This window comes from Periplaneta americana, chromosome 7 (assembly GCF_040183065.1).
Source record: "Periplaneta americana isolate PAMFEO1 chromosome 7, P.americana_PAMFEO1_priV1, whole genome shotgun sequence".
NCBI classification, from domain to species: domain Eukaryota; kingdom Metazoa; phylum Arthropoda; class Insecta; order Blattodea; family Blattidae; genus Periplaneta; species Periplaneta americana.
The window spans coordinates 39,730,045-39,802,133 of record NC_091123.1 but is presented as its reverse complement, the minus strand read 5'-3'; positions in this window follow the sequence as shown (position 1 = coordinate 39,802,133).

The window sequence follows — 72,089 nt, the reverse complement described above, 5'->3', positions numbered from 1 at the left end:
GAGAAATTCCGAGATTTCACTTGCCGTTGGGAATTTCGGAATGTTGGAGAAATAGATGGGTTCGATTTTTCTGACAAACATCTCTATAGTCTCCTTGTAATACCTGGAAACCCCTGTTCAGTGGTAGTTTAGTTATAGCAAGATTAATGCAGGAAAAAATCGTGTAAAATACGAAAAAAATGAAAATGTACCAAAACATTATGATTAGACCGCGGGAGTGCGGGCCCTAAAACGGCGATTGCAGTTGATTATGCAGACGGGTATAGAGTATGACGTAAGTCTCTCTCGTCTTTCGCCGTACTGTTCCGTGCATCTAACCCGAAACATTCAGAGTGTGTTTAGCCTGTCATACTGAAGATCTGCGTGTGTGAAATGACGCATATTACAATGCATAAAACATCTCATTCACGAAGTGCAATACTAAATAATTTAGTAGAACAATTCGGACGCGATATATTTAGGCTATTGTAGAAGGAGAAAGTGTTGTATGTGCCGTGTGTAATTTCAGATTATTACGAACTAAAAAGTACTATTTTGAAAGACACTGTAAAAGTAAAACACACAAGGAAAATGTTGAACGCAATTCAAACAAAACAAATCGAGTTCAAATAGTGGGTCACAATTCAGTATAGTTTTATGTAACATGGTACACACAAACATTCCATTCAGAACTTTGGACAATCCCCACTTTAGATCATTTCTGGTAAAATACACAAATCAATATATTCTAGAAGCAACAATACGTAAAGAATATTTACCAATTTCGTACCAGAATACGATTGTCAAAATTCGAGAAAGCGTGAACGATCAGAAAATATATGGGTTTCAGTTGATGAGTCTACTACAGACGTCAGTGGTAGATATGTGGCAAATGTGGTGGTCGGTATACTTTCCGAGAAGTGTGTAGGGAAGAAATTTGTGCTAACTTCAGAGAAACTGGAAAAGGTAAACCATGCAACTATTGTCCAAGTGTTTTTATAAGGCTGTGCGCCTTTTATGGCCGGAAAGGATTAAATATAATAATGTACTTCTTTTTGTCACTGATGCAGCTCCATATATTATTAAGGCAGCAAAACAACTTAAAGAGCGGTATTCCAACATGGTGCATTTAACTTGTCTGGCACACGGACTGCAAAATTCCGTCGACATCGCATCAATTAGATAAGTACGAAATGTATGATTATTGTATGTATGCAATTCATATACGCAAGACTGTACTTCTGAAGGCTGCACAGTGAGTTGCTTACCTAAGAGTTCATTACACTCGCCACGGAACGCTCCAGTCATACTTAAATTGACGGTAAAGGGCCCGCACTCCCGCGGTTTAATTATGATACATGAACAAAATGTTGCCCTTAATTGCATTTTGGTAACCATGAATAGTGAAAATCCTTGTTTCCATACTGCTAGCAGGAATGGTTTCGAATATGAAAATTCATATTTTGCCTGTTACTAATTATTACTCTAAGCGAGAATCGAAGTGCCAATTATGATTTACAGCTAGGGTTGAAGTCTCCTTAACCGTTATACGCCAAGGGAAATGAATAAAAAATTACCCTAGTTTCTAATCTCAATTGAATTCTACTATGTACGACACAGTGTCTGATACACTTTTTTGTCCTAACGTTTTCCTGTCATAGAACGGCAGAGGACGACATTTGAATTGAATTGACTGGGAGGGGAGCCAGGATCTGAGAGAATGTCTTTGTTTTGAATCTTCGTGTTCTGGCGTAACACGGAGAGAAAATTAGTAGTTAGTTCGCTGGCAAACAAAAACACAAAGAGCAACGCAACCTCACGGCTCTTTCTATTCTCTGTCTGTCTCTTTCGGCGGCCCGTTCCATTTCTCTCCCCCATTTGGCGTGCACTGAGCTCAAATAGAAATTCCCACGGGATATTAAATAGACAAATGACACGGAATTTTAAAAAGTGTCTCGCTCCGGTTAAAGTGACGTCGCGAGCGTGCGCCACCTCTTGGGCTCGGCGACCTGCCTCTTTCCATTTGCAGTGATTTCGCTTAATTCATCTTGATAGGATGCTCTGATTTATAAACCTTTCTTTCTCACTTTTTGATTACAAGAAATACGAGGAAAAAGTAAATTGCAGTTGCGAAATCCGATTTCGACATTTTCGCGGATATACATTTCCACAAAGGAAGTTTTTAGTAGAAAACGAAGCATCTTCTGCGAATCTCTAGTAAAAGAACTAACGAAGAGACTAGTGAAGTACTTTGTGTGGAGTGTGGCATTGTATGGCGCATAAACATGAACATTACGGCCAAGTGAAGACAAGGGACTAGAAGCACTTAAAATGTATTTATTTATTTATTTATTCATTTATTTATTTATCTGAACGATAACAGTTCCCTGTATTAACAGGCTGCCACAAAGACAGAGCATATTGTGCAATAGGCAGTTGAAAGTATAAATAATATACAGGGAAATCATTTTATTTTTACTAACATTTTCAATATTAACCTGACTATACCTTTAGAGAGCCGGAAACACAGTTTTCTACCCCTTCCACGACTGGAGTTCGATGGTACTGGCGTAAAACACAAACAAATCACTTTATTAGGTATAGAAGGGAAGAAAAGTGTTCATCCATTTACGTAAACTAGAAAATATCACAATTTTGAGTTCAATAATTTTCATTAGGTTTTTGTTTAATCAAAAAGAATAAGTGTATTTATTCACGAACTAAGTTATCCTTGCGAAAGAATTCATTATGCAGTGTATATTATATTATCTACAGCACATTACCGTACAATATAGAGAATGAAGTTAAATTGAAAAATAATCATAATATGGATATTTAAACACATTTTTTTAAATGGTGGCCGTTCATTTCGATACAGGCTTCAGTTCTTTTTTGCATATTATCGCACTACAGACTATTGTACGTAATTCCAATTAACAGTTTCGTCCTTCGTACGAGTAACTCATGTTGAAATAATTCTGTATCTATTCTATAAAAGAGTACCTTACGTACTGTAAATTTAATCTTCACTTCTGCCCGATCCGAAAAGATAAAATTACTCAGAAATGCTATCTACTGTCCGTTCAAGTGGTTTTGTCACAGGTCGTAAAAAGGGGGGATCATGTTACAGTTAATTACTTAACGAGGCCCTTTTATTTAAGTTATTTTAAACAGTTGTATAATATTACGTAGAAGTCCAATTCCTAACAGAAATTAATGTTCTCAGAAAAGAGCTAAGACAGCCCAGCTACTAGACTTTACAGAGGAGCGAACAGAAGCAGGTGGGGGAAACCGGGATGCGACGTAGGCAAATGGACCACAGTACCTGTGCGAAAATATGATTCAATGTTGAAAGCTCTTTCGTCACTGGAGAACGCGAACATATTTCTGGAACGTACTATAGCCTACTCACTAACTCAGTACTGCATACGCGGCCTTGGTTCTCTGTGGAGGGCTGTTGGAAGTTTACTAGTAGAGGGGTGGGAATGAAGTACATTCAAAAACTCAGGTACAATAAAAATTGAAGTAAAAATAAAATGATGTCCCTGTACATATGTTTAAGGTTAATGGAGTCACATAACAATGACAAAAATGACTGACTAAATAATTAGGTACTAATTAATTATTTGGAGATCACTGTTGACCGTAGAGATGGTTTCGGAGTAGAAATATTGATCCTCTCAGTGCTGCAAGAACGATGTCATCAATTGCCTTCCTCTGTAGGGCGAAACGTTGCCAGGTCTGGAAGAAGAAACCGGCAATAGTTCCGCGCGCTTCAACCATAATGCTTATTACTTCAAGAGAAGAATGGAGCGTGTGAAATGGACAGAAGGAATAAGAAACGAAGCTGTGTTGGAAAGAGTGGGTGAAGAAAGAATGATGCTGAAACTGATCAGGAAGATGAAAAGGAATTGGTTGGGTCACTGGCTGAGAAGAAACTACCTACTGAAGAATGCAGTGGAAGGCATAGTGAGCGGGAGAAGAGTTCGGAGTAGAAGAAGATATTAAAATATATGGATCATATGCGGAGACAAAGAGGAAGGCAGAACATAGGAAATATTCGAGAAAGCTAGATTTGTAGTGAAAGACCTGCCATTTGACAGAATACTATTTACGTATACATTTTCAGCATCTCTGATTTCGAAGAAGCTGTTCTATGTTTACCAATTTTCTGTTTGACAGTATACATTATGCACAGTAATTATCCTAAACTATTGGACGTGGTTTCTTCATATTTAGAATAGAATAGGACATATTGTCCATTATGAGGATAGTTTCCAGGAAGACTGACATTGGGAGAATTATTTCTAGAGAACATCATACAAATTTAGAAGATTTAAACTTTCACGAATAAGGAGAATACCGGATGTTTGTATATGTGTGTAAAAACAAAAGAGATCTGAATTATTTTAGTTTCATTTTGAAAAATTCATCAATATATTATAATTTTGAAAAGATGTCAGGATATAGCCTACTGCGCACTTATTCATATATATATATGTTTGTGTTATAATGTGAAATCATTTCTGTAGAGAATTATTGCAAAGTATACCTACAAAAAAATATTATTTAACACGATTGTCGAAACATAAAGTTCCTAAATAAATGATCCAAGTAGGGCTATGTATAGCCTAGTATTAACTTCACATTACTGTAGTATCTTATTCCCTGTACAACGTACACCCACAGTCTAGTATATAGTCACGAAGCTTGAGTTGTGAGGGTGCTAGGAATAATAGACTGTGCCGGTACTGTTTCGCATTGTCTGTAAAGAGGCGAGTGGTTAGCAACTATCCATGGATGCATATTTACTACGTATTGAGCTTCGTGGCTGTATATACTACACCGTGGTACACCCTGACTGAAGGTTTTTCTTACTCTCACTCAAACTTCAGCGCTCGCAAAGTGCAATCTGATACACAACAGTTCGTAACCTTGCCCATGTCCTAGACATGCCTGATCTCAGTTTTCCCAGTTTTTCGTATTTCTCCTTCAGTCAACACCTCTTAGGAACCTTCTCTGTATTTCGTTTTTTATCTGTTATGTCGTTCGAGCCAGGAGTTAAAAATTTTATTTACATAGCTTTTAAAAAATACATTTCTTTCCTTGCATTCTTACTCAACGCCCTTCACATTTTATTGAATCTATCTTTACGTATCACTATACCGGTTCTTGTATTATCATTCTCCACAGGATAGGCCATTTAACTTGTTCCGTCCCACAAGGAATTCTCCTGTCTCTTCTGTGAACGTCTTGTTGGCACTAGCTGTTACAGCAGCTTCGGTTTTGAGAATACGCCTCCGGCCTCCAATGCAATGTTAACAGATCCACTTTCGTCAAACGCGCGATACCATAACATTATCCACTTGTAATTCAGAGCGCTCCGAACACCACACTCAGGGCGAAAACGACGTTGAACTGATGCTACTCCTTCAAATTTTACAAATCACAACACACATTTCGCTCCTTACATTGAAATAAACGGCACTTTGTTTACTCATTCCTCGGTAAGTAATAATCGTATTTATTTTGTTCGTACTGTAAAAGTGATTTAAAACTAATGTGTTTTAATATCACATTAAAGCGAAAATAATTTATGTAACTCTCCTGGTATAATTTATCGAGATTTTATTATTACGTCTTAGCCACCTACAATTTGTAGCTCGGACGGATGAGGCACTTGCCTGCGATGCGGAATTGTGTTCGGACGTGGGTTCGATTCCCGATTGGGCTGATTACCTGGTTGTGTTTTTTTTTTCTAGATTTTCTATAACTCTAAGGCGAATGTCAGTTAATCTACGACGAATCCTCGGCATTATCTCTCCAATCCCATCACCAATCCCATCGACTCTAAATAACCAAGTAGTAGATACAGCGTCGTTAAATAACCACTAAAAAAATAAACAAATATATACGTCTTCCCAAATGGTTCAGACGACATAATCTATGCTTTTACTAGGTGTGTTGGTAGACCCTGATTCTATTCACGACCTTACTGACTTACAAATGGCTTTTAAGGAACCCGAAGGTTCATTGCCGCCCTCACATAAGACCGCCATCGGTCCCGATCCTGTGCAAGATTAATCCAGTCTCTATTATCATATCCCACCTCCCTCAAATCCATTTTAATATCCTCCCATCTACGTCTCGGCCTCCCTAAAGGTCTTTTTCCCTCCGGTCTCCCAACTAACACTCTATATGCATTTCTGGATTCGCCCATATGTGCTACATGCCCTGCCCATCTCAAACGTCTGGATTTAATGTTCCTAATTATGTCAGGTGAAGAATACAATGCGTGCAGTTCTGCGTTGTGTAACTTTCTCCATTCTCCTGTAACTTCATCCCGCTTAGCCCCAAATATTTTCCTAAGCACCTTATTCTCAAACACCCTTAACCTATGTTCCTCTCTCAGAGTGAGAGTCCAGGTTTCACAACCATACAGAAGAACCGGTAATATATAACAGTTTTATAAATTCTGACTTTCAGTTTTTTGGACAGCAGACTGGATGATAAGAGCTTCTCAACCGAATAATAACACGCATTTCCCATATTTATTCTGCGTTTAATTTCCTCCCGAGTGTCATTTATATTTGTTACTGTTGCTCCAAGATATTTGAATTTTTCCACCTCTTCGAAGGATAAATCTCCAATTTTTATATTTCCATTTCGTACAATATTCTGGTCACGAGACATAATCATATACTTTGTCTTTTCGGGATTTATTTCCAAACCGATCGCTTTACTTGCTTCAAGTAAAATTTCCGTGTTTTCCCTAATCGTTTGTGTATTTTGTCCTAACATATTCACGTCATCCGCATAGACAAGAAGCTGATGTAACCCGTTCAATTCCAAACCCTGCCTGTTATCCTGAACTTTCCTAATGGTATATTCTAAAGCGAAGTTAATAAGTAAAGGTGATAGTGCATCTCCCTGCTTTAGCCCGCAGTGAATTGGAAAAGCATCAGATAGAAACTGACCTATACGGACTCTGCGGTATGTTTCACTGAGGCACATTTTAATTAATCGAACTAGTTCCTTGGGAATACCAAATTCAATAAGAATATCATATAATACTTCCCTCTTAACCGAGTCATATGCCTTTTTGCTATTCACTACCTACCATAACAAAAAGTAGGAGCTTCCTAAAACGTTTTGCGTATGAAAAGTACAGTGGAAGCTCTTACGTTCGACATTCCTATAGTTCGACTGCTTACGTAGGAGAATTAGGCACGCCCCTATACGGGCACTAAGAAATGGGTTTGCCATTTGAATGGGAATTGGTTCTGTTTTTTGTAGTGATATTTTTGTTAAAGGAAAACAGAATGTTTTATTGATTAGGACATCCATATTTAATCACTAATTTTAAATTAATGAACTCTTCTTTTTCTATTTGAAAATTGTGCCGTTTGTGAGACGGAACTGCCCAAACCCATTGTGGTACTAGAAGCGCATGCACAAGTCTCGGGGCGGGCAGGAAATGCAAGTACAGTGCTGTATTCGTTGATGGATAACCAATAAGAATTTGTACTCATTTCACCTGCCACACCCACTAACCTTATTGGACTGAAATTTCAATTTTGTTTTATCGAATTTAGGAGAGTCCACTGTATTTATTTTATTGGGTTATTTTACGACGCTGTATCAATATCTCGGTTATTTAGCGTCTGAATGAAATGAAGGTGATAATGCCGGAGAAATGTGTCGGGGTCCAGCACCGTATTGGGTTGAGGGAAAACCCCGGAAAAAACCTCAACCAGGTATCTTGCCCCTACCGGGATTTGAACCCGGGCCACCTGGTTTCGCGGCCAGACGGCTGACAGTTACTCCACAAGTGTGGACTGAGTCCACTGCATGCCTTTTCTGAATACTGTGAAATAAAGTCACTTTATACTATATGTGTGGTAATGAAGCCTATATTACGATACAAGTGGTAGGTGCGTTATTACAGAATCGAGAAAAAGTTTCAAAAAACGAGATAAAGAGGAATTTTTATATTTAGTAGATTCTGTTAATGCACTTGACACATGTGTATTGCATACTATTTCTTTGACGATAGTCATATAAATTAATTAACGTTTTAACATGATTTAAAATATTCATTCATTCCTAGTTTTCTGCCGCAGAGCAAATCTTTCACTGCTAATCCTATTTTCCGTGTTCCTTTTAGTCTTCAGATGATCCATATATATATATATATATATATATATATAATTTTAATGTAGTCTATCATCTGATATCTTCTTCCGCCTCGAACCTTTCTCCCGTTCACCATTCCTTCTAGTGCGTCCTTCAATACGCAGTTTTTATTAGCCAGAGACCCATCCAACTTATTTTTCTCTTCCTGACCACTTCCAACATTACTCTTTCTTCACTCACTCTTTCTGGTACAGCTTCATTTCTTATTCTGTCTGTCCATACCACACGCTCCATTCTTCTCCATATCCACATATCAAATGCTTCCAGTAGTTTCTCTTCACTTCTTCGTAATTCGATTTTTCTGCCTCATGCAATGCGACACTCCACACACAAAGCACTTCACTAGCCTCTTCCGTAGTTCTTTTTCCAGAGGTCCTCAGAAGATGCTCCTTTTCCTATTGAAAGCTTCGTTGCCATTTGACTTCCTTGAAGCAGCTTGTGTTACTGCTTATAGTATAGTCAAAATATTTGCCAACTCATTCAAATTCGCACATTTACCTTCTTTATTTTTCTTCCGATAACCATATTCGCACGTTTACCTTCTTTATTTTCTTTTTTTTCGATAACCATGACTTTAATAAATTTTGTTTGCATTTATCTTCATTCCATAATGCACATTGCTGTGATCTAGCTCCAATATCATAAATAAATACAACCCGTCAACCCAGTATGACAGTGGCTCAATGTCCCAAGAATATCTTGTTGTTTTAGGGGTGGCAGCACTGCTACCTGTTCTGTTATATCTTTTATTGCATTTATTCACACTTAAATTCGTCGTTCTTATTGGGACACCCTATAGTTGTCGTGCTATGGGAATGTAGGAATTGAAGAGACATAGAGATAGAATATCGGTTATGTTGATTTAATAGTCGAAGACGACAATACACCATTTGAAATCATTTAACCTATAGTATTATATTATAGCACTGACTTTTCTTTTATTTTTACAGCAACCAGGCAACGGGTGGTACTGTCAAGTTACGAGTCATGTAAAGAAGATCGGTAAGTACGAGAAAAGAGTACGATCGTTCAAAAAATTAATATATTTTTCCTACGACTGGGAATAAATTTTGTTTCCTAGGTTAACAAGATCGAGAGAGAAATGTAATATTTCCTCTGTAGAGAGAGACAGTAGTACCACAGTCTAGTATATACAGTCACGAGCTCAATACGTACTAAATATGCATCCATAGATAGTTGCTAACCGCCAGGTTCACTAATATTGCCTCATTACACACAATGTGAAATAGTACTGACACAGTCTATTGTTCCTAGCACCCTCAGAACTCAAGCTTCGTGACTGTATATACTAGACTGTGTCGACGTAATATCGGAACGCTTGCTATCTTACTTAGGCCTACCGCTTCTACGCGCGACGTAACAAGAAAATGAAAATCAGGGCAGAAGGTAACGTAGACCTATCATTTATTTCCAATCTTTAACAATTTTGTATCACTTTTGTAAGATCACATAAAACAGTTCTGTGGTTCACAGAATAACAAAATAAAGGAAAATTTGTAACATAACCTGCAAGATCATCCATTTCTCTTTATTCAGTGTCAATGCCAGGCGCAACTAATCGATACTAACACATGAAGACTCTCAGCTATGGATCCCGAATTTCTTTTATAATTTATTTCCTACAAATTTTAATGCTAAGATGTCATAAAATGTTGTATCCAATTCGTGGATAATCTTATTATGACACTCGTGAAAATTCATGCCATAATCATCAAAATTATCCACTTGTTGCATAAATAATTAATATGTATTTTGAATATGATTTCAAGAAAATGAACTGTAAACGGTAATATCGTTGCCTAGATAAAAAAAAAAACTGCTTTCTGGGAAAAGCTTGATACTTTTAGACCTAATCAAGAAATTATGTGATTTTGTAACAGTAATTTCTTGTGTTTTAAACAACATTCGACATCGAGTCTTATAGCAAAATTATCTCGGAATTTATGTGACTGTGTTGTAATGAGTTACTGGTAATCTTACTTATGCGACTTAAAGTTCTGAATCGTTCAATTTATTAAGTTTTTTGACAGTTGATTCTCAGTTCCATAGCGTCCAATGTTAAAATTTATATTTCACATCTTATAACCTTCCCATACTTTCATAGCTTTCCCCCTTACTTTTTGTTCTCTTTAATACAGAGTAGGGAGATTTCCCCCCTGCAAGTTTGCAGCCTGATATTTCCATTCATTTATTACCTCCAGACGCGGAGAGAACGCTATTGAAAAGCTTCAGGACGAGAGGTTGTAGTCGTACTGTACATCCTGTAGCGCCAATCACGCCACCGGATCGCACACTTGTAGACAGACACTGCTTTCTGTCTAAACAATTTAATGTCCTCCATAACATTTTTTCGTTTCTTTTCCACCCCACTTCTTTTCACAAAACTTTCTCTATACGTCGTTCTCTCACTCTTCATTACATTTTTCGTTTTTGGAACCTTGTGTCTTTCCTGCATTTTTGCTCTACTATTTTTATCGAATTTCTTCACTACTCCAACAGACGGAGGTTGGCATGTTTATTGAAATATGAAAACTCTGTTTTTAAGATAGCTCGAGTGTTTCTCAGTCTTTTTATTAGCTATATTAATAATGTAAGGGTTTCTTGGGGATTTTAAGCAAACTTAGGTCTATGCATTCATTCTATACGTTCTTTAAATAATAAAAACTCTTGAGTCTTATAAATTAGTCGTTTATCTCTTATTTAAAACTCAATCTCGTTTCCATTGAGCTCACATTATTTATCCTGCTGAGTCCTGATAGTATAGTATATTGTGACGGCAACGTGAGATTCGATCTCACGACCGACGGAGGAGAGGCTAAGTCGGCCGTGTTTTGGGCGGGTTGCGCGCGCATTTGGTGCTTGTGGAGAGAAGAAAGGGGAAAGAGCGACCGCGGCGGAAAGGAGAGGGGTCCGGATTGTTCGAGTGCTTTCTCTGGAGTGCTATCTGGACGCGCGTCGAAATATCGAGAACTCGTACTTTCTCGCAACTATGGTGTGAGTGTAAATTACGCACGCGAGTGAACTTGGGACAGTCATTCATTCAGTCAGTCAGTCAGTCAGTCAGTCAGTAATCCAGCGTTGTTACAGAGCAGATTTGGACAGTAAGCGAGTTAGTCTTGTGTAGCAGTGAAGTCAGCTTCGAGACCAGAGCGCGACTTGAGTTGTGTCCGTAACTGTGGAGCCTGAAGCCCGGAGTTCGAGTGCAGTGGACCGCAGTTGGGGGACCTGAGTTCGAAGTTCAGTGGATCGTCTCTGAAGGTCTGGGGTTCGAGATTCTGTGAACGCGAGTGACTGAGCTAGAAGAACTAGCCAAGACAAACGAGCTGTGAACTGAGAACTGACAGTTCTGTGTTGTAAATAGTGCTTTGTGAATATTAGTTAAGATTATCAGTTCATTGTTGTTCGTAATAGTCCAAGTAAATTGTCATTGTCGTCTGTGGAGTGCACTAACGGATACTGTGTTACTGTATGGAGAGCAAATCCCATTGTTGACGGGAGCAGAATTAAATTGTAAAAAGTGAAGAGTAATCGTTGTGTTGGAAGAATAAACTACATTGTTGTTCAGTACAAAATTTACAATATTTTATACTATACCATACTTCATACATGATTATGATATAGGGTTCGCAAGAGAAATGGGCGATTTTAAAGTACGAGCTACAGGAATATTGTAAGCGATAGATGGGTAAACCCCAGTGCCACAGTGCTGATCAAAGGATTATATCAATAGAAAAAATACATGACACAATTAGGAATCGAATCCGCGACCTTTCGGCTTACAACGCAACGTCTTAATCCCTGTCGCTCGCCTACTCAAAATATTGAACTTGGTGAAAATTCTGTAGCGCGGCATATATCGTATTTACTCGAATCTAATGCGCACTTTTTCACCTGAATTTAGTCTCCAAAACCAGGGTGCGCATTAGAGTCGATGACGCACTAGATTCGTATACAAACTCGAAAATTTTGTCTAGATTCTGCTCGTGCTTCGGCTCTGTTCGGTTTACCTCGTTTCTCGTCTTTCCTCTTCGCGCGCTTCCTTATATCTATATGCATTGTTGTTAATATCAGTAAAAACGTCAAAGCAGTGATGTTAAATGGTGGGGAAAATGCCGCAAAACAGGAATTTATTTGAGACATTTGGCGGGGTGGCGATAGTTTTTTTTTAAAACGATGGTTATATATTTTGGATGTTTTAAAGTCTTGTAAGCTTCTTTATTATTTATCTTCTTTCATGAAAAGTTGTACAAGGTACGGTACTTTGATTGTAAAAATAGGTAAGTATTTTGTTTAAAGTTCATAACTTTAACCCATTGTTGTAAGCGATAAAAACTCAATTTTACAGCTGCGCATTACATTCACCAGTAAACATTTCTTTTTTATTTCAAGCATTTAAAAAGTTGAAGTGCGCGTTAGATTCGATGGCGCATTAGATTCGAGTAAACACGGCAATACTACTATGAATGCCGCAAATGTGACTTGGTGTGGTGCATAAATTAGTACCGCGATAGACGTGGTTCAATCCCGCATAGGTTTACAACTCTGTTGAGTTTATTCTGAGGTCTTTTCAGCTAGCTCAGGTAACACTATGCCAAAATCTCATCTCACCATTGCCGACTTTATGAGTGCTAGATATCTTCGCAGTTGACACGTGGTCGTTAAATAACCAGTTTAAAAAAAGACTGACATTACTGACTGTATTATGGAATTAGAATATTTCTATAAAGATATAAGATAAAATTTTCATTTAATGCCAGTTGGTAAAATTGAAATGTTTATCTTCAAAGACAGAATTTATTTTAAATTTAACGCAGAGAGTCCTTAATCTCCTATTTACTCCAGTGCAATTAGTTCCGGAATCTAGTGTTTAATGGTGCTTACGCCTGGCTCGAACAAACTCTCTTCCTTCCACCGCCTTCTCTCTCAAAGTTCAAATGTTTTGTTTGTGTCAGAGTCAGTGAGAGAGAAGAGAATCTTGGAATCTTGTTGCCAGTTTGTCCGGATTTCGCAACACATTTCTTTGTATTATCTTCACTCCGCACCTTCGTAGCATTGCGTTTCGTTGCACAAGATAGAACTACTGCCTGCTACGTAAGTGAAATCATTCCATTAAAGATTCAATTCAATTTAAGATAAAATTGTTCGTAGAAACGATATGCGTTGACAGTTGCTACCCCGAAGCGTTTACGGAAATGAAAATGTCAAAGATTTCATAACATCTGTGTGTTCTCTGAAGTATTTTAACTTGATAGTTCTAGTTTGATCTAAAAATCCGGCTTCCTATATATGAGTTCAAAGGATCTGTACTGTATGTGAGGGTTCATTAAATTCATGCATAAAAATTAATAATGTAAAATCATTTGCTGAACTCTGCAGTCACTCCATTCTCATTTCTCGACAATAGATGTCACTATTTTAACGGTTATGGGGACCTTTAATGAAGAAATGTAGAATTTTATTTTGGCAAAGATCTTATTTATAACCTACATGTTTTCTCTGTAGCAATTTTTGTAAAGTAAATGTGTGATTATTAACAAATATTTGTAATTTGGACGTTACTTTTGAAGTGTAATTGTTTATTAACTTAGTTTTATTTATTTATTTTCACATTAATTTAAAAGTAGTATATTATAATAGTAATAATAATAACAATAACAATTAACCGTATAAATATATTGAAAATCTATAATGGACAAAACCCATTACATTTATATTATTCCCAATACATAATATATTTCACATTTCGATTTTGATCCCTGCAACATGGTTGTAGTAAATTACTGTTAAACTAATAATTTGTATCATTTAACTAACTAGTGAACTCAATTACAATTCTTTATATAAGTTTATTGCACACGGATCGAATTGAATCATATTAGCTCATAAATTAAGTTAATACTTTTTCTCATAGGCTTTATATCTTAAATGGAAGTATTAAATAATTATAATTTACTAGTCATTAAAATTTAACTCCGAACTATTGATGTAAAATCTTTAGTGTATTGTAAATACTGTACTCCAGCCAGGAGAAAGTTTCAGGGGAATGAGACGCAGCGGGGTAATGCTGTGAATGAATGTTGAAGCCATAAGATGTCATAAGGTCACACTCGTGGGTACAGACATCTCGCTAACTCTCAAAACAAACGATAACACTGATACACACATATTTATATTACCCTAGTTACAAAATTAGATCACTGTTAATCTCCTGGTCTTTTAATCCCTCCATACAGGAAATAACATATGCAGGAGAGCGCATGTTTTTTAAACTGACGTTAGAACGGTAATATTATCTCTCTACTTCGCTCCAATAGATGACACAATAGTAAGCACATTCCTTTCACGGTTAATCTGGTTGGAGAACAGTAGGCCTATTTGTAATTTAAATAATTATTGTCGCTACTGTATTGATTATGATTGTTGAGTAGGAAAGATGGCCTTAACTGTGTCAGCAAAAATAAATATTCTACATAATAATAATAATAATAATAATAATAATAATAATAATAATACTTAATAATAATAATAATAATAATAATAATAATAATAATAATAATAATAATAATAATAATAGCAATGATGAGCATTTACAGTGAAGACAAAACAGTAAGAATGTTAAGAATAGAGAAAACGATTATGCTATGCTTAGTTTAGTCTAATGGTGTGAAATGTAGAATATGGAATATATAATGAAGAAATATAGCAGTGTGAATCATTGAAAATAATCCCTCTGGTATAAAAGTAACTTCTTTAGAGTCAGTGATCTGTATGGACTGAAGTAATTTTATTTTGAATAGAAATTTCAAAGATGTGTTATTAAATTCCTCACTGCCGAACAAATTGCACCCATTGAACATCCAACGACTCTTGCTGAAGATGTACGGAGACCATATATTGGACGCGAGCACAGTAAGGCTGTAGGTAGTGAGTTTCAACAGTGGCGAAAATGACTGTCTTTTTGGGATAGGCAGGGTTCGATTCTTTTGGATGCCCTGGAGCCTGGAGAAACTGTCAGTTCTAAAGATCACAAGAAGACGCTAACTGAGCTGAAAGCCTAAATTTCCAGGGTCAGGCCAGAGAAGAAAACCTTTCGCTTGCAACACGATACGACTTGGCCTCATATCAGTTTCGCGACCACAGAGCACGTTCTAAAATTTGGCTGGACTGTCCTATCACATCCACCGTACAGTCCGGATTTAGAGCCTTTAGACTTTCATCTTTTTGAGCCTATGAAAGATGAACTACCTGGGCAACATTTTCCGGATAGGGATACTGTCTTCGCAGCTGTAGCAAAGTGGGTTGCCTCTGCTAGTTCATATTTTTACGAACGCTACATACAGGCTCTTGTTCATCGCTGGCAAAAAATACATAACGAATGGTAATGACTACGTGGAAAAAATAACTATGTAGCTGAAACTTTGGTCTATTTAACTGTGTTATTATGCACTCTGTATCTGTTGTAGTTTTCATGAAAATAAGTAGGCGGCATTACTTTCGGGACGACCCTCGTATGTAGGTAGGCCTACTCCTTTCATTAATAAGTCTTCTTACTATTATGACTTACTTACTTACTGGCTTTTAAGGAACCCGGAGGTTCATTGCCGCCCTCACATAAGCCCGCCATTGGTCCCTATCCTGAGCAAGATTAATCCATTCTCTATCATCATATCCCACCTCCCTCAAATCCATTATAATATTATCTTCCCATCTACGTCTCGGCCTCCCTAAAGGTCTTTTTCCCTCCGGCCTCCCAACTAACACTCTATATGCATTTCTGGATTCGCCCATACGTGCTACATGCCCTGCCCATCTCAAACGTCTGGATTTAATGTTCCTAATTATGTCAGGTGAAGAATAAAATACGTGCAGTTCTGTGTTGTGTAACTTTCTCCATTCTCCTGTAACGTCATCCCTCTTAGCCCCAAATATTTTCCTAAGCACCTTATTCTCAAACACTCTTAACCTATGTTCCTCTCTCAAAGTGAGAGTCCAAGTTTCACAACCATAAAGAACAACCGGTAATATAACTGTTTTATAAATTCTAACTTTCAGCTGTTTTGGGAGCAGACTGGATGATAAAAGCTTTTCAACCGAATAATAACAGGCATTTCCTGTATTTACTCTGTGTTTAATTTCCTCCCGAGTATCATTTATATTTGTTGCTGTTGCTGCAAGATATTTAAACTTCTCCACCTCTTCGAAAGATAAATTTTCAATGTTTATATTTCCATTTCGTACAATATTCTGGTCACGAGACATAATCATATACTTTGTCTTTTCGGGATTTACTTCCAAACCTATCTCTTTACTTGCTTCCAGTAAAATTCCCATATTTTCCCTAATCGTTTGTGGATTTTCTCCTAACATATTCACGTCATCCGCATAGACAAGCAGCTGATGTAACCCATTCAACTCCAAACCATCTCTGTTATCTTACTATTATGACTAGTTGTAGAAATTGAAATTTCTGTAATTCTTCAATATTCTCTACATTTCATACCGTAAGACTAAGCAGTGTATAATCGTCTTCTTCATTGATTACAATTGCTACTTTTCCGTCTTCACTGTGAATGCTCATTATAACTGTTATTACTACTCTTATATTCTACGCTGAAGTTTGATGTAAAAATAAAAACCCTGTCAAGCAGTGTTGGTTGTTAACAGAGCGTGTTTTTTCATGGGAATACGTCGAGACAGTTTCTTCTCTCGCTTGCAGGCACATCCCGATTGGGAATTGCCTTATTTCCCTGGAGCGGATCCTCTGCTATTTCGCTGCTTTATATTTTTCGAACTGTCAGGGTTGGACTAAATCTGGAAATATTCAAAGAAACTAAAACATTTCACATTCTGTTTCCAAAGAACGAGTTTGCTTACGAAGTTACACGCGTTTACAATTATCCAATTCATAATTCATTATTCTCTTTAAAAAATGAAAGTAATCTTGATTTTTCCAACGAATAATTAAATTTCTTCAATTAGCAAATGTTTAACTGCTGCAAATTTTGTGAATATTATTCGACTTCATAGATATAAATGAGACATCATTTTGTTTTTACTAACATTTTTAATATTAACCTTGCTATATCTTTGGATTAACGGTTGAGAACCGGAAACACCGTTTGCCACCCCCTTCCACAACTGGAGTTCGATGATACTGGCGTAAAATACAAACAAATCACCTTACTAGGAATAAGAGGGAATAAAAGTAGTTCATCCACTACGTAAACTAGGAAATATCGTGATTTTGAGTTTGATAATTTTCATTAGGTTTTTGTTTAATCAAAATACAGTACAGTATTAACAATAAGTGTTTTTACTGACGAACTGAGTTATCCATGCGAACGTATTCATTATGCAGTGTATATTATTCTGTCTACAGCACATTAGCATACAATGTAGAGATTATTATAGATTCTTATTGTTATTATTAAGGCAAAGTACCTCAAAAGAGTCCTGTGCATATCGAAATACACGCCGTCGCGACTTACGTATGAGCTGGCAAGGGAGCCATTCTACTTAGAGGAACTGCGACTGCAGCTGCAGCTACCATCCACACAGGCATACGAAGAGACAGTGAGAGAATTAGAAGAAAAACGACTGCAAATCTGGAGCGACTTCTACACCACAGACGCGATGACTACAAGAGAATGGATGGCCGAGGGCTACGAGCTGAGACACACGATGACCCGCGACGCGGTCCATGGATTCCATCACAAACTATGTAGGACAAAGACCTTCCACCTGCCGGCAGAAGACTGCATTTGTGAACAATGCCTGAAGAGTTGTGATAGATATCATGCTATGTGGTGCACACGAAGATCAGTCTCTCTGACACGATTTTGCAACGAGTGATTCTAGCTTCCTGCATATTTTGCTTGATTCTCATTATTATTATTGTTATTATTCTTATATATTCTTATTTCTTACTAGCCATACCCGTGCGCTTCGCTGCACTTGTTATAAATAAATATCATGGACTTAAATCTGTTATATTTCCAAATACATTTTTGTTATTGTCAGTGAATAATTAATTTATTATCAATTATAAATCGTTTGCTCCTGAATTATTTTCAAAGTTGTATTTAGAACTATGAATGTAACTGTTATTACCATGCAATAGTTTGTGGAGTAAATTCTACTTTTAAGCTTGGTACTATGTTAACAGTGATCTAAAACTGTTGTTGAAATGGCCAGAAAGTCATTAAATTTGCGCTCATGCGTATATGACATATATCTAAAATAAAGGTAGTAAGCCATTGACTATACAAAGGGGAAGGGACGCTATGTATCGGATCCCGACATGATAAGAGCACAGTCTATATATACAGTCACGAAGCTTAATACTTACTAAATATGCAAACGTAAACAGTTGAAGTATGCATCCATAGATGGTTGCTCACCACCAGGATCGCTACTATCGCCTCATCACAGACTCTTTCCCTAGCAGACCATAAAATATATTGTACTTTCGATATCGTGTTCTTTTGAAAAAATTAACACCTTCCTTCCACTATTGAAATATGAAATACATAATAATAATAATAATAATAATAATAATAATAATAATAATAATAATAATAATAATAATAATAATAATAATCCATCGCGCTACAGCCCGTGAAGGGCCTAGACCGACCAGCCGGCTGCTGGCCTCACGCCCACATGCCGAAGCAGAGATGAACGATCATCCAACCAGAATGGAGGTATCGTGTGGTTAGCACGATGATCCCCCCAGCCGTTATAGCTGGCAATGAAATACATAAGGTTTATATATTATTTTCATAAAATATATATTATATTCTATAAACTCACCTTCAAGGATCTTTCGGAAGGATAACTCTAACCTATTTTTCTTACAATTTATAATACTACAAACGTCTCCTTGTCCCATATTATTATTCAAATTATTGTATTTTAGCCATTTACAGCTATTAAACCGATAACTAACTTTTCACAAAAATGTGAAATACGGCACAGTCAATGCTTGTTCGATCTAGACCAGGCCGTAATGTTTGTTCGGGTTTTCTATTTCAGTGTATGGAGCTCAGTGAAATATTATAACTTTATTGCTTATAATTGCTAAGCTTTATTTAGTATAATGTGTTATAAGTTCCTTTTACTTCTTGTTGCATAATATGTTGCAGAAATAATTACAAAACTGTGTTATTTTAATGTGAAGAGAATTTTAGATGTTAACATAATCTGTTCGCGTTAACATTTCAAGTTTAGAATGGAAGCTATTTTGAGGTTTAATAAAAAATAATTTATATTGTGATTTCAATTTAGCACATCTACCTTCCTTAATTTTAGACAAAACATTTACCATAGGCTACCACTCCTATGAAATTAGTGTACGTACAATTGTGTTACTTCATCTCTTAAGTAGTAAATAAATACAATAATTCAGTACTCAATTTTAGTATTAAAATACAGACAAATTGAATGTCCGGGGTATCATACATGGCATTATGCTTAATTATAATGTATGATTGCGAATTTAGGAATATAAGTTAAATATAGTAAACATAACCTATAATTTTCATGTGGATGGCAAGGCATTGGAGATCACTAAATTTAGACAGAAAGGGGCAACTGGTACAGTAAACATAAACTATAATTTCAACATATCTAAATATCCGTGCGGTGCAATTGAAAATTATTGAATCGTGCATAAATGAATGTACAAGAATTTCGCAATAATTAATCGAAATAAAGGCAGGTATTACACATACGAAAAACGTAATTTTCACACCATAAATAATATTACATCTTAACTCGCAAGTAAATTATGTCTGAAGTGTCTCATAATCATTGTTTTAAATTTTATTAATGGAATTACACTACATTTCAGAGAAACATATGTTACTGTTTATGCATTCCAACTAATTTATATGGTTGAAACGCCGCCCTTCGTGATTGGGTTAAGCGAGTTACATGGTCTGTCTTACGGCCTATATTAGATCACGATGGCTGTGGCACAGTCTGTTGTTCCTAGTACTCACTGCGCTCCAAGCGGCTAGCAACTATCGCGAGATTTGCAAAAAAATCACCCCAAGCTTCGTGACTGTATATAGTAGACTGTGGTAAGAGCACTCAGCGCGCTAAGCTCAGGGTCCTGGGTTCGATTCTCGGTGCCTAAACGAATTTTTCTCCATTAATAAGTAAAGATCAACGTTTAACAGGAAGAAGAGTCTTTGCTGTTTTAAGAAGACGAAAAACATAAGCTATAATATATATTTTGATGTACCGAAGTACATATGATATTTCCATGCAGATATTCTGCGTCATCATATGATGAAAGAGTGATGGAACGTAGTGGAGAGGGCTGCCACTAGAGGGAACCCAAGAGATGGAGCTTAATCTGAGACGATTCTAACCGGCGTCGCGGTTGTATCCGGCGTGGCTTAGTGGATAAAGCATCAGCACGTAGAGCTGAAAACCCGGGTTCAAATCCCGGCGCCGGAGAGAATTTTTCTCCGTTCCATCACTCTTTCATCATAAGCTATAATACTTATCATTATTTTTATTCCATTTGTTTCCTTGAAACAGCTCATTGATTTCAGAGAAAGTGGCAACGGAGCCTGAAAACAACAGACTTGTCTGATTTTCCATTTACAACAGTCTGCACCTCAAGTTCAACTTAAAGGGAAGACTGGCTAGCGGTACATTTATTTTGGGATACTGGCCAAAGAGATTAAATGTCTGTGCTGTTGTTCCATTAGCTTGTTAGTGTACTGTTGGCGGAAACATTTTGTCAACTGCAACTACAGCTTCTGTATCCTTGACCTCAACATCTGAGCAACTTTACGGGGCTTCATGCTCCGTTTAACTTCCCCAAATCTTGGAAACTGCCACTACTGTTACACTTTCCAAGAGATGGGCTTGGGAGTGAATTGTCTTCCACAACGGCACCAATCTCCCTCTCTCTCTCTCTCTCATTCTCTCTCTCTCGCTCAGTCTTTCTGTGCAGTATATAGGTCCAGTCCTTTGTTCTTACTTTGACATGACCAGTAGGTTCGGTCACTGTCTTGGTCTCCTTTGTTGATTAGCAAGTTATCAAACAACTTACAAGTGTGCCGTCAAATTACCTAAAATGCGGTTAATTTCATAAAATAAGAATTCAGAATTTCAAAGGGCTTTAATGGATCTCCCTTCTGATCGATAACACTTCTTTCACTAACAAGTTGTCACAGAGAAGCAATTTGTTTCATTAGTTATATTAAAGCGTGAAGATTTCTTGCCTAACCTTAATAACTAAATAATATTTTTGCACGATTGTGTGTTTTATCTTCGTTACAGCAAACGACTGCCATAATTGGAAGTTGATTTTACTGAATTCAGAGTTGTCAACCTAGATAAGTATGTTGAAATATTACAAATAACTGCTCTATAGTCGCGTCGCTGCAATTTCCGGCGTGACTCCTCTTCTTTGCTTACGTCTTAGGAAGTGAAGGCTCTATAAAGTCTAGGTAGGTAGTATCGTTCGCCATTTTTGTTCTTTCGTTGTCGAGCTACCAGACGAGGAATCTATTTGGCGCACCGTTAAACATTATCATGTCGTAGGTCCTATGATTAATAAATGAAACGCACTGTAATTGAGCAAATAAATGAGCGGCAAATAACGTCCTCGTGTGCTTTCTTCGAACGCCAACGAAAGAGCCAAAAAAGGCGGGCGATTATATTAAGTATTTATCGAGCCTTAGGAAGTGCATAACGTCATCAGCAGCGAATCACAAGACGCACACGTTTAAATGTAGCCGACCTGCAACCTGATTGGCTGCCAGAAATAAGAGCGATGGGACATAGAGTTGAAGTGAAAACCACTGCCTTCTGTTTATGCTACAACCCTACAATGCATTGAAATTCATACGCAAAAGGCAGTGTTAATTAATATACAATATACGAAACAAATCACTGCATTTGAAATGTACTGAACTTTATTTAAATAATTCAAACTTCACTTAACAAAAAGAAATAAAAATTATCCAAATTGAACACGAAATATTACAAGCACCTGAATCATTTTTACTTCTTCACATTGAAGTTGATGGTGAAGTTTGTACGTTGGCCAAACTGCTAACATCAGTGAGCTGTTCATAGTGTAACGCATGTACTCTATACCCAGTATTAAGATTTTTTAAATATTATTTTCAAAATATACTATCGTGCAAAAATACTGTCCAATACACATTTGTGAAGTGCATTACAAAATCTCGGAAGTTGAAAAACTCGCTCTGTTCGTTTTTTTTTTTCAAAATTTTCCTCGATTTTGTAAAAAGCACTTCCTAACCTTTTATCGTAATATACTATTATACTGCTCATGCAGCGATTACTGATTCCTACAAATTAAACATCTGTTGTAAGTTTCTTATTTTGAAAATATAATACGCGATAGAAAAAAGCGATAAGGGATTTAAGGAATTCCTTCTATTGTGTGAAACGCATTTATTCGTGGTATGCAGTTTTTGAAGTTAGGTAAGGGTTGATTTAAGGATTAAATAAATACTGTCACATTTAGGATGGATACAAATCAATTAGGGATGGAGCTATAAGGGGCGAGTTTTAATGTCAGGCAGAGTATTTATTTGCCTATGTCCCATGTTAATTTTGAAAGAACAGAGGACATCAATTTGTCAGGTACCCGGATTAGAAGCTGTTTTCTCTGATTAAATCTCTTATTAACTATCAGTTTAATTAGTTACCCTGTATTTAATTAACTTTGGATATTTTGCAATTCATTGTTTAGTTTTCAGAGAAGTCTGTATTGTATATTAAAAGTATTTATTTCAGTCACTGATGGTGTTAAACCTTCACATTACATGTTTAAAAGATGTATAAACGTTTTCGTTGGTCAGTGCCAACATCATCAGATACGAAGTAATTTCGGTAATATTAATAACCTCTACATAATTTCTAAAAAAACAATACATATTTAGTGACATGCAAACTGAACCTTATTAAAATCAACTTGGTTATGATACATTTTGACATTCTTATATGACAGCCCTTATTGTCAATTATTTAAAATGCACGTGTAAGTTGCAAAGTCAAAATGTATCATAACCATGTTGATTTAATAAGGTTCAGTTTGCATGTCACTAAATATGTATTGTATTTGTAGAAATTATGTAGAGATTATTGATAATACCGAAATGCACTTCGTATCTGATGATGTTGGCCCTGACCAACGAAAACGTTTATATATCTTTTAAACATGTAATGTAAAGGTTTAACACCTTAAACATATGTTGTGAAGTCAGAGACTGAAATAAATACTTTTAATATAACTTTGGATAGACAAAGGAAATTTTTACATAATTTATATACCACTTAAAATCGAAGAAGAGTCCATCGAAGAAGGTGAACGACGAATATTAAAGATAAATTTTGAAGAAAGGTCTTATGTCCTTGGCTCATTTCTTTTAGGTCTCATTCCGACATTTGTCTTAGCATTCAAGGGAAAGCACTGAAACCTAAGGGCAGGATGAGTTGTCGTGCTGTTGGTTAAGCTAATTAGCTTGTAAGGTGACAAGATCAATCAATTAATCAATCATTAAATCAATAAAATGATCAATGAATTAATTAAAAGAGCGAGAAAGAAGAAAATATAAATTAAAAAGCACACAATGAAAATTGCATCCTAGTGGGACTTCTCTTAACCTTTATGTGAGCTCCTAGCCTAAAGGTCATTTGTCCCACTCCATTCACACTGTCCCGCTCAAGGGAGGAAAAATACAACCTTGGACCAGTAGGAAAATCGCCTGCCGCCTCAGCCATTATCTTATCATTGGATCAAATAATTGTGAGTAGGTCTATTAATAATTTCTTTGGTCCGTTGCTGTAGCTCTGGGGGTAGCGTACACACTGCCCATCTAAGTTCTCCATAGCTAATTCGATTTCAGTCGTAGGCAGTGGAAGACATTTATCTCCCGTCTACAGGACTGGATGGTTGTCCGTTGTCTTGTGGTTGCCCTGTGATGTTTCTGCGGTGGCCCAGCTTTGTGGCAATCTCACATTCAGGCAGGCCCGCAATGTGAAGATGTCTAGTGTGAATTCAGAAACAATATTCTCCCTACCCTACAAAGCAGTGATGTATTATTCGGAATTAAACTAGAGATAAAACGTATACTTACTTACTTACTGGCTTTTAAGGAACCCGGAGGTTCATTGCCGCCCTCACATAAGCCCGCCATTGGTCCCTATCCTGAGCAAGATTAATCCAGTCTCTATCATCATATCCCACCTCCCTCAAATCCATTTTAATATTATCTTCCCATCTACGTCTCGGCCTCCCTAAAGGTCTTTTTCCCTCCGGCCTCCCAACTAACACTCTATATGCATTTCTGGATTCGCCCATACGTGCTACATGCCCTGCCCATCTCAAACGTCTGGATTTAATGTTCCTAATTATGTCAGGTGAAGAATACAATGCGTGCAGTTCTGTGTTGTGTAACTTTCTCCATTCTCCTGTAACTTCATCTCTCTTAGCCCCAAATATTTTCCTAAGCACCTTATTCTCAAACACCTTTAACCTATGCCCCTCTCTCAAAGTGAGAGTCCAAGTTTCACAACCATAAAGAACAACCGGTAATATAACTGTTTTATAAATTCTAACTTTCAGATTTTTTGACAGCAGACTGGATGATAAAAGCTTCTCAACCAAATAATAATACGCATTTCCCATATTTATTCTGTGTTTTATTTCCTCCCGAGTATCATTTGTACTAGTTACTGTTGCTCCAAGATATTTGAACTTCTCCACCTCTTCAAAAGATAAATTTCCAATTTTTATATTTCCATTTCGGACAATATTCTCGTCACGAGATATAATAATATACTTTGTCTTTTCGGGATTTACTTCCAAACCTATCTCTTTACTTACTTCCAGTAAAATTCCCGTGTTTTCCCTAATCGTTTGTGGATTTTCTCCTAACATATTCACGTCATCCGCATAGACAAGCAGCTGATGTAACCTGTTCAATTCCAAACCCTGTCTGTTATCCTGGACTTTCCCAATGGCATACTCTAGAGCAAAGTTAAAAAGTAAAGGTAATAGTGTGTCTCCTTGCTTTAGCCCACAGTGAATTGAAAACGCATCTGACAGAAACTGACCTATACGAACTCTGCTGTACGTTTCACTGAGACACATTTTAATTAATCGAACTAGTTTCTTGGGAATACCAAATTCAATAAGAATATCATATAAAACTTCTCTCTTAGCCCAGTCATGATAAAACGTATAATGAAACAAACAAACAAACAAAGAATAATTTATTTGGCCTTTTATTTATATTCTGTCAGTATTTCAGTTCTTCTAGTGCTCTCATCAATTTTTAATTTTGTTAGACACAATTATAGGGGAAAAATTGATATCCAAAAAAAATATTAATTTCCAAATTGTGTTTTCCATTTTCAAAATTCTCTGCTAAAATATTCTTAAGTAGGTCTAAGGACATGCCTCTTTTCCTGCAGCTCTTTTATTTTCTTCAGATGCTATTTATTTTATGACGAATTTTATATGAAACTGTGTTTCATATATACCGGAAACTCTCTGTAGAAAGAACTCGTGAACATTTATAAATCTGTGCAGTTTGCGATCTCTTGCGCCAGAAGGCAGCACTGCGGTGATAATTTACATCGACCTGGTTAAGACGATCCAGAGTGGGTTTATTGGGGCGGTCGAGTCAGATGTCTGGGACGAAGCGTCTCTCAGGGATTGTTGAAGAGCACTAACTTCGTTGACGGCTTCTCGCTGATTCTGCTGTGTTGCACATCTTCGTCTGCCTCCTTCTCTAGCCCCGGAGAGATTAGCTGAAGCCTTTTAAGAAATTGCAACGTGATGGGATCGGGGCCAGTAAACTCTTCTGCTACATATATTTTTACAATAATAGCCTAGTAATAATAATAATAATAATAATAATAATAATAATAATAATAATAATAATAGCTGCTAAGTTGTACGTAGTTACATCACTTAACGAAGATGGAAGTTTAAAAACGTATAGCTACGTATTACAGTATTAATTACATGGAAAGATTACTCTTTCCAGGTATAGAATGGTTTTCATATTTACCATTATAGCCAACGTTCAAATGTTTCTGTTAAAAATTTAATTTCAAGAAAATAAAGAACCCTGCTATTAGCATAGAAGTAAAGCAGCGGTGACCAAAACTCGAAATGCAGTGATTACATGCGCCAGACAACCTATGAAGTAAGGAGGCGGAGGAAAGGTACTTGGCATGAAAACTACAACCAGTGGTGGTTCCTGTACTAACATCTTGATTAATCCCGCGGATAAAAATCTCAAGGTTTGCTGTATCAGTAATGTCACTGCTGTCATCAAGAGCCAGTGAATAATATACGATTTTTCTTGCTCTTTTTTTTTAACTTCCTCTTGAATATAATTAGGAATTTTCTGAATTCTTCTCTCGATACTTCCTCGAGAAATTCGTAGTTTTTCACAATTAAAAACTTCTTATGAACAAGTTATTTAAGCTATTTTAATCATTATTCTTTTAAGAAATTCTGTTCTATTAAAAGGCTTTAGAGCACGAGATATTTCAAACTCCATTAGGTAGCTGACTTCCTCACATTTATTTATGTCGTCTTTCTCTTCCTGGCTATGATTTAAGACATGTCAATTCCTGGCATTTAACAGTTCGTTGACACTTAATACTGAATCAGTTTTTCTACAATATTATTATTAAATGAATAACTAATAAATAGTTACCCTCATGTAAAGATTAAAGGGATTAAAATGGACATAAAACCTAATAATAAATCCTTCTAGCGAGAAGATATAAAAATATCAATATTCATGCACGTAAAGAAGAATTATAGAAGCACATACTTAGAGATCAATAATAATAATAATAATAGGCTATATTATTTAGTGTGGCAATTAATGTTTCTATACTCCTAATTGAACCGTTGAGCAAAGTAAACATTACATTTTTTCCGACAGAACAACAAAAAAGTTCTCCTTTTGTTTCTTTACGAAACCACCTCTTACTGCTTGTAGAGACAGAATTTGTAGAGCGACATGATACCGCCACTGCTTGTCTTCAGTACGTGAATTAAACACACGCCAATGTACAGGAAACTCCTCGTATCCGTTTGAATGTCTGTGATTAAACGATATAATCATGACACCCGCTTTGGTCACCGCTGAAGTAAAGACACTGAATTTTCATTCTTGGTTTCAAAACCCGGCATTGACTAGACGCAGTTCCGTGTTGACTGCAGCATGGTACATAGGCGGGAAACATGAACTAGTATAAGGACATTGACTTGGTTCTGGGATCGATTACAGGAATTGTTTTTGCTTCCTTTTCGAAATAAAAATTGTTTTACATGAAACTTTTTATAGCGATTAAAGTTTCTGAGGGACAAAAAAAAAAGGAGGCGAAACTTTCGTATCCATGCAAAATATATTACGTAGTTCTGTTCAGAACAAAGCTTACTACTGTTAAAATGATGCCATATGCAAACTTTTGTTCTGTTGCAGAAAGGCAACATCTTAAACATAAACTTCTTATCCGCTTTGTGCTGTAACGTCTGCATACGTACTACTCTGTGTTTCCATGTGTATGTAGCAAGTGCTTCCCGAATTGTTTCTACTTGCTGTCTGTATTGTCTTCTTAATTTAAACTCTCCGCAGTGTTATATACGTGCGTCTTACTCTTCTTCCCCGCCATTATTGCAGCTGTATCCCAGGCTGAAATTTCCTACGTTTAAAGATAAAAGGTCTTACACGTAAAGACTTTCATTTTGTGTTTATTTTCATTTACTTAGCTAAAACGTATTTGACTACTCAAGAGAGCTGCCTTTCCCTTGTATTTCGTAAGTGGATTTTTAGAGTAGTCTGAAAAATCAAACAGAAGTGAATAGCACTAGCGTTTTTATTGGTATGACTTCACCACCATTTAAATTTTAAGTTTAAAGGAATTAATATGCTTCAAACATTTTCTGTGTGCAGCGAGTTTATCATGAAAGTCCCCCTAATGCTAAAATTGCAAGATTTTGTCTTTTATTTTATCTTCATAATAGTTATGTCAATAATTATAAATATCGTAACATATCATATTACAGTAGGAGATGAGAAAACATTGTCAAACGAGGTATAAGGCGATAGGATTTTGTTTATAATGCGATTGTTGAAACAATTGAATTCACATTAGTTACGGCAACTAAATCACTGTAAACAAAATGGTAGGAGACAAATTTTTTTGATATTCTGTCACAATTGATACTTCACTGTAAATAATAATAATAATAATAATAATAATAATAATAATAATAATAATAATAATAATAATAATAATAATAATTATTATTATTATTATTATTATTATTATCCACTACTCTACAGTACAGTGGAACGTTATTTTTCCCCCCGAAAATTGAGATGCACTTCTTTCTTCTTAAATCCGAACAAGACAATCCACATCTTCTAGCTCTTCAAGAGAGTGAGTCTGGAGCTTGGTTATACGCATTACCATCTCCTCACATCGGCACTCTAATAGATAGTACATCCTTTAAAATCGCAATGGCTTTACGCCTTGGTTGTAAACTCTGCCAGCCACACCAATGTATTTGCTGAGGAATTGCTGATATTTTATTATTATTATTATTATTATTATTATTATTATTATTATTATTATTATTATTATTATTATTATTATTATTATTATTATTATTATACTTCTAATGTAACACATTGTAAAAAAATGTAGTAATGTATACAATGAATAATTACTTTTAATCTATTTCAACAGCGATATTTTACTACTACATTAACTTATTATTCCCAGAACATGAATTTTACCAGCAATCAAAAAGTATTGGGAATAAATTTGAATAAGGAACAAAAAAGTTTCCTTCCCAGGCAGGATTCGAACTGCGAAAGTCTTAGTTACCAGTCTATCGTGCTCTGGAGTGAACAAGGTTCTGAAATCAGCTACAAGGGTCGGTCCGGTTTTTCTTGCCACTACTGTACATATTTCCCTCTTCCCTTGATATTACTAATGAATTATACTTTAATGCTTTTTTTTTCTTTTTTTTTTTACTTTCGTAAATAAAATTAATCACTGAGAGACAAACATTATTTAATTATTTATTTATTTATGTATTTATTTATTTATTTATTGCAAGTCATATAATTATTTGTGAAAATGTTGCAGTTATAGAATGAGACAGAATTTAGTTTCATGTATATAAAAACATTTTAATTAGAAAATAGTGAAGTAGATGTAGTTTTTACAGAAGTCCTTTTTCCGTGTATGTTTCACGTTTCATACTTGTAGTCAGATGCTTCGTAAATGTATTTGCTTTATTTTCTTGTTCATTGTACATTACTTTGTTAATTGAATATTGTGTTTTAACACATATGAAAGCCAGTTTTGTTACTGCACACAGAAAAATGTTTAATGTTCTCACCTCTTTAGTGAGTTATTCGTCGTTATACACTCATCACTAAAAAGGACGTGCATGTGTCATTTTTTGTTAATAACTAAATGGAAGAGAACGGAATAATTAAATAAGCAAAATTTCAGCCTCGAGTGCTTTACGCTTTTATATTTACAATGTGTGTTTATGTGTATACTAAATGTTGATATATATATATATATATATATATATATATATATAATAAGTTTCATATACTATAACATATTTGACAAAACACCTTGCACCTTTGTTATATTATCTGGGTTTAACTATTCTTTTATAGTAATAATTACGCACGTTGTATGTCCTTGGTTTGTACGTTACTCTTTGATTTCTATATTTTTATGTTTGTATGATAAAACTCAGCTCTCACTGAGTACAGTATTTTACTCTTGGCTCTATTTTTTGAACTTATGTAGTCCCGCACATTCACAGACGGTTTCCTAAACACGAATCTGTGCTCCTTGAGCCTGCGTACGTATCACTTGCGGAGGCAATTTGGTACCTACCTGCTGATAAATAGTACATTATGCAACGAGCCTATAATGGTAATTAAGACGCTCGTATGAAAATTATGAAACGAGCGCAAGCGAGTTTCATAAACAAACATACTCGCGTCTTAATTACCATTATAGGCAAGTTTCATACGACTTTTTATACTCGACCATATTTCTGACTTGAAATTATTCGTAAGTATTCATGTTATGGTTATGTAAGTGAAGAGTGGAACTCACCTGAATTATGAGATGTGCGCAGACGCGAAAGTATTGATTTTTTCCGAGGCACGAATGTCATTGACCTTGATATAATCTAGAGAATAACATGAAGATTAGTCTTGATATAACCTGGAAATTTATTTAGAATTGAAAAACGAGATGACAAATTGAATTTATTTGAATATTATTTACAATTAACGCTAATTATTATAGTAACAGAACATAACCTTCTGCGACAGTATTGGATTTCCAGCCTCCGTGACTTTTAGCTAATTGTCTTTCGATTGCATATCCGAAAATAATCGATACTTGCGGTTTCATAATGGTACAATGGTGATTTCTCATTGGCTGAACAACTGAATTATAATGAATAGGTGTACTTTAATGAGGTGCATTAAAGGGCTACTACCATGTGTCTAATTACTACATTTCGGCATGGCCGAGCATAAATATATTTTCAGTATTTTAATGGAATTCCCCAATGTCATTGATTGGCCTTGATTACACTGAAGTCTTTAAATTTACTCAAGGCAAAAAATATAAGATTCCATGTTATAACTCGACCGAGGCGAGTGGAGACGCGGACGTAATGTGAACTATCGCGATGATGCTATACGAACGCAGGAGAAATACAAGTGGTGCTCCGGGCTGCAGGACTCCGCTGGCCTCAGTCGAGTATTATCAAGGAAATGGGCTCTGTCATGCATGAACTTAATCCTAATGCTTACAATTCATTTTCGATTTTTCAGATAAATTAGTTCAAGATCATAAATTTATTTTAAAGCTTTCAGTCATGCGATTTATCATTTTTGCAAAATTATTATTTGCTAATACATCTTACAGAAGAAATTTTATGGACATTTCGCCTATACGGCATCATGAGATATTCAAAATATTAACAACGAAATCTAGACTTAAATCCAATAACGTGTTCACAGTAATAAGCATTAAGAAATCTTTCTTATTCCTTACATGTTTTGACGTGAATACGGCTGGGGAGAGGATGGTATTTTTTAAAACTTTTTTCGTATTTTGTGTAAAATATTAATTTTTTGTCTGTAGAGAGCTCATAGCTGTAGGAAATCAACCAAATATAAATATTTTGAAAAAATTAATTATTTGGTGTCCCAAATTTGAAAAAAAAAATATACTCAATGCAGGATAGTACTAAAACCGATATATGTAAATAGTTTTTAAAGATAGATTCAAACTTTTTTTTTGCAATGTATTTCCAATGGCATGTTCTACAATCTGTCTGTAACAGAATTTTGATATTAGTCCCTACGTTTGTAAAATAAACAATTAAAATTTAATAACAATTTTCTAATTTCCTTTCTTGCAAACAAACGGACGTATTTTCAAAATGAAATCAATTAACAAACTTCTGTTACAGAGAAACCTTTTCTAATAGTCTAAAGAATGTGTGTTATAAATTTCATGCATGTATCTTTAATAGGTCAGAAATTATATCCATATTTGTCTGGCAATGTAGCAAAATAAATGAAGTTACTGGAAACCGATAAAAGTGGGCATGTGATTTAAAAATTCATAGCGCAGGAAGTTTAAAAATGACGTCTCAACATCCGATGTGGGCACAAATACCCACAAAATGTTATTCAATGCATTTCACTTATATCAAAGAGAATTTTAAAGAAATATATATATTTTTTTTAATTTAATTTACCAGAAACAACAATAAAAGAGGGCAAGTGATTTAAAAATCCATAACGCAGGAAGTTTAAAAAATGGCGACTCAACATCCGAAAGGGCACAAATACCCACAAAATGTTATGCTATGCATTCCACACATATCACAGAGTATTTTAAAGAAAAAAATGTTTTTTTTTTCTTGAAAATTTACTCATTTTTCACAAAAAAATACCATCCTCTCCCCTTAAAATCTGAAATAATTGTGGTCTCGTTCGAGCGGGTATACGACTTCGATGCGAGCATGATTTGGCGCCGCGCATGCGCGAGGCACAGTTGGGGACTCGCGGCCGTTCTGGGCTAGGGCGAAAATTTCCGGGCAGTATATCTCACGACTCCGATGTGGAAGGACGCTGAGTTTGATGCTAAAAGAAATATCTCATCTATATCTGTAGATTTAGGGAGCTATACGTATTCACGTAAATCTCACAGCCATGTCCTCGACACAGCCACACCCCGAATTTGTTCATGTCTTTCCCTGCATTTGAAAACATAGTCTTACACGTGTCTGAATATATTATTTCATTTCATTCAATTGGTTTTTTGTTGGTATTTTGTCACGGTTTTATTTTAATTTAGAAATACTTCCGAATTTGCAGAGAACACACTTGTTTTCGAATCTTTGTTGAATATAGCGACGTTGATAAGACAGTTTCTGTGTTGTGAGCTAGACGTCTTGTTGGTTGATTGTGCAACGAAAAAGTTTTTACCTTTATTTAACTGAACGTATATCGGAAAGAAAAAAGGGATGGTTAGAAATAGGAAAGGAGGAGAAGGGGAGAAAGTAGGGAGGGGGAAAAAGTTACGAAAACGTTTTTCTTCCCCTTTTTTCGGCTGTTTCGCGATTCAATAGTGTACGTGCTTCAGTAAGTGAATTGCTGTAAAAGAAGGGGTGGCATAAAGAGTGAGAGGGAGAAAAAGGAGGGCGAAAAGAAGTAGAATTGGACGGACTTGCTGCGAAGTGAGTGAGACCTGTAGGGAGTTAGGGCTCTCTTAGAATTTCGCAACCCGAACTTTGACTCGTTCCCACAATAAACTTTTACCATGCTTCTAGAATAATCTATACCCTCCCTTACACGTAGCGTAGATAAACCACAACTACTAGATTCTGCTGTTTTCTCCCCCATCCTCTCTCCATCGCCAAAAAGGGTGTTTCATGTCTTGTCGAGGGGGAGAAGAAATTTATACCGTGGGATTCGCAAGGAAAAGTTCTTTTCCCTCCACGTTTCTACTCGACAAATGTGTGGGTGGCAACCAACGGTAGGGGAAGATTTTTATATGTCTGAATCTCTTAATTCATGTCGAACAGAAAATTTTCGACGGAAGTTATAGGAGCCTTGTACTTTTTTTTACTCGTACACGCAAGTCAAGGTGAATTTACATCAATATATTTTTTTAAAGAATTCAGTACCAGAGATATATGAAATACATGTGGCGTAATTTCCACAACGACAGCCTTACCGTAGAATTAGGGCATAGTCTCAGCTTCGTCTCTTCATAAAACTGCTCAGACGTCACATTCCTTCGATGTGATAAACGAGACAGTAAATGGATACTCCATCTACCCGTTTTATTTGATTAAGGTAGGTGTCCCTGATATGGCCATGCTAAGGTTTGAGAATTTTTCTAGCCGCCATTTTGAAAGAAATGTAAACCTCTTTTTTCTTACTCGTTCTCAGTCTAATGGACTTTCTTAAAACAATTTCCTTTCCCCATAAAAATAGCTTTAATTTTCCAAAAAGTCCCAAATTCCAAAAGTCTACCTAGTGGCCATATCAGGAACATGTGCACATGATATGGCCACCCTTGTTCCATGTTCTACAAATCGTGATTGTTTTCAGTTTGATAGCGCAGTTGTGTTAAAATTAAATAATTTTGGTGTGAAATGAATACAAATGACACTTAATAATCTTTTTTATAATTCAAAAGTGTAGTCAAAACAGGATTTTCCATAAAAAAAATTAAGTTGTTTTTCTTAAAATACAAAAATTTGCGTAATCCCAGCTATAAGGCATGTAAATTTGTCAGGTGAAAAAATAAAAGTGAAATGAACTTGATATGGTCATGGTGCATTTGATATGGCCATATCAGGAGCAGGTAAGCTTTCACGGAAATCGTTTGGTTATGAACAACTCGTAAAAGATACGCCATCAACTACAACACCAATCAACAGAACATTAAAAACTGAATGGAGTACGATGGTTTTCATGAAACAAGTCTTTGAAAAACATGTATAAAACAAAGGAGACTTACCAGAGAAAAATAAGAAGAGATCACATGAAAACCGCAAAACAGACAACTGACGCCATATTGCTCAACCTGACTGGATGGAAAACGATTAAGTGCCATACCAGGATGCCCTTTCACTGAATGCTGCTGCAATGTAGCGGATTTTTTGGTTAACTAACTCACAATAGAGGGATGACCATATCAGGAACATGGCCGTAACAGGAGCACCCGCCTTATATAGTTTTTATATGAACGAATGGGTAATTGGACTCATTGAATTAGTGTAATAAATGCATGGATAATGAAATGAACGAAGAAATGAAATGAATAATGGAATGAAAAATAAATTCATGAACTGTTACTTTGAATCATCGACCGTAATGAATGAAAAAATGTAATGAATCAGGGATAACGTGAATTAATAGGTGAACGGAAGAAACTGGTACATTGAATGAAGATTTGGATGTAATGAATAAATGTGTGAAATAGACGAGTGTAAATTATTTCGAAATAACTAATGAATCAGTGGAATTGACATGTGGAATTAATATTAATCCTCCAGTGCTCGCGCCGTAATTTGTTACACCAGTACTCGCGCGGATTACATTTGTCATCAATCTCTTTTTTTTATATTTTTTTATGCGAGATCGTGAGTATTTGCTTGCTTTCCGCACAAAACCAATACGCGGTAAGTGTGAAATACCACATTCAGTATTCCCAACGTAACACACATAACAATTTCCCTCTTCTTACCGCTTAAGCGCCACATTCATTTTACTGCTTTAGGCTTTTAACATATTATTTTTAGAGACGTTTAACATAGTAATAATTATAAATTGGAAACTTACCACTGCAATTTCACCTAAATTGCACTGTTAATTATTGTTTTTAAATATTTGCAAAAATTAAGTAAACTCTACAACACCACAAAAGTTACTGCATTTGTAATGCAAGTAACATTAAGGAAGCCGTGAAAAAAATCAACAAAATTCCAGATGCCGATGTTATTACTGCAATATGTTATATAAATAATATTGTTAAAATATTAAAATGAAAAATAAATCATTACATAACCTTACCGTTTGTTTTAAGTTCGCATTTATAGACTGGGGGGGGGGGGAAAGACAGACGTATATCACGGCCTGCTGGAATATAGTAAACACAGAAAACATTTTATAGCAACAATGTTGAAGATAGATATTTTAGTTTTTAAAAGTTGCCGTCGTTGAACAGAAACCAAGATGGAGATTTCATTGCAACTAATTAGAAATTCCTCTTTCAGGTATGTAATAAACGATCTGCGCACAAAATAATGTACGATAAACGAGTGGTATATTTGTTTTCATGTTCTCGGAAAGCTCAACTACGTTTCGCTCAACTACGTTTCGCTTTTTCAATCTTTTTCTCGAACATGTAAACATCAACATACCGCTCTTGTAACACATATTACTATTTTGCACGTATGAATATGTAATTTTACAACATCATATGTAATAGTAACATTACTTTACTGATTCTATTAAACTGTTTGTGATATAACAGGGTAACTTTATTTGAAATTTAATATTTAAATTAGGGGTGTCGATATAATATGAGTGATATTATGATGCAAAGAATGTAATTAAAACCTCTATTGTTAAAATGATACAGACGTAATTGTTAGTTATTATAAACGACACAATAGAGTTATTATCTCCTACTCTAAAATTTAAGTCACTATTCGCTTCAAATACATTGTATTTATTTTATTTATTCATTTATTTATTTATATTTCAATATACAGAATAAAGAATATAATTACAAACAAACAAGAGAAATATAAATAAAATAATACAAACAAAATAAAAAAGGAGATACAGTAGTATTAACAAACTTTGACACCGAATGAGCAGCGCTCGTGTTCCGTCGCAGTTCAGATATAATATTAATAGGGCTATAAGAGAATATAAAATAAAATAAAATAGGAAATAGAATTAAAATTATAATTACAGAAATTATATGATACAATATTAATATAAGAGAAATACAGAAAATAAAAAAAATAATAAAAATAAATAAGTAAAATAAAATAGGAACTAAAATTTAAATTACAGCGGCAATGGAATTATATAATATAATATTAACACTAGAGAAAAATATTATCGCACGTGAAAAGTAGGACTATATATATATATATATATATATATATTTCAAAATTATAGAATACAAATGTAATATAGGCTGATTAATTCATATACATAGGCTATGAATTTATTTAATCAAATTGAAGATATTAACACGTTTCTAATTTTCTTGTTATATGTTAGTGGGTTACATGTTAGAAGTTCTGGGTGTAATTTAGTTAAAGCATTGTACTACCGAGGGCCAAAATTAATGCTATGCTTTAGACCAGCAGATGTGAGACATTTAGGTTCTACTAATGTTGAATTAATATTTCGTCTTGTGTCATAATTATGTGTCTGTAATACAAACTTATTACGATTTTTATGATAAAATTTTAACAGCGTATACTTATAAATTTATTCAATATTAAATACATTAAATTCAGAATAAATTAATTTAGTTGGATAATCGAAACGTTTCTTCAAACAAATTTTAATTATTCGTTTTTGTAAGAAATTTAACAGACTAAGATTAATTTTTGTTTCATATGTCTTTCTCATGAACATGTATGTTTCATGTGAGAAAAAGTCATTGGTCTGTATTATCAAATATGTCCACTTAATCAATTACATTGCATAATAAAATAACCACTGCAACAACAGAAAATACGTGTAAGAATGTCTTATGAACGGCTTAATTATGAGAATAAATCAAATTACAAATAAGGATATCGAAACTATGCTGCTATATTCTCTCCCGTTAAAGACACTAGCGTTAGTATTCGCGCGGATTACTTATGTAATCCACTTTAAAACATATATTGCTGCATAGAAAAAAGTCACAGTTACATTCAAAACTGCAGGTTAAAACTGATTGGTATTTTTGTACTTAATGCAAATAAAATTCTTTGCTTATAATACCTCAGGAAGGCAGACATTACCATTGTCTTTTGATATATTCTAGTAAAGAGGTCATGTGACTACAAATCAATTTTGACCTTCTCCTGAAAACTTGCCCTTTTGGAGAAGTCACCTTCTTGCATGCGCACATTCAAATAAAATAATTCTTTTAACGTTAACGAAAAAAAATACTTTAAAGTCGTTTAGACTGATACCCTTTCATAATACATTTACTCAGACAAAAAATTAAGTTGAAACTTGTAGGGAATTTACTGCCTCCAACACTTAAAGACATGTATGTACAGTGTTTGTACTCACTCTCCTATTTACACCACTTTCTCTGTCTATCAGTTACTGAATTCATTTTTCGATACTGGTTACATCGTCTAGGTAGGGGCGGACACAGAAGACCAATAATGTAATACACAGTACGTACAAACGTATAAAATGATCTTTGATTTAGTAATAGTTTTTACCCCCATTTATAATCAACGAAGGTACTCTACTGTACTTATAGTTCAATTGCTTTTATAGCCTAATGGGAACTTCTTTGGTGAGACCTTGGCATTAATATTAATTCCTTATACTTGTAGATGAAAATCAAAGTAAGGGACAATGTATTTTGATAATTCGGCAGTCAAGCGATCTGTCATAGCGTGCAAATGAACATAGGTCTAATATTGTTTATATTCACGTGGCATTTTTCGCCATCTAGTGTGTAACGGGCCTCAGTAACACAGGGAATAAGAGTTTTATTACCAACATTTAAAAAATGATTTTTGTATCTATATTCGAACTTTTTCTTCACGATTGACATGTTTCAATAACGACTTTTGTCAGGATTTAGGCTACATATTTCAATAACATTTTTTTCAAGATTTACATGTTTCAATAATGACTTTTTTCATGATTTATATGTTTCAATAACGACTTTTTCACGATTTACATATTTCAATAACGACTTTTCACGATTTACATGTTTCAATAACGACTTTTTTCATGATTTACATATTTCAATAATGACTTCTTTCATGATTTACATGTTTAAATAGCGACTTTTTTCACGATTTACATATTTCAATAACGACTTTTCACGATTTACATGTTTCAATAACGACTTTTTTCATGATTTACATATTTCAATAATGACTTCTTTCATGATTTACATGTTTAAATAGCGACTTTTTTCACGATTTACATATTTCAATAACGACTTTTCACGATTTACATGTTTCAATAACGACTTTTTTCATGATTTACATATTTCAATAATGACTTCTTTCATGATTTACATGTTTAAATAGCGACTTTTTTCACGATTTACATATTTCAATAACGACTTTTTTTGACGATTTACATATTTCAATAACAGGTTTTTCATGATTTACATGTTTCAATAACGACCTTTTTCACGGTTTACATATTTCAATAACGACTTTTTTCATGATTTACAGGTTTCAATAACTTACATATTTCAATAACGACTTTTTTCACGATTTACATGTTTCAATAAGGACTTTTTCATGATTTACATGTTTCAGTAACGACTTTCTTTACGATTTACATGTTTCAATAAGGACTTTTTCATTTTTTTCAGTAACGACTTTCTTTACGATTTACATGTTTCAGTAACGACTTTCTTTACGATTTACATGTTTCAATAACGACTTTTTTCAGAATTTACATATTTCAATAACAGCTTTTTCATGATTTACATGTTTCAATAACGACCTTTTTCACGTTTTACATATTTCAATAACGACTTTTTTCATGATTTACAGGTTTCAGTAACTTACATATTTCAATAACGACTTTTTTCACGATTTACATGTTTCAATAAGGACTTTTTTATGATTTACATGTTTCAATAACGACCTTTTTCACGATTTACATATTTCAATAACGACTCTTTTCATGATTTACATGTTTTAATAACGACTTTTTCACGATTTACATATTTCAATAACGACTTTTTCATGATTTACATATTTCAATAGCGACATTTTTCACGAATGACAGTAATTTTATTTACCGACTTTGAAGTATTTAATTCACCGTTTTACGGTGTCCCTACTGATTGCTCATTAGATGTTAGCTATATAGTCTGACGTTTGCTTGTGGCGGTTTTCTTTTAACTTGTGATATTCTGGATGAGACAGGCTTGGAACGTCACACATACTGCACAAAACTGAAGCAGTTACGTAATGGAGCCGTTGGACGTAAAGTTATCTGCGCTGAAACCCATCAGTAAGAAGTAACAAGTGAAACCCGACTAGGCGGGCTAGGATTTCTCATTTACCTAACGAAATCCGCAGACACGTCCCTCATTACTACATATCGAGTTCCTCGCGTAATTCCTTTTGTGTACATGCGATCTACACGAGGACGGTAACACATCTCCTCTCCTCTCCCCTCCCCTCCCCAACTCCTGGCATTTCACGGAGCTCGACTTGTTCGTCTGGCCGCATAATCATTAGGCGCGTCGGGCAATATTAACAGGTCTCGTACGAGTCTTTAAGTTATCAAGGCTCCTCAGAGTGATGATTTGGAAATATTAAATAATTAGCAAAAGGTGTGACACTTAAAGCAATTGGTAAAATGTTACTGAACATCGACGGCAGACTCAGAAACTAATTGAAGAATTTGAAGTGAAAACCACAATTATATCAACTTTTCAATTTCAAAAATTGATATTTGGATATACCTTTATGACTTTTTTAATATAATCTGGTAATCAAGGTCAAAATATATTAAAGTAAGCAGTGGAAATTATACATCGTTAACGTAAATAATTGATACACAATTTAATTTTTTATGTCAATGTGAACATCATAGTTATAGGCCACTCGTTGTCTCGTGAAACCAAATGCATGAGCGCACTGTAGCTTATAGTAAGGAACTTATGGTGGGGATAAGTGAGCTATCTAGCTACAAGAGGAAGCGCAGCGAGGGAGGAAAAATTCCCAGTTTACTTTCTTCTTTCCCTCAAGCGCAGGTAGGTTTCATGAGATAACGAATTGCCTATACGAGTATATATATATATATATATATATATATATATATATGCTGTCTGACTCAAGATGCTCATAAATCGTTTTAGGTATCACGTACAGAACGACTAGGGGTAGACACACAATACTTTTTGTGATTAAAATTCTCTAACTCGCAGCGATTGTATTTCAGTTTTAGTAACGACTGAAAAAAAACTAAAATAATAAATGGACATAGATGAATGTGATTGATTTATTTATTGATTCAAACGATACGTTCAGTAAACAAACTGTCATTTGTACTACACGGATCTCTCTAGTTAGTTCATGGCACTTAGCTAGTGATGGATTCGTATGAATGTTTCGACACCCGAGAGGGTTCGAGCTCAGATTCTTCCTTTCGTACTGTTCAAGATCAAACTCCGATTCCAGGTGATTCTAGAAGATTCTAGTTAATAGGCCTACTACTTTAAAACGAAAGTACGTAATCGGTTGAAACATTTGAATCAGAATGATCCACAGCAGTATCTATAAAACTAAAATCCTGCCGTCGATAATCATTCATGGTTCGAATCTCTGAAACTCGTGATAGTAAAAGTTAGCAACAGAAGAATTGCATAGTCCACACCTGTAGAGTAACGGTTAGCGCGTCTGACCGCGATACCAGGTGGCCCGGGTTCGAATCTCGATTGGGTTAACTTACGTGCTTGAGGCTTTTTCCGGGGTTAGCCCTCAACCCAATATGAGGAAATGCTGAGTAACTATCGGTGCCGAACCCCGGACTCATTTCACAGGCATTATCACTTTCATTTCATTCAGACGCTAAATAACCTGAGATGTTGATACAGCGTCGTAAAATAACCCACTAAAAATAATTGGATAACGTATAAGGTGCTCCAGCAAGTAGAAATATGTAGACGTAGTCCAATTCCATGCGGGTTGTCGTCGACCTCGTATGTCTTACACCATATGGTCTGTCACAGTCTGAATCCAATGTTTTTCTTAGTGTATCCAGATTGTGACATAAGATTTTCGTAGTAGTGCCAATTAGGAGTGATATATTCAAAATATCTTCGAAGAAATTAATAAATTATGTTAAAATTCTGCGCTGTCTATTCTTTAAGGATACCTTATTATGTTCGCTGCTTATCCCTGCATTTAAATTTAACAAGTCGGAGCCTCCTCGTTAACTACTTCATATTCGCTCCCTCATTCCATGAGATCTAGTTTCGAGACGACAATGTAATTCATAGTCGAAGCGATTTACACATTAGTTTAACGTCAATAAATTGTTTGAATTTGCAATAAATAAAATGCCATTTTAATTGCAGACTTTTGAATCAGATTACGTTAAATTAACTATTTCTGTTTTTATATCCCTAGTATTTATTAATTACTCCCATTTGTGTACAAATAATAATTTTTGATTAAATTAAAATTATATTGAATATTTCGTTAAGCTTTTACACGCTAGAGAAACGTTTAAATTGAATTTTTTCCAAGTGCATCTGATACCGAAATCACAGTCCTACAGGAATTGTTTTAAAACACGGTTCCCTTTTGTAAAGATATAAGTCTAAATCATTAAAGTAATGAATATAAAAGTACATTATTCATATATTAATCAAGGCATCATCGTTATTTTTGGAATTATATATTTCAAGATACGACATCCTGGGTGGCTGGGTAGTTTCTTTCGGAAAATGCTACGATGCGCATAACTTCTTAACCATAAAAACAAATGAGAATGGATCCGCCAAACACACGAGTCATAAAGCTAGGTTGATCAATGTAGTAGTAGATGCATAATCTGGGCTATGAATAAACGAACAAATTTCGTTAACTAAGGAATGCATTGCATACGGCATAGACGCAAGGGGCATTGCTATAATTTTTGTTACAATTTTTCCCGGGTGTTGCGCAGAAAAGCTTTCCACGTTAAGAAATAGCTTGTATTGACGTAACACTTTCTGTTTACTTCGTACAATAAAAAAAGTAAAATTTAATAAACTTTATGAAAATCTTACAATAGCAATCTAGACATTGGAAAGATAAACAGAAGTCAGAGGAACGTCAATAGCGAGGAAGGGGAACAATCAGAAAGCAAAACTATACTAGTTTCAGAAGATAAAAAGAAAACATGTGAGAAGAGCAGGGAATGAAAAGAAGGGATGGAGCAAACCGGGAGCTCTCAATCACTCATCCGATAAGATGATAGAGATGTCGCTTGCTCCGGCAGAGCCATAAAACCGCCAAAAGAAGGTCTGCTACATCCCCTCAGGACATTCAGTAGCGTCTCGACGCCAGGCGTCGATTCTCCAGACGACAGTAGCTAGACGCTAGCCGAGATTGTTCCCTCGGCAACGTTTAAGGGAGGCAGGTACATACAATAAGAAGATTACTCCTCCTGTAATATGCCGCACTCGGTTGCGTAACTGAATCCGTAAACGCCTGCATTACAAGTGCCTCGTCTCAATACAACAGCCTGCGTTTTCAAACGAGTTGTAATACAATGTGTCTGATAGAAATTCACATAAACGAGCTCTTTGCAGGGCATTAAGAAAAATTTTGCTGAAATTCTAAGAATAGATCGTCCGCTTTGGCTCAAGTGATAGTGTGTTAGCTACAGAAAAAAGGACGATTCGATTCTCGGTAGGAAAGTAAAGTTCGGTATAGCTCCACTGCTTGTTTTTTATGTTAAACGATTTTATACACAAGAAGTTCTTTCCGCTGTAAGAAATGCTGGACAAAATTGCAGCATGAGTTCCATAGTTTATTGTTCTTCTATAATTTTACAGGAGAAATAAAATGGGCTTCGGAGAAACATAAATCCTCTTACACAAGAACAGAGCTTTCAGCATGAACATGATAAATGAAGATTGTTTATCGATTCTTCGAAAGCTATTTTCTTCGTAGAGTGGAAATGAGTGAAATCGAACCTCTTCGCTCATTCTGATGTTACAAAAGAAACACACGAGTGAGGAATGGGAGCCAGAGGTAAACAAACGTGGTGATCTCTCCTGCCCGAAGTCACATTTCATATTGATAACTCCAAATAAAATTCTTCTTTTTATTGGTGACAACTATATCAAGATGTAAAGAAACTCGGAGGGGAATTATCGAAATCTTCTTTCGTTACGATATTCAGATATTCTCTATCTACTGACCTATTTGAATGGAATGGATGGGGCGAGTAGACTACTACGAGTAAATTTTTTAGTCTAGAAGATACCACAGAGTTGGCTATACCTGGATGTGTTATAGGTATCACCAGGTTAAAAGACCAACCTCGACTGAGAAATTGAGTCTCGTCCCTTATATCTCTGATGTCTTTCACTAATCCATGATCATAAGCGCGAGAGAAAAATATATGTGACTGATTATCTTCCTTTTAGCCTATATCACAGAGGCTAGTACGCCATTCTGCTGTCCTGTTTTCAGATGGTAAGAAATTATGTAAAATGAAAGGGAAATTACATTGAAATATGACGTTGGGAAGGAATTTGTGAAATATAGAGGGGAATGAGTAAATTACAAATTAAAGTAGCAACCTACTTTTCTGAATGAGGTGCCTGAAGCTATCGCCGCTAGATGGCGGTAAGTCTATTATCGATTTGGGAACAAACGAAACAAAGAGGCAGCGATTGAACGATAGCGAAACCTCTACTCGAGTGTACCATTGGCGACACGATGTCATGTGGGCATCTTGAGGGGAATGAAGACTACGAGAGAGCAAGTCGGGGGAAATTTCTGCAGCTCAAGCAGTCTAAATATAGGCCAGCAAGTGAAGAGTAAAGAGAACACCGAGAAAGAAGATACAGCGAAAAGAAGAGATGGGTCGAGTAGAAAGGACAGCATAGACAATGAGAAGTAAATAAAGAATGGGAAGCAAGTGTGCAATAGTAAAGAAAAACCAACCTACAATTTAAGGAAAATGGTGTTAAAGTAGTGAACAAATGGCAAAGTTTATTGAAAGAATAAAGAATGGAGTGTAGTGGGGGAGAAAGAGTGAGAAGATCATAATATTATAAATAATATAAAGTGTAAGAATATAGTGTAAAGGTAAATGAAATAGGGAAGTGGTGTAAAAAATAAAGTGAACAAGAAGTAGGAATTAACCATGATACATGTCAGTAAGGACTAAGAAAGAGAAAAGTAAGGAATGTAATATCAGGTGGGACAGAGAATATGGAAAATAAGTATGTCATATGAGTAAAGTCAAGGAAGAGATAGAAATGGTAATGAATAGTATGTGTAGTGAAAATAGAGACTGAACTAAATAGTAAACGAAGTGTTAGGGATAGGGGAATTAGTTTTAGATAAGTTTTAGAACGATAAATAATGTCAAAGGATTAAAGTACGGAATAGATTAAGTGATGAGGAAAGAATGGATACGGAAGGACACTGTTAAATAAAGAAAGATAAGTGCATGAGTCGTCCACTAAGTTTATAAATGATGTAAGTAATATGCTGGCCTGAATACAGGAATGTGAAGGACCAGCAGGACCAAAAGGTTGAGTGGCGTATATCACATCGCATCGCATCGCATCGCATCACACCACACCACACCACACCACATCAACATCACATCACATCAACATCAACATCAACATCAACATCAACATCAACATCAACATCAACATCAACATCAACATCAACATCAACATCTCACATCTCACATCTCACATCTCACATCTCACACCTCACACCTCACACCACACACCACACACCACACACCACACACCACACACGTCACGTCACGTCACGTCACGTCACGCCACGCCACGCCACGCCACGCCACGTCACGTCACGTCACGTCACGTCACGTCACATCATATATCAGGTGCACATCACATCAACATCACCATTACTATCACCATCAACATCATATATCAGGTGAGCATCTGTTCCGTACACTGAAAAAAGTTTCGTTTGAAAATTTCTTTCCTCATAAAAACTCGAATTAGCGCTCATTCCGTGTTACTGATGCACGGCAAGACACTTCAGACCATACGACTATGACACGGGACTTTCTGGGAAATTATGTCTATTAATGTGCCATTTCACATTCTGCGTTGCATTGTATTATACTATTTCATTTTGCGATTTTTTTCTTCCATTTCATGATAGTCTCTTTATGAGCGCGTATTTTGCTTCTTTTCTGCCTCGTGTTAGGTCTTCCCTTGAGATTTCACCCCTGTAGTTAGTCTTTTCTTTTCTCGAATTGCTCAAAACTTTCTTCCTTTTATTCGGACAGAAGGGGTGCGGGTGTTATGTTCTCGATTCAGCGTGTAAGAGTTACCCAATTCAAAAAAGAAGAAAAAAAACTTTTACTTTATTCTTCTATTCTTAGCACTGTCATCATCAATTTCGTCATACCTCGTCTTTTCTCTTCTCTTCCGGTTTTGTACCGCACATTTTTTTTTCACAGCATGTAGCGCCCATTTTCTTCCCTTTTCTTGCCAAGCGTGGTACATTCTTTAGGTTCTTTATCCACGCCCATTTGGTTTTATTCAGATGCCTCAATCGCTTTCGTTAGTATCTCTTTTCCCTCCACTCCCTCACGTCTGTCTCGCCCTTAAAAAATCGGAGACTCGTGGCTATTGTAACGACTGGAATATTGATTTTGTTATGAGCTTGTATAGAAAATATCTGTGCTGTAGCGGACCCTGAAACCCCGTCGACAGACAGCTCATTTAATTCCGACAAGTACAACTTAACCTGCCTCATAAGCGGATCGGATTTGGCGCGCTTTTCATATCGGTATTATTCAGCAGGTCTGAGGGAAAATAAAAATGTTTTATGACCAGTCAGTCCCACTGCTGTTTTGGTACCCGTTATATCCTCTTCACCTGAATCCAATTATTCAAAAATTGATCCAAAAGCACCATATAACTAAAAAAAAAAGTAGCTTCTAATTGAGATAATTTAAATAGAATAATAATGAAAATTTCAGGGACTGAAACAAAAAGATTGACAATAATTGCTAAAAAAAAACGCCTGAGGCAGTATACGTTGACATGACCCTGTTGATACAGCCTCATTGTCTCCATGTAGAATAGGTTTGAAGGATTCACTGATATATAACGATCAATGACGAAGCTGCTAAGAGGCTTTTGTTGCTTAGCTTACCCAAAAAATTTGAGTTATTCCTATTAACAGCAGGTCTATAAGTTCGTAATAATGATATATCGTAATACTTGGTCTCACTCCGATCCTTCCATATATTAAGTTCACTTTTGGCAGTGATTCCAGGATGGAAAGTTCAGTGCGAGGCTTGTGGCAGGAGTCTCTAAAGATATGGCTATGAAGGATACAACCTTAACTCGCAAGCTTGAGGGAGGACCGAGGTGAGAGTATAGATTTGCTACACCTCGGTACGAAACGCGACTTGCTTCATCTTCACAATAAAACGTTGCGTTATATTGGTGTTCTCTGAATACGTTGCGTTGTTGAGTGTTAGTTTAATCAAATGTTCTTGCGCGTGTGTGTGTGTGTTTTACATATTAATTTTGTGTAGAATGTCTTACTTTTTAATTGGTTTTTAACGACGTTGTATCAACTACTAGGTTTTTTAGAGTCGATGGAATTGGTGATAGGGATATGATATTTGGCGAGATGAGGCCGAGGATTCGCCATAGACAACCTGACATTTGCCTTACGGTTGGGGAAAACCTCGGAAAAAACCCAACCAGGTAATCAGCCCAAGCGGGAATCGAACCCGCGCCCGAACGCAACTCCAAATCGGCAGGCATGCTACACCGTGTTGAAGTGACTCCAGACTCGTTTGGAAATCGTAGCAGGTGATATTGAACATATTTTATGATTTGGCCAATGATGCGGGACTTGTCGGGCAGCCTGTAGAATACGATAGTTTTCCTAGCAGTATTCGTGGAATACAATTCAACCTCAGATATACAAAGGCTCTGCTAGTTCCATAAATAACAGGAGATGTTAATTTATAAATGCTATTAAAATGATCATATAATAAGGCTCTATAACATATGTCTCCATTGTCTAGTGGACTACAAATCATGAGATTCCGGGGTTCGATTCTCGTTCTGAGCATGGAAATTTGTATATAAACGATTTGTAAGGACACCTCAGTGTTCCAATAAAGATTCTTGCTCTGAACTGTGGGAACTTTACGATATAAAAAACATTACCCTCATCAAAATCATATGCCGATCTTTATTAAGAATATGAAATACAGTTAACTCTGGATAGTGAACTCGGTTATAGTGAACCTAAATCGTTGGTCCCGACTCGCATCTATTAAAAGTAGATTAATATTTCCGTTTATAGTGAACTCTCGCTTCGGTTATAGTGAACCTTAAAAATTGAAGTTACAACAATTTTATCATGACAAACGTGACGACCTTACCTCACTCCACCGTCGAAGGGTTGCCATTCTGTTCTCAGGCACACTACTCTACTGTTATTTCTAATCCTCCACCGTCATAGGGTTGCCTTTTGTTCTCAGAAACACTTCCATTATGACGGATAGCATCGAAACAACGGAAAATGAAATTGCTTTCTTTTATTAAAAAGCGGACAGACATTATGTCCAGAGCATAAATGAAGGTAAGATACTAATGGTTTCAAACTCCGTCAACCCTCTCCCAGTTTCTATTAAGTGACCCGGGAAATTCCAAAGGCTGAGTACGCAGTTACAACATAATAGCTTTTGTCATTTCTACCTGATCAATTTGTTTCTAGTGTTCGAACAGTGAATCTGTACTATATAAAAATGTCCATTCCACAAAAATGAAATATTTCAATTACTGTATAATATTTCATTTTTTGTTCACAATTTCATTCATTCCTGTCATTTAAGGTTAGGGGAGAGACACTTCGGATTTAGTGAACCTCGGATATAGTGAACGAAATATGCAAGTCCGCAGAGGTTCACTATAACCGGAGTTGACTGTATTTAATAATTTATGTACTATTGAATTTTGACTTACAGAAAATATAAAATAAAATAATAGAGTAAGGGAGGGTATTGTCGGATACCATTTTGATGTTTCAAAATAAAGGTAGGCCTAATTGAAAAAAGTTGGAACTGGAATTACTTAGTATTATAATAACCTCTTGGGGTTCCTGCAGTTTGTACATAAGTATTAGGTAATTTACATAATATGTATTTAATGTATAACTTGCAAAGAGAAAACAGAAATAATATCATCACTGACAGAATGGGAAGCTAATGTCGGATGCATTAGACATTATTATGTAAGAGGTATGATAATGCATTTAAAATAATATATTGCATATCAGAAACTATTACAATAGTGTTCTGTTTAGCCAACTGATATGGAAATCTTTTAACATCATTTCAGGTTCATCCAAAATATTTTCTCTCCATGATTAACACATAGTCAACTAGCTTCTCTTCAAGTGAAGCTGGGAGTATTGTTTTTCGTCCAAGTTTCGATTTAACGGCTTTGGTGGGCTCATTGAATCTTTTGGAAGCAGCAAGATAGCCCATTCTTTTCTCCCGTACTGCGACAGTGGCATTTACCATATCTTCAGACTTCCATTTTTTTAGACTGAATCTCTTTTTTCTTTTACTTTAGGCGTCTAAAAATATCAGAAGAAGAAACAATTCGTTACTTCATAATATTCGATTAATTAGAAAATTAATTACTTACATTAATTAAAAATACCCATAAGTAAAAATGTAGTGGTTTGTTATGGAAAACATATAAATGGGTTTAAGGCAGCTTTTATGTAGCGAGCAGCATTGAAAGACAGCCGACAATGTCCTCGGCTAGTATCCGACATTGCCCTCGGCTAGTATCCGACATTGCCTTCAGCTAGTATCCGACATTGGCCGACTCTTCACAAACAGTAAAACAAGCCAGCTGCACGAAACATGTCGTCGATAGCATTTCTGCAATTAGAGAATTAAGAAGCCTTATCTATGGTATATCAAACAGTGCATACCATGTTGTGTAAATATAAGAATAACTTGTAACGAATAAATCACATTACTTACCCTCACAAAGTTTTTTTTTTTTTTTTTTTTTTTTTTTTTTTTTTTTTTTTTTTTTGCAGAAACGTTGAAAACACGCTATTCGCACACAGTGAAGCACTCAACAGTAATGGCTATTCATGCAGATGTTCGTCTACTTGTAGAGAACGTAATGCATTATTTTCACATCAGATTGCACCATTCGATGGAAAAGAAATATGCTATCCGAGATTATCCGACATTACCAGACCTATCCGACAATCCCCTCCCTTACTCTATAAAATAATTCCTATTATAAAAAATACAGGATGATGAGAAACGTGAAAGCTATTGTGTACGCAACACCGGTAGAAACAGTAAATGAACTCGCTGCCTGCATCTTTACAGCGTTCGATACCAAAATAGGGGAGCGTCAAATCTTCCAGAGAATAAGACAAAATATGGTTCGTCTTTACACGCTATGTAACGAAGTTTGTGATAGTCACTTTGAACATTTATTGTAAATGTGGAAGCCAATAAAGTTCTTGAAACCACTCATGTTTTATTTAGCCTACTGAATTCGTAGAAAATTTGCCATCACAAGAACAGGAAAAGCAACATCTCACAGTGCTGCAGATACTCTAATTCTCATTTCCGGTCATGAATTCCTTGGCGAAAAATCTTTACCATATCACCGTCTACATGCCCCCAAATTTTGAAAAAGTAATTCAGTTACACCCTGTGTATTTAATATACATAAACGCTGATACATTTATATTAATAAATTGAAGTTTAAAATCTGGTCTGCATGAGCGTTGTAACTTATGTAAATTCATTAAATTGAATATTACAGTGTTTTTTTTTTGTGTAATATTCAACTTTGTTTCGTTTAGTTTCTGAAACAATCTATAACGCGTTTTGTACTTTCCAAACATCTGTAACTCGCAATGCGCTATGTTAATTACATTTGAAAATTGTGCAACGATGGCAGCAGTAAATTGTGTAACTTTCATATAAACACTCACTTCCGTAACGAAATAGTAAATAGGATTCTCTATCCAACCATGTAAATGGGAAATACAAGTACCCATATCTCGTTAAACTCTACAAAAACAATCGTGTTGTTACTGCTAACATACCTGATAACTGTGTAAACCTGAAAGTTTAACATACAACAACTAGATGCACAACTCGTGGAGAGGAAGTAGAAAAAAAACATATACAATACTGTACTATTATAATGCATTAAGTATTACATCTATACTAATAATAAATCTGTAGCCAAAATTTTTCTGGTAATTTTCGATTTTCCAAAAATAATTGGTGTTAACATGTATAATTAACCATCCTGAAACCGAAAATCGCTTTTTTGAAATTTTTGTTTGTATGTCTGTCTGTCTGTCTGTCTGTCTGTCTGGATGTTTGTTACCTTTTCACGCGATAATGGCTGAACCGATTTATATGAAAATTGGAATATAAATTAAGTTCGTTGTAACTTAGATTTTAGGCTATATGGCATTCAAAATACTTTATTTAAAAGGGGGGTTATAAGGGGGCTTGAATTAAATAAATCGAAATATCTCCCTTATTATTAATTTTCATGAAAAAGTTACATAACAAAGGTTTCTTTAAAATAATTTCCGATAAGTTTTATTCTATACAAAATTTTGTTAGGATTGATATTTAATGAGATAAATGAGTTTTAAAATTACAATAACAACGGCATCTTAGGCGCTGTACTGAAATAAAAACAAATGACTTCGTCTATAAGGGGCCATGGACAACAACAATCGAACGCTATTAAACATAGCCTACAGAGAATGTTTGTGTGTTTGTATGAAGTAATATCGGAAGATAATTAATTGTTTAATTATTATTTCACCATTGGAAAGTGTAGTTTCTCTAGATGGACATAATTCTACAATGTTATTACAGTAACTTCTGAAACATATAGCAAGTAATATAAAGTATACACATTAAAACTAAATGATATGTCAATCTTCATTAAACTATGGTTGCATGTAATAACAATCAAGAAACATGTTAAAGGAATTGTCATTGCACCAAATGATTGCTCTCTGGACCAAAATGACCGCATTTTAATTATTTAAATACAATTTAAATTAAGTAACATATTAAACGATTTATCCTTCTATCAAACACGAATGTTCCCTGGATCAAACGTCCTATTTTAATTATGTAATTACTTTATATTTATTTCTAACAGGTGCACCGGAGCGCACGGGTACGGCTAGTGTTATATATGTTTTAATATTCCATACAGAGGAATTCCTCGCCCCCCGTGATCTAGGGCTAAATCCCTATCCTCTAGGGTTTAAACCCAGCTGTGTTGTGGATGACTTGTGTTCATATAACTGATTTTAAATTTCTCATTAATGTTTATGATATTGATGTTTGAGGCGGTTTATTTGCAGGGGCGTATTTGCGGACTACCGGGGCTACCGGCGGTAGCCCAAGGAAATTACAAAAGAAAAAGTTTATAATATAACATAATGTAATAATTTTGTATTATTAGTTTTACCACAGTAATTAAAATTAAAGTAATTGTTAGATTTATATGCGCTCTCTGCTCTCGAAAAGAAACAAGTTGTCAAGGCGGCATCGCTGGAGAAACCGCTGCTACGAGGGGTAGCCTGTGACCGTTTCGCTCACGCTGTCCTGTCGCACAACTGCCCGTACCCCGCTCCCTTCTGTTTCCATCGTGCAGTGTAGGCCGGGTGAGTTGCCGCTCTCGTGATCGGCTTCTTCGCAGGCGCGAAGCAACACTACGCTTAGTACGCTAGCTCATGAATGTGATTGTGTTCTTGCAGTGCAGTATTATAAATTTGTGATTTGTTCGAGTGTCTAAGAGTTATATTAATGGTGAATTATTAAGTTTTTAATTTCCCAATTAAGTGATATTGTGAAAAATATGGCAGAACAAGTTTCTGGAGAGGTTTGTGTTGAAAATGACTGTGTAATAGAAGGTTTATTAAAAGTGACTTTTAACCATCGTACATACAACGAGAAAGTTGAAATTGTGAAAATGGAAAGACCAACTCCTGAGTTGAATTTGTCCATGGACGTAAAAAAAAAAAAACAGCGTGAGTACACACGCCATTTCACTTCAACATCATATGGTAAGTGGAATTGGTTGTGTGGTAGTTCTAAACTGTCTAAACTATTTTGCTGGCCATGTTTGTTATTTAGCCGCGAAACTAATGTGTGGTCAAAAGAGGGGTTTTCTAATATGAACTCCATTCGAACGGCAGTCCTAAAACACGACAAATCAAAAGCTCATACTTGTAGTAGCATGAACTTTGCAAACTTTGGGAAGACAATAATTGATTTACTGCTAGATAAGCGAAAAGCTCTACACGTCAATCAACACAATGCTCTTGTGAAAAAAAAATTGGGAGATTTTACTGCGTCTTATTAACGCAGTCTGCTTTCTAGGAAAACAAGAATTGGCTTTTCGGGGTCATAATGAGAGTGTGGAATCAGACAGTAGAGGAAATTATATTGAATGTTCAAGTTCCTTAAGTGAATTTGACCATTTACTGGCCAATCAACTTGAGAGTTCAACAGTATTTCGTGGTACTTCTCCCGCAATTCAGAATGACTTAATATTTGCTATAAGTGGGGTTATGATAAAGAACATAAAATCTGAAATAGAAGAAGCATTGCGGCCATTGTTGTTGATGAAACAAGTGACTCCTCTAATCAGAGTCAATTGTCCACTGTTTTAAGATACGTCGACAGTACTGCCAATGTTCAAGAACGGTTTATAGGATTCACAAATGTCAGTTCGGACAAAACTGCTGCTGCTTTGTTTCAGCATGTGGAAGGTGTTATAGCAGAATGCAATGTCGGCAATAAGTTAATTGCACAGACATACGATGGTGCTTCAGTTATGGCGGGAAATATTAATGGCTTAAAAACAAAAGTTCAAGAAAAGTATCCTCAACCACTATTTGTCCATTGTTACAGCCATGTTCTCAATTTAGTTTTGCAACAAACTACTTCAACCATTCCAGAATGCCGCATTTTTTTCAAAACACTGTCGGGTTTAGCTGCATTTTTCTCATCATCTCCTAAAAGATCAGAAAAACTCAAGGAGTTATGAAAAAGAAACTCCCAAAAGTAGCACCTACTAGATGGAATTTTACATCTCGGCTTGTAAATGCAGTAAAGGAATAAGAGAACAACTGACTGCTTTCTTTGAAAATATCATTTGTAATGACTCTGAAGAAAACTGGGATGATGATGTAATTGTGCAGGCTCAAGGTTATTTGTATTTTTTCACACAGTTTCAGAATATATTTCTTCTTGAAGTCAATGCTAGTGTGTTCGCACATACAGATGTGCTCTACAATATTCTTCAGACAAAAAGTCTAGACATAGCATACTGCTTGCAAGAGGTATCAGAGTTAAAAAATACTATATCCGAGTTCAGACGTAGTGGGTTTCCGTCCATATGGAGTAATGTGGAAAATGAAAATTCTTCAGCCAATACAATGGAAGCACCATTAAAGCGAAGAAAAGGAGATGATGAATTGAAATACAGGCAGCTATACTACAGCATACTAGATCGTATGCACATGGAAATTACTGACAGATTTTCTGATTATGGAAAGCTTCAATTCACACATCTTCTAGATTCTCAAAAATTTTCTGCTTATAGAGAAAACTTCCCGAATGAGGCACTAAACAAATTATTTCAGTCCTATAACAATCACTTGATCAAGTACGTTTGAAAAATGAATTAAGTGTAATATATTCAGCAGAGGTCTTTGATTTTTCGAACAAACCTATCCATGAAATATTATCTGCCATATATGAAAAGCAGTTGAACCAAGTTATTCCTGAAGTCCGTAAATTGGCAACAGTAATTGTGACAATGCCAGCTACGTCAGCATCGGTAGAAAGAATATTTTCTGCGTTGAAGAGAATAAAATCCTACTGTAGATCAACTCATACACAAGAACGTTTATCCGGCTTGGCACTGATGTCCATTGAAAAGTAATTTCTACAGAAACTTCGCAAGCGTCCCAACTGTAATTTCAATGACGAAGTCATCAAAGTATTTTCGTCCCAATCAAGACGTCTGGAATTCACATATAAATAGGTAAGGAATTTTATTATAGGGATTTTGAAATATATTTTGTGTAATAATAGGGTCAGTGGTAGCCCAGACCCTTAAACCAGTATACGCCACTGTTCATTTGCCATAGCAACGATAATCAAATATTTGAGACACAAGTTTCTATGAAAATAAAATAAATGTTTCTGATTTTTTAAGGGGCCCGAGTAGTGATTAGAAGTAAAAAATTCGAATCTTTATTTCGCGTTTAAAAGAAGTAACTATTGCTCTTTAAGACAATAAATATATTGTGGGAGTATCTATGCAGATAATTCCTTTAAATGACCTTTTTTAAATTTGGCGGTGCAAGTAATTCATACCTCTTTCTTTTTTTTTTTTTTAAAGCAGTTTCCCGTAAGTTGGTATTTTTCTCTGAAACTACTTAATATATTTACATGAATGTTACAGTGTTTTCTGCACCCTGTATTCTACAAAGTAAACCAACGGGTTTAAGAAAATCACACACAGAACACGATGAAAAAATATATACATTGAAAAAATGGCGAAAAATGTTTAAACAAAGTTCAGTATTTTTTTTGTTTCACTAGGGGTGAAATATTTAACTAAATTTTGCTTCAGAATTTACAATACACATTACTTGATAACTTAAAAAAATACAAGGTATATGAGTGAAGATTGTAGCAAGTAATGTGCACCTGAAGAATGAGGTACATTTAGCAAAGTGGGAAAACAGGTTATCAGTTAGGGCCTTTCTTTTTCACTTGGATACGAAACAGTAGTCGCGACGCTGTTATTCCCGGCTTGACTCCTCCTCTTTGCTTACGTCTTAGGAAGTGAAGGCTCTATAAAGTCTAGGTAGGTGTATCGTTCGCCATTTTTGTTCTTTCGTTGCCGAGCTACCATACGAGGAATCTATTTGCCACACCGTTAAACATTATCATGTCGTAGCTCCTATGATAATAAAATTGAGCGGCAAATAACGTCTTCGTGTGCTTTCTGCGAACGCCAACGAAAGAGCCAAAATAGCGGGCGATTATATTAAGTATTTTTTATCGAGCCTTAAGAAATTAATTACGTCTTCATCAGCGAATCACAAGACGCACATGTTTAAATGTAGCCGACCTGCAACGCGATTGGCTGCCGGAAATTAGAGCGACGGAATTGTAACTAGTTGTTTTTATACCATTGAATTGGAAATGATTGGTTGTATACCGTGGAAATTTTTATTCCTCTTTGAGCTTTAAAAACCTAGAAATATTGACCTAACTTTTGTACTGAAATTCTTGAATCGCACTGGTATCACTAGGTTAGACGAAGTTGTTGGTAGGTTAGTGAAAGAATAAGGAAAAAATATAGCTTAGACTACAAACCTTTCAACCTAATAGTAGTAGTGATATGCTATTTAATGGTCCTTTAAACTCCAGAGTTTATTCAGCGCACTTAGGAAATCATGATTCTTGTATTCTTAATATGACCGTACTAATTTGACTCGTTTATACCTCTTATGTTACTTGCAATATGCATAATTTTCTCTTATTCATGTTCATCTATCTTGCTTTTCCTACTTTGATTCAACGTCCATTTTCATAGAACATTCGAATTAAAGGCGAAGGCTTTTATCTTGTCTATAGATGTCTTCGTTCCTTATTTTTACTCAAAATTTCTCTTTCAGAATCATTTTCGTATAAATATATTTGCTCACCAATGAAATGGATTATGTTAAATGGAATTTCGTCTATATATAGTGTTGAAATTTTCTTTTCCGAGGCCTGGTAAATGTAAAGAAATATCTCATCTTTTATTACACCATTTCTGTATGAAAGGAACAAAGAGCGAAAAGGAACACCGCTTGTAAACGAAATCCCTCTTGCACTTTATAAAAGCAATTAGCATTTTTACTTACAACGAATACTGATAGAAATTCTTAAAGTGGATTGTGTTATGATTTCCCAGTATTATATAAACCTAACAGCACTTTGCTTTCACTCAAGTCAGGGAGTTGTTCTTTGATGTCGGAGGGAATTTCTCGTTGTAAAAAATTGTTTTAAACAAAGACAGCAAAGAAAAAGTACAGCGGGAGTTTTCAGACTGTACTAATAAATACAGGTCTGTGATAAACCAAAAATTTACTTTACATTTTCAACAAAAGTTTCAACAGAAGTTGAAACATGTTGAAAACTGTAAAAATAAGAGTTGCGGACTTTATAGTTCAGAACACTAAATGAATGAATAAATGAATGGAAATCTACTTCATAACCCATTTCTCACATAAACCAATAACTATGTTCTATGAAGATATAAATTTTGCTAATAAGTAAATTTTTTATTATATTTTTGGAATTATTATATAATTTCAGGATTGTTTTTAGCAGTATACCAGACTAACAAAATACAGTACATTCACACAGTGTCGTTTGTGTTTGTGTATCTCTCGTTGGCATAGCAACAATTCATGATTCTGAGTGCTGCCAGTCTGTCAGATATTCTGACAATTTCAAACCGTTTCAAAATTATTAGAAGAGTTTGTGGCGTGTAACGTTAATTCTTCATGAGAGACGAGCATAGTAAGCAAAATGCAAAATAGTTGTTTGCTTGAATGTGGCCTGGTTACAGTGAGAGGTTTTTACGGTCAATGTTGCCAGCGTCAGCGATTTCTCTCCAAATCTGGCAGTTACAGATTGCTAAGAGTGGCAAAATAGTATGCGATATTATTAGATCGGAAATGTAGAAGTTCTTTAACGTGTAAACAGAGCGTTTCTGAGAGTAATTTACAATTCATTCTTATATTTTCAGATATGCTTAGTAATATAATAAAATAAGTATATATAAATTTCAATCATAAGACACATCCGTTTTGCAAATGTTTATTTGCTATATGAATATGGAATATATTAACGTTTTCGCCTTATTGGGCATCATCAGATATAATAAAATAAAATAATAATAATAATAATAATAATAATAATAATAATAATAATAATAATAATAATAGTTTTATTTAGCAGAGTTAAGGTCATCAGGCCTTCTCTTCCATTCAATCAGGATAAAATCACATACAAAAAAAAATACATACCGGTATACAAATATTAACTTAAAAAAAATAATAAACATAATTAAGTAAAAAAAGAGAGATTGAATACATATACACAATCAGTATTAACTTTAAAATAACAATAATAAAAATATGTATATAATAAAAAAAGAGACTGAATACATAATCTCAAACAGGAAAATACATCTAGTATACAGTATTAACTTAAAAAAAAGAATTAATACATATGAATATAATCTCACAGCTAAAGGAATAGTAGAATTAGTATGATCAGCACAGCACGTGTTACATTGAGACAATGACAATTACCTAGATATAAGTGTTAATGGAAAAATAAAGTAATGACTGTGTAAAATAATAATACTAATAATAATACATAAAAATGATACCTAAAAAACTAATTCTTTGCATTTAAAATATATCTAAACAACCTAATTTTAAACAACTGTAATCTGAACCTTCATCAAATTGAGCAAATAACAAATGAGCAATGTATTATATATGGTGTTGGGTCTCCATGAGCTTTATGTATAAAACTATAAATAAAAAAAATGAAGGGTAATGAATTTCAATGTGATGCAAACTTTTAAAATTGAATTTGAAATTGATTGTGCATACATATAACTCATGTTACAGTATGAATACAAATTAATCAATTAGAATTATACCAATTATCAATGATGTTAAAATAATTATGAATAAAATGAATAAATAAAATGAATATATTAGCTTAAAATTAATTAAATTCACATTGTTCGAAGAATGAAATGTCTTGAGGTACTGTGTACTATATTGATGTTGTGTTGTGACTGATGGATCTTATGTTGTCGATTGGTTGTAATTATACATGTAGAATTTCAATCGTGTAGTATACGTTCGCTTGTGAACTGAATGTTATCTGACATTGATACAATTAGTGGTTGTTATTGATCATTTAGATCTAAAATATTCATCTGATTTTAATAACATACAGATAATTAACATTGATGATTGCTGTGTGTAATCGAAGTTTATCAGGGACTGTATATATAAAGATGATTTATTTGTATATGTCTTGATGTTTGTAGAAGTGTGTTGGTGGTTTGAAGCTCATGGAGATCCAACACCATGTATAATATATTGCTCATTATTTATTTGCTCAATTTGATCAAGGTTCAGATTACATATTTTATTATATCTGATGATGCCCAATAAGGCGAAAACGTTAATATATTCCATATTCATATAGCAAATAAACAATTGCAAAACAGATGTGTCTTATGATTGAAATTTATATTACTTTTCTGAGAGGAATAACTTTTTCATTTTGTATGACGTAATCACAAAAATGTATGTGAAACAAAACTGAACCATAAATAGAAGCAAACAAAGAGCCACTCTGTCTGAATTTAAAAATAATTAAATCCATTGTATGACAATCAATAGGGACCAATCGGAATGACCGCTGGCCTCACCAGAGGTGAATGATCATACAACCAGAACGGATTAATATTCTCTATAAAGAGATCTGGAGTTGCTGAATTGATTAGGCCTAATTTATATTATTTTACCGCTGATGATGAAAAAGACTCTGAATCCCTACATCAACAATACAAATTTAATGTAACTTACTTGCTAAACTAACTTGGAAACACACCTGATCTAGCGCGAAGACAGCAAAATTGGCTGCACTGGTTCATGCTTCTCGTCCCAACCATTCTCCGAATCGGATGAGCCGAAGAAAGCCGAAGGGGTGGAAGACTGCTACAGACGATGTAGGTATTGATTGATGAGTTGTGAGAGTGATAATATTTATAATTACAGTTGACGCAATTATATCCTTTTTTAGTAGGTTATTTTACGACGCTTTATCAACAGCTTAGGTTATTTAGCGTCTGAATGAGATGAAGGTGATAATGCCGGTGAAATGAATCCGGGGTCCAATACCGAAAGTTATCTAGCATTTGCTCATATTGGGTTGAGGGAAAACCCCGGAAAAAACCTCAACCAGATAACTTGTCCCGACCGGGAATCAAACCCGGGCCACCTGGTTTCGCGGCTGGACTCAATAACCGTTACTCCACAGGTGTGAACAATTATATCGTAAATTAACATTCATCACCAGCTTGTTTTAAACTATTTATGTGAAAATATTTTAAATTAAAAATTAAGTTTGTGACAAACATCTACTAGTAAGTGTAAGTGTATGGGATTGATGTCTAACTAGCTGAAGGCTAAAAGAAATTAAAAAAAATAGGAATAATTTTCATTTATTAAGTGTTCTGACCAAGGACAGGTCTTTCACTGCAAATCCAGCTTTCTCTAATCTTTACTATTTTCTGCCTTCCTATTTGTCTCCTCATACGTTCCATATATCTTAATGTCGTCTATCATCTGATATCTTCGTCTAGCTCGAACTCTTCTCCCGTTTACCATTCCTTCCAGTACATCCTTCAGTAGATAGTTTCTTCTTCATTCATTCATTTATTATATTCCATAGATCTTACATGAGCAATGAAGCTTTAAGATGTGGAACAAGTCAAAATTTTACAATATTACAATTACAATTTTTACAAATTTGTACAATATTTTACAATTTTTACAGTTTTACAATTTAGTAATTTTCTACAATTTTTTTTTACAAATTTCTGCAATTTTTTTACAATATTTTGGCGAGATGTAGTGAGGTCCGAGGATTCGCCAAAAGATTACCCAGCATTTGCTAGTAACCCATCCAATTCCTTCTCCTCTTTCTGATCAGTTTCAGCATATAGGAGGAATAACAAAGGACAGGAAATGAAAAACGAAAACTAGAGAAAAGAGTATAAAGAAATCAGGAATAGAAGGTAGGGAGAAAGAAGTAGAGAAATAGAGAAAGAAGGGATCTGTAGAAGAAATACAAACACGAGACAAAGAAAGAGAGAGAGAAATAAAAAAGAAACGAAGGAAGATAGAACAAAGAAAAAAGAAAGGAAGAAAGCGACAGGAGATTCATTGAAAACCTATGGTCCTAAGTGCGTGAAGTTTATGCTGTGCGTGCTTATTATTATTATTATTATTATTATTATTATTATTATTATTATTATTATTACTATTATTATTATTATTATTATTATTATTATTATTATTATTATTATTATTATTATTATTATTATTATTATTGTAAGCATGGTTGGGATTGTAAGGATGTTTAGGGGTTTGTAATACAATTTTTATAGGCATTTTAAATTCAGTCTTCATACTCTCCCATTTAAATTTAAACAGGAGGAGCCTCCTCGTTAATTACTTCCCTAATTCCATGAGACCTAGCTTCGAGACAACAAACTGATACCGGTAGTTAAAACGATTTCCACTTCAATAAGACTGCTGTAGGTTGTTTAAGAATCAATTAATAATCATATAATGTGTAATTGAATTCATTTTGGAAATTATTACATTTCACTACTTTATCATTAAAATATCTTAAAATAACTATTTCTGCGTTTATAGTTCCCGCATTTATTGTGCCCAATTAGCCCCATTTGTGTACGAATAATAATGAATTCATTATGTCACATTAATTTGTTTCTCCTTTATGGTTTATTACGGCTGGCTGGATTCGAAACTACTTTGCTTTAAACACATTATAAAACCAGCCACCTAGGCCTACTGTAATTACTGCTATCTCTGTATTACCCGAATGTATGTTTGAATTTCTCGAATATCAAGCCCATAAACGTTTCATGTTAAAAAGGAAAGCAGAAGGCAAAAAGAAGCGAAGGACGAAAAAAAGGAATAAGCAAGGAAGAAACAAAGATGAAAGAAGACAAAAATAGGAAAGAAGTAACAAAAGATAGAAATACTGAGGGAAAGCAATTAAAAGAATATGCTAGAAAGAAAAGAAAAAAAATAATGAAAGAAGGAGAAAGAAATGAAATGTTTGGTAAGAAAGAGGCGGTGAAATTCGAAACCGTATACCGTCTCACGATATCGCAGTGAAACGCTAAAGTTAAGAAGTGTTATCGTGTACGGTGGCCTAACTTCCGAATTAGAGTGACAAATACGTCGTCTTCTGTTTTGTGTCCTTGACTACGCGGAGAGTTCGACTGTCGACTGTTTTATTTATGTGTTCGTTCCTGTCGCTCAACGCAAATACTGTGTAACTCTTGATAAAATTATAATGTACGAGTGAAATATCTGATGTGGCCAAATATAACAGTGTCAAACTTTGAAATCAGATTACAAATTAACGATATTGCATTGTTTTCGGATAGTGTACATAGTGACTTTCTCGTAGTGTGCACAACCTTTGGATAGCTTCTTTTGGCGGTATCATTGGGTAAAAACGCTGTGTAATAAACGATTATGTGTAAAACACGATTTAAATTTCAACCTCCTTGTCAACAAAAGCGTTATTAGAAGAAATTTCGGAAGTTATTTTTGAGAGTGAGGTTTCTACTATGAACATTGCTATCGGAATTTGAGCAACAATACAGTCGAGAAGTTTGTCATTATTGCTTCTACAGCAGTGGTCGTCTGCACTCGCTGAAATGGGTAAAAGGTAAGCGAAGCCGTCCTGTGTGTCCCGTCGTGCAGCAGGAAGAGGTAGAGAGCATATCCGCTAGCACCTACGAGTCACCATAGTGCAGTGTGTTCTCCGCGGTAAGCGACGCTAGCCCCAGGGTGCTCTGTGTTGATGACCGCTATGACTACAGTGTCGAAAGGAAGTGCATCAAACAGATAAATAAATCTGACTAAAGGTATGTAATATTAAAATCTGCCCAATTTTAGTAATTTTATGCATATTTATCTCGGATGAAAATTTGGGTCCAGATTTTGATGATGTTTTTCAGCTAAGATATATTTTTCGTGCTATAAAATGTATGTGTGGTTTGCACATAAAATATGTCACATGTTTTTTTTTTTTTCATTTCCGAATTTTGTTTCCACGTTTGTAGCTTATCTAATAGTACATTATGCAACTCGCTTGCGCTCGTTTCATAAACATACTCGCGTCTTAATTACCATTATAGGCACGTTTCATACGACTTTTTATGCTCGACCATATTTATAACTTGAAATTATTCATAAGTATTCATGTTATTCTTATCTGACTGGGGAGCGGAACTGACCTTGTGCAATATCTCGTAAATTGTGAGATGTGCGCAGACGCGAAAGTATTGATTTTTTCCGAGAAAGAAATGTCATTGACCTTGATATAATCTAGAGAGTAAAATAAACATTAATCTTGATATAACCTTGAAATTGATTTAGACATTGAAAAACGAGATGACAAATTGAATTTATTTGAATATTATTTACAATTAACGCTAATTATTATAGTAACAGAACATAACCTTCTGCGACAGTATTGGATTTCTAGCCTCCGTGACGTTTCGCTAGTTGTCTTTCGATTGCATATCCGAGAATAATTGATACTTGCGCTTTCATATTGCTACAATGGTGTTTTCTGATTGGTGGAACATCTGAACTTTAATGAATAAGTGTACTTTAATGAGGCCCATTAAAGGGCTGCTACCAGGTGTATAATTACTACATTTCGGCATGGTCGGACATAAAATATATTTAATGTTTAGGTTATTATTTAGGCCATATTCTGCATAATATTAAGATATATAATTTATTTAGGGGACTTATTATTCTAAAAAAATGAATATTAAACCACGCTTAATTTCAGGATTATTGTATGGTTCTACTGACCACGCAGTTCTATTGGAGGAAGCAGAAGTTTAATGTCGTTAATTATGATGATGGCAAAATGATTTTGTTTTCTTATGAAGTTATTGTACGTTATTTCATAAATATATCAGATGTTATCTACGCAGTCATCTTTGTAGGATTAGATAAACAATCATTGATAAATTCACTCGCTTTCCTCTCTGTCTTAACAGAGTTGATGTTTTTTGTGTGTTTTAAGATGGCCAAGACGAAACAAGAATCGACGATTAATCTGTTTATGAACCAGTTTTTAGCTGTAGCCTTTCTCCCTATTTAGCATTTTAACAGTAATATCTCGTTTTAGGGGTTCTCTCTAAAAATTCCCTAAGTAGCTACAGTGCAATGACGGGTAGAGCGAGTAAAATGACCAACAGGTTTGGGATTAAAGTCAAGTTGCAATCAATCCCGCATGCTTTGCAAGGACACGAGAATGATAGTTTTTTTATTACTTTCTTCTCCCAATTTTCCTTACTTGCTTCAAGTTACTCCTTTATAGTGCTCAGAATTTTTTTCCGTCCGTCACGTGACAGTTTCGACTTGCGACGTAACTTTTTGAAGGCCACAGCTAAATAGAGAGTGAATGTCTATATGTGTGTAAGACAGAGAAAGAGTGGGAGAAAAAAAATCTTACTGCAGCTCACCATTGCTGTTTGGATGGCCACTTTCTTCCCCCACTTCTATGTTACTTGCATGTAAGCAAGTAAGGGAGACTAGGCGAAATTTATCTACACACTACAATCCTTCGAAACTGCGACCACTAGGTTCATTTGTTGCTGTGTAAAAATTTATTTAAGCTATTTACAAGTGCAATAAATATAAATAAATTAAATATGGTATATTTAACGACGCTCGCAACTGCAGAAGTTATATCAGCGTCGCTGGTATGCCGGAATTTTGTCCCGTAGGAGTTCTTTTACATGCCATTAAATCTACTGACATGAGCCTGTCGCATTTAAGCACACTTAAATGCCATCGACCTGGGCCGGGATCGAACCCGCAATGTCTAGCACAGGTCAGCGCTATACCAACTAAGCTCCCGAGGCCGACTTTGCTGCTATGGCGTTGTTAGCAGAAGAGGAGATGATACTAAGGGATATTCTGCTCTTTCGGGCTGCAATGCCTAATGTAGCTCAAGTGTAAAGCATTAAATAAATAAATTCAAATTAAAAAAAAGCAATGTGCTAGTGGAGCTAAATGACAGCTGTGAGCAGTATAGAATGAAGATAATTCCAACAAAACGAAGATCATGGTCATAGTGTTTTTTGTAACGCAGTTTTACTCCTGGTTGAGTGTTAGAGAAGGCCGTATGGCCTTAACTCTGCCAGGTTAAATAAATAATAATAATAATAATAATAATAATAATAATAATTATTATTATTATTATTATTATTACTACTACTATTATAGGAAGAAAAAGTAAAGAAGGTAAACTTACGAAATTATAAATGCGGCAGTAGAGCAAGTGGATAGCTTCAAATACTTGGGGTGTACTATAAGCAGTAACATGAGCTGCTGCCAAGAAGTCAAAAGAAGAATAGCAATGGCAAAGGAAGCTTTTAATAGAAAAACGAACAACTTCTGCGGACCTCTGGAAAATGAACTAAGGAAGAGACTAGCGAAGTGCTTTCTGTGGAATGTAACATTGTATGGGGCAGAAACATGGACATTACGATGAAGTGAAGAGAAGCTACTAGAAGCATTTGAAATGTGGATATGGAGAAGGATGGAGCATGAGAAATGGACAGAGTAAGAAACGAAGCTGTTTTAGAATGAGTGGATGAAGAAAGAATGATGCTGAAACTAATCAGAAGGAGGAAAAGGAATTGGCTGGGTCACTGGTTAAGAAGAAACTGTCTGCTGAAAGATGCACTGGAAGGAATGGTGAATAGGAGAAGAAAATATAAGATGATAGACGGCATTAAGATATATGGATGGTATGAGGAGACAAAGAGGAAGGCAGAAAATTGAAAAGACTGGAGAAAGCTAGGTTTGCAGTGAAAGACCTGCCCTTGGACAGAATATTATGAATGAATTCTGGTAATTCATGTATTTCACTTTATATATATATATATATACTGCGTCCCAAGATTCGTACTACAGAGTATATTAAAAAAAATGAAAACGCAGAAGCATTTGTAAACGATCAAGTGGAGCGTTTTCTTGGTGAGCTGATTGTACGTACTTCGCCTGAGATCAGAGAAATAAAAAGTCTACTTCTTGCCTCCATGTATTACTCAGCAGAGAAATTGGATATGTTCCAAGCTTATAAAGTACACCTCCTGTTCTATGTGGCCTTCTTCCATTACGGTAACGATTTCGTATAAAGAATTTATATTGGAGAACACAATTTGGAACACCTCATGAATTAACGTGGGTCATTTCTTCCAATTCCAGTGCCCCACTTGCAGGAATAATCTTTAACCATCTCGTTTGTGTTCTTTAGTCTGAAAACCATCTCGTCAGGATTGCACGAGAGAAGAGCGTCGTGAGTATTATTGCAGAATATCAGTGCCACGAAGGTGATATATAGGGTAATTCAAAAGTAATGGACAATTGCAATTATAATTGCATGAGGGCGTTTTGTGCATAAAGCTCAGACACGCCAAACCTTGCATTTACAAAAGAATATTTTTATGAAAATAAAATATTTTTCGGACTATTTTTGTGCACGTTATGATTTCAACATCGAGAATATTTTAAGGGGAGATTAACTACCCCATACCGCTACTGCGTCTGTGTTAAATTTGATTATTTAATGATCCATTATATTTTAGCAGGAACTACTTAAAATATCATACTGAAATGTTTACAGGATAAAGATACGAGGTTTGTAAGCAGTCTGCCGCAGATTTTTCAAGAAATGCAAGTTGTATAAAATGTTTGAATTTTTTAATTAATGTTAAAATTAAATTAAATTATTGTATATTCGAGTTCTATTCTTTCAGAGATGAGCTAAAGTTTTTCTGTTTATATTATATTTTATGTTACAGTTATTAGCTAAATAAATAAATAAATAAATAAATAAATAAATTAATTAAATAGATAAATTAATTAATTAATTTAATGACGCTCGCAACTGCAGAGATTATATCAGTGTCGCCGGTGTGCCGGAATTTTGTCTCGCAGGAGTTCTTTTACTTACTTACTTACAAATGGCTTTTAAAGAACCCGCAGGTTCATTGCCGCCCTCACATAAGCCTTCAATCGGTCCCTACCCTGTGCAAGATTAATCAGGAGTTCTTTTACATGTCAGTAAATCTATTGATATGAGCCTGTCGCATTTAAACGCACTTAAATGCCATCGATCTGGGCCGGGATCGAACCCGCAACCTCGAACACAGAAGTCCAGCGCTATACCGACTACGCTACCGATGTCGACTAATTAATGTTGATTTTATTTAAATTTTATGCAAATGGCGCATTATGTCAGGAACTATAATGATAGAAGGATTTAAACGCATTTTAATAAAAATGCTTCAATGAAATAGACGCATATTAATTGATATATGTATATTAGTTCGAATAGAAAAACTGGATATATAATGTCTATATTCAACGTACACTAACAGAAAAAATTAAAGATCTTTATGGAAAGGAAATTACACTGACGTCATTCCACTTCGGTTGCCATGGAAATGCTAAGGTTAGAGTTTATAAAATGCAAAAAAATCCATTCCTATACACAATAGGAGTCCCTTATTACACATAACCCATTTGAAAGAGTTTATTATAACTCAAGGGAGGGTTGCAATATATTTGAAGGGTACACGGGAAAAACGATCAAGGTCCATAAAAAATCGAAATTGAGTTAATAATGCTATCTTATAGTGGAAAGGAAGTACTATCATGTGGTCTAGCTAGTAATAAGGAATCATCGTTCTTGACATTCCACTACGTCAATTTCTATTAATACTCACATAACAAAGTATTAAGTGCTTAAACTTTAAAATTCGTTTTTCTCGAAATTTTCTAAAATGGACCTTGATCGTTATTCCTGTGTACCCTTCATTTAGGAAAATAACGTTATTCAGTTGTGTTTTGACTCGGACGCGAAACATGCGTACACAATACGTGCGTAGCTGTAGAAAGTTACAACAAGTTTGACATTATTCACACACAGATGATATTATCATATGTTTATCATATAGTAGTAACTCTACCAGTTAATGCTTAATTGTCTATAGTTCGTAAACTGTTCTTTACTTGTCTTAATACAGTAGTACATTCTGTTTTATAAATAATAATAATAATAATAATAATTATTATTATTATTATTATTATTACTATTATTATTATAATCTTTGTATAATTTGCTGATATTCATAGTATATTTCATTCAATTCACTAGACACACTTAAATTTTACAGTCAATTGTATTTATTTATCTAATTCCATTACCATAATTCCTGTATAAAAGTTACATGCATTCAGTGAAGTTTTCTCAAATTCCTTTCCACTTTTTTATCTGGATGGTTATTATTGAATCATAAGTTAGTGCTAGGTCTTAGAAATTAGGATATAAGAGAAAAACATGAAAGTCAGCCAATAACATGAATGTATTTAACATCGTACTGTACAAACCGTCGTACGTTGTACCACCCACATGGGCTGTGTGTGATGTCTCCTAGTTTTAAGGGGAGTTGGTCATTATCTCATGCAAATTAATGGTAAAAATAGCCTATCTTCTAGCAGTCATAAATATAATAGTCTACTATTTATCAGTGGTTTTTCATTTTTGTTAGCTATGTGTGTATACATATTAAACTTTAAAATGAAAAAGAATGGTGACTCTAGAGTAAATCTGTATCCTTAAATTAATTTTTTTAATTAAGCACAATTTTTTTTTATAAATTCACTACATGTCTGTGATTAGGTACACTCTATTCACTTATTATAACACATATTGAATTTAAAATTTGACCACTTACTGCTATTAGATACTAAAACATACCCTACTAAAATTATTCATATATCTGTAATATTATGGGCATAGGGCTTATAGTAATCATCACCGTCAATAAATTTAAAAAAATTGAAGATTAGTATAAGCCCTATGCCCATAATATTACAGATATTTTCATAATTTTAGTAGGGTATGTTTTAGTATCTATTAGCAGTAAGTGGCCAAAATTTTAATTCAATGTGTGCTATGATAAGTGAATAGAGTGTACCTAATCACAGGTATGTAGTGAATTTATATAAAACATATGTTTAAATTCAAAAATTAATTTAAGGCTAAGATTTACACTAGATTAACCATTCTTTTTTCATTTTAAAGTTTAATGTGTATACATATATCACTAAAAAAATGAAATAGTTGTGATAAATAGTATTACATTTATGACTGCTTGAAGATAGGCTATTTTTACCATTACTTTGCATGCGATAACGCCCAATTCCCCTTAATTCCCAAAATAAAGAGAAATAACCGACAAAATTTGTTTAGAATTCTCTCAGTCAATCACAATTCCTTTCATGGACAGTACATCTACAGTATGGGATTATATTGGATGTAATTCTCTCTAGAATTAATGTGTTAAGGAATTATATATCTCTATTCGGCTTTGAATCTGCGACCTTGGGTTTAAGTAGCAAGTATGGCAACCATTAGACCACCGAGAGTCACCGACTAATAGGATAAAGACTTACTCATTACGTCAATGAAATCAGTATTGCTCCGGAGTGATTGAGAATAGAATTTCCAGAGTTGTTAAGACTATATCTTACAAGAGAGGAAGAACTACCAATATCTCATAAAGATAGCTACATGAAGATATTAATAGCCTAATTAGAGGGCAGAAGAGGAAACAGAATGCGTTTTCCAAAACAGTGACGGCGAATAAGAAACCACGCCCTAAATTTGAATCTCATTCCGTATGTTTATTTCTATGACTTTCTCCCCTCTTGTTGTTTCTCGCGTCTTTGCTTTCATTCAATGCTTTCACCCATAACAGAAGAGAGATTTCGCAACCCTCCTCATCTTCCCCCTCTTTGGTTTTTCTTTATGGATACCGATAACTTGCAAAGTTGCGGTGAGTAATGGCAGTTGAAACCTAGCTGCAGCCCCTCTCGTAGGAAAACAGTTTGTGTTTCCATTAACTCGTCCACAGGAACCGGCAAATCAATCACGGTCGAGCAGCGTGGTCCAATTTTTCATCCATATGCAGGAGATACAACTTTGTAATGGACGTGGCGAACATGAGTTGGTTACACTAGGAGTTAGAAAATTTGATGAGTTAGAAAACACGAGCAAAGACAGACGAGAGAGAAGAAAAAGGTAGACTATAAAAAGAGGAAAAAGAAAAGATGGTAACTGGCGAAGGTTTATAGGGCTTTATGATTAGGAACTGATTTCTAGTACCGTACCTATTTTGTTTGATACGTCCTAGACATATGTTATTAAGATATATCTATGTTTCATGTTACATCTGATTGAGGTTCTGTCTGATATGTACAGTCTTAGAAAAAAGTTTTGTCGCATAGATACTTCGTAAGTCTCAGAAAGGAGGCAGTGCGCATGATCAAACATACAGCGAAACAAACTTAATTTTCAACGTAAATATTAATTTTTTGGTCCTACAGAACATATCTGTTACGGTAACAATTGTTATTAAAAGAGCAAAATTCGCTGAGACGTCGGGGATCGAACCCGGGTTCTTGATTCTACGTACCAAGCGCTCTAACCACTGAGCTACGCCGAAGTGCGATCCACAGCACCGGATCGAATGCCTCTCCTCTAGTGTTTTCCCTTTGTGCCCTGGCTCCAAGTTCAACATATATGTTAATATACATATATTAAGTCAACTGCCATTATACAAGGAGCACACTCAATTGAGTGACTTGGTGGCCGAGATTCCACAGTAATTTTATTACTTCAACTAGTTGTTCTCTTGTGAACCACATTGCTCGTCCTCTGATCATGCGCACTGTTTCCTTTCTGGGACTTAATAAAGTATCTATGCGACAAATTTTTTTTTCTCTAAGGCTGTAGCCTACGTCTATTATCAGGCAGTACATCTCACTTAACGATTTGTGTCAGAGGAAGAATAATTGTTTGTAGGATGCATCAAAATTCTGATTACTGCAATATATAACTAGACAGCGATGTATACAGTTGAGGGGGAAAGGAGCTGGCCACCCTACCCTTTTATCTCCTGGCCTAGTTGCCTCATAAGTGGTGGTTTGTCGGCATCACTTGTGAGGTTCAGATCTGTCTTCGGATAGTTGACTAAACAACAACAACAACAATAACGTTTCATGTACAGAGGAGCCCTCTATTAAAATTTACACTGGAACTCATATAGGCCTACATATGTACATACAGCCGAAAAGAATCAGTCCACACCTGTGGACGGTAGCGCGTCTGGCTGCGCAACCAGGTGGTCTGGGTTCGAATTCTGGTCGGGACAAGTTACCTAGTTGAGGTTTTTTACGGGGTTTCCTCTCAATCCAATATGAGCAAATGCTATGTAACTATCGGTGCTGGACCCCGGACTCATTTCGCCGGCATTATCACAATTTCATTCAGAAGCTAAATAACCTGAGATGTCAATACATCGCCGTAAAATAACCACTAAAATAAAAAAACGAAAAAATCCGTGTTGCTACAGTTCTTTAAGAGCCCACACGACAAGCCGGCTGCTGGTCTCATGGCTACATGCCCAAATAGAGGTGGACGATCATCCAACCAGAATGGAGGCACCATGTGGTTAGCACGATGTTCATGATTCCCGAGCCATTATAGCTGGTTTTCATAACCAGATTTCGCTACCTATTGTAGCTCTCCAAGTGCACCGGATGCTGGATGGGCACCGGTTCCATACACTGACATACATACATACATACATATTATTTATGACTGTACGAAATTAGGAAAGGAAAGAGAAACAATAATCCAGTCTATACATAAATGTGGTGGGAAGTGGCATGTGGACAAGACAAAATTAGTGAAAAGTTATGTAAAATATTTTATAAAGTTTGCAAATAGTGTAGACTTTGAACAACTACAGTAGGCTGGCTAGTATATAAGGATAAATTATTTGGGAAGATAAAGAGATTAAAAGTCAGAATTAAGTGATAAGGGACGAAAATAGGTTACTTATATTCTGTAAATAAGCTAGAATATTAGAGGATATAATTCATTTGAAAATAGGCTCATCAAAAGATAGTAAATATGTAAATACTGTAAATATTTAAATGCTAGAATGTGTAAATAGATTCTAGTACTTCATAGGTTAGGAATAGGAAAATAAGTTAGAATAAGAGGTAACAATATTATCTTGACAGTTACACATCGTAGATGAACTACACTATTCCATACTTAACCTAAAATTGCAACATAATAATATATATATAATGTAAATCGATAATGTACTTGAAGGTAAACCTAGGGATGTAGTATTACTTCTCATTTGTAATGGAACATGCTGCTCAAAAAAGGTACATACATACATACATACATACATACATACATACATACATACATACATACATACATACATACATACATACATACATACATACATACATACATACATACATACATACTGTACATACATACTGTACATACATACATACTCATATAATATAACATAAATAACAAGCAATAACTTATTAAAACACAAAATGATAGTCTGCAGAAAAGACTATCTATATATAAACGGAATATTGGGTAAAGTGTTTATACGTCTCTATGGCAACAAAATACATTGTAGGCCTATGCTACCAAACTAATAACATAAAACGTATGTTGACATCACAGATAGTCATATTTTATATACTTACATATTATAATATAAGGGACTTTTTGTCTCTGAGTATATTAATATAATTTATGTAAAAAAGTAAGTCTATCCCTTTAGCAAACACCATGTCAATGCAAGCAAGAGTATGATCCGTTGCTAAGCAAATTACGTAAGAATAGTACGGCGTAACTCACTGTTGTTGCTAAGCCAGTGACGTCAAATGTTGAAATTTTCGTAAAACTTTTTCC